Below are 71,793 nucleotides of genomic sequence, written 5' to 3' on the forward strand. Positions count from 1 at the left end.
GTGTAATCAAGTCTCCGTATAAATGCACCTGCTCTGTGATAGTCTCAGAGGTCCGTTTAAAGCGCAGAGAGCATCATGAAGAACAAGGAACACACCAGGCAGGTCCGAGATACTGTTGTGGAGAAGTTTAAAGCCGGATTTGGATACAAAAAGATTTCCCAAGCTTTAAACATCCCAAGGAGCACTGTGCAAGCGATAATATTGAAATGGAAGGAGTATCAGACCACTACAAATCTACGAAGACCCGGCCGTCCCTCTAAACTTTCAGCTCATACAATGAGAAGACTGATCAGAGATGCAGCCAAGAGGCCCATGATCACTCTGGATGAACTGCAGAGATCTACAGCTGAGGCGGGAGACTCTGTCCATAGGACAACAATCAGTCGTATACTGCACAAATCTGGCCTTTATGGAAGAGTGGCAAGAAGAAAGCCATTTCTTAAAGATATCCATAAAAAGTGTCGTTTAAAGTTTGCCAAAAGCCACCTGGGAGACACACCAAACATGTGGAAGAAGTTGCTCTGGTCAGATGAAACCAAAATCGAACTGTTTGGCAACAATGCAAAACGTTATGTTTGGCGTAAAAGCAACACAGCTCATCACCCTGAACACACCATCCCCACTGTCAAACATGGTGGTGGCAGCATCATGGTTTGGGCCTGCTTTTCTTCAGCAGGGACAGGGAAGATGGTTAAAATTGATGGGAAGATGGATGGAGCCAAATACAGGACCATTCTGGAAGAAAACCTGATGGAGTCTGCAAAAGACCTGAGACTGGGACGGAGATTTGTCTTCCAACAAGACAATGATCCAAAACATAAAGCAAAATCTACAATGGAATGGTTCACAAATAAACATATCCAGGTGTTAGAATGGCCAAGTCAAAGTCCAGGCCTGAATCCAATCGAGAATCTGTGGAAAGAACTGAAAACTGCTGTTCACAAACGCTCTCCATCCAACCTCACTGAGCTCGAGCTGTTTTGCAAGGAGGAATGGGCAAAAATGTCAGTCTCTCGATGTGCAAAACTGATAGAGACATACCCCAAGCGACTTACAGCTGTAATCGCAGCAAAAGGTGGCGCTACAAAGTATTAACTTAAGGGGGCTGAATAATTTTGCACGCCCAATATTTCAGTTTTTTATTTGTTTAAAAGGTTTGAAATATCCAATAAATTTTGTTCCACTTCATGATTGTGTCCCACTTGTTGTTGATTCTTCACAAAAAATTACAGTTTTATATCTTTATGTTTGAGGCCTGAAATGTGACAAAAGGTCGAAAAGTTCAAGGGGGCCGAATACTTTCGCAAGGCACTGTACAGGTAACTCAATTAGGTGCAGCTTAATAATATACAAAATGGGTAAAATTAAGTATTGTATTGTTATGGCATGGATCTTAATTTAGTTTAGTTTATTTTGATCATGTTAAAAATAAAAAGAGAAAAGAGAAAATTCAGCACAAGCAAGAAAAAACAATAAAAACAAAATACTCAGCAAACTTATCTTTCTACTTTTGTACTTGTATACAAACAATTTAATTATTTTCATTTATATGTATACATACACATACATACATTAAGTATACATACTTGTACGCACATATACACATGCATAAACATATACACACATGCATACACACACATACCATTTTCTTTCTTTTCCAGCTATCACCTACTTATCGTCCATGTTTCATTGTCTGTTAAATGCATTGGAATTGCAAAGACGATTAAAGAGAATAAATCCATAATAAATCCACAAATAAAGTTATGTACATATATACCGTATTGTATGAGTAGATAATGTGTATATAGATACATGTTAAGTAGATAAATACACATTTTGAAACCATATACCTTGTTGAGCTTAAACCAGAAAACAAGCTAGTCCAAAGGGTAAGGGTGAAAACATCCAAAGAACATATTTGCTACAGTTTTCTGTAGTTGATTACTTAACTAATTGTCTTTCAGCGACAATAAATTCTCAAGTCATGCTGCAGACATAACAAAAGTTGAGCTTTTGTAGAGTTTAATTGCTAAAAACGGCTGCCTGATGTGTCTGGAAATTATGCTGATGAGAGCAGGAGAGAGTTAAGCTGTAGGCCGAAAAAAACGAAACAATCACTTACACTTCATGGAGATGAGGGGAACTGTAAAGTTGGGTCATAAGTCTCTGGTAGGTTACGTCACTATAATCAGCCCCTTTCACATTATCATCACATCATCTGGCCAATTCTTAATAGAAAAATATTGATTGTTCCTTAACAATACAGACGTAATGCTAACACCGGAGCAAAAATGGACCAATAAGACAGACAGATCCTGTACAATCTGTCCCTATTCTCTATGAGACTAATGCAAGAGGAACATTAAAAAAAAAAACCTCGAAGACTTTTCATATCTAAAGTTAGACAGACTAATCTTGAAAGCAGAACATAAACACTGGTATTTATAGTGCAGCTTTCTGTCTGTTTGTACTTGCCAAAGAAAGCAGTTGCCTCGGTTGTCCTTCTGGTGAAAATATATGTAACAAATAGCATGTATTATGCATGACCTTTCTTCACTTCATCCTATTTACTGAAGATGACAACTCTGGGTGTGTTCAGTCACCTATGGCTTGCAAAAAGGAGTATCAGAGGCAAGGGTCAAGTAAATGGGGAGTGTGTGAGTCTTCAGGGAGCGGTGATGTCGTATCACAACCCATGTTGGAAAGACATCACCTGCATCAACACACACACACATAACAGAACAGGATTTCACACAAAGAAAAATGCGGGTCCAGCCAGTATAATCATGCTTTTCATACTTCACATCCCAAACTTGCTTCTGTCCCTGGAGGAAAGAGAGAATGTGAAGAACGCTGTGTCCCGGAGGAGGTCGAGCATTGACGTGCATCTCAGCACACAGCATCAATGTCATTTAGAACATCTTGTCCCTGGATCTTGAAACACTAATACAAGGAAATCTCCCCACTTCCTGGAGTAGAGGAAACTCCCTGCTTTTGTTGTGCTCAGGCCAGCCCACGCAGCAGCAAAAACAGCAGATATTTTTATCCCTTTTGTTAAATTTAACCCACTTGCCAGCACTGTTCAAATGAAATTGCTATTTACATTTTTAGAGGCTTTTTGGGCGAGCAGGAGCCTGTCTCTGATAAAGCACTTGTGGCTGAAATCTTTTTCACAGCAAGGACATGTGTGGTGAGGTGCGCTCAAAGCCCATGATACCAAATACAGCTTCATAGTTCAAGTGCTTGTTATGTCTGTGCCTCATACGCAGTACTGTATATTTACAGAAAGACTTGGCTCTTTTATCTTCCCTTTAAATTTCTTCAACACAAAGGATCCCACGCCTTCTGGACGTGCTACCAGACCAGCCTGTTTGTCTGTCTGTGGGGGAAACAGTTCATGACACACAGAGGGGAAATATGAGAGGAAGAACAGAGGGAGGCAGTCAAGCAACTCATTGTCCCGAGTCGAGGATTCAGCGGGACAAAATATATGGAGAAGTGCAGCAGTGAGAGAGGAATTCCCCCAGTAAGTTCAAACGATTGCAGATGTGCGCCTGGCCCGACTGCTACTGCATGCACACATCTGGGCCAGCTTCCCCGCACCGCACGCCTCCTCTTCCATCCTCTGAGCCCTCCGTGTCTCGTCTTGATAACACTGCCCTCTGCTCTACCCTGGAAAAGCTATTAGGTAGAACTCATGGCCGGTGTTAACTGCTACTCACCAGGCAGCCAGTTCACCAGCTGCGGTGGGTTCACAGCAGAGTGTGTATCATGGGAGGCCTGAAAAGGACATTATCTTGGCGGCTGGGAGAAAAGATTTGGCGGAGGGAAAGTTTGGGGGATTTCAGAAGGGAGAAATTCAGCCTCTATGTAACAGTGCTACTGGAGGTCAGCAGTAGGCCGCCACCTCTGCAAAACTGCACTTTCAACATACAGTACTGCAGGCTTTGCACGTTGTTAACGCTTCATTTTCATTTCTTGAAACTACTTCTCCAAATAAAGCAGCTTTCCACCATATATGTGCAGTTTTATTTTGAAATGCACAAGGCCGCTTCGTGAAACTAACTCCACATTAGGTTAAAAGAAGTTTTAAAAAAGAGGTGTGAATGAGTCGGCATGCATGTCTTGAGCGGTTTGTTGTTACATTTTAAGTACAGCAGGCATTTTTGGCACTTCTCACTTGGCACACGATTTTTATTTACCACTTCAAAAGGAGACGCGCACCTGAGTCGGTCAGACTTGTTTGTGCTCACTCAGAGACAGCAGGCGCTCCACCTAGGCCGCATGCGTAAAACGCTGAACGCATGTGCAAACACACACTAGTGGGAAATTCCCAGCAAAAATTCCACTCTAGCAGTCCTCTGTGAGTACATTCCTGTGTTTTTCATAACGTCTTGCTGCTGAAATGAAAGTCGAATTTACAGTTGTGGGACAGTTTTGAAGATCCAGCATATCCTCGAGCTAGCAATCAATCTTCCTAGACTACGGATATTGCATGTAAGCTTATATTCCTGCTAGATTTCCTGGATGCAGTTCACTTTGGGAATGTGGGGGAGCATGAAAGAACAGGCAGAGTAGACCGGAGGAGGAGGAAGACACCAAAGGATTTAAGAAAAAAAGCATTAAGGTGCTAAAAATGTTAAATACAGTAATTGCTTATAGATTAATTGGATTCCATCTCTAAATGGGGTCTCTGTTTTGCCAGAACACAAAATAGCATCATGACTAACAATCCAATACACAGTCATAATCAGTTGTTAGATTCTTTTCAGAAACGTTTTGTCATTCCAAATTCCCCTAGCATTCCCTGACGTGACTTCACCGCTCAATGTAGAAATAAATAACTATTTCTAATCCTGTTTGACTATCTAACATAACCAAATAAGCTCGATGAGAGCATGTTTTCCATATGTGGATAATGTGGACACTCAATTAATGAATGTATAAGTGTGTGAAAGGGGGGATTTTTATAGGCGTACAGTAGTGTCCAGAAAATGAGTCATGCTTTTTGGGGATTTAAACAGTCTCACTCCTAGCGTGCCACAACCGTGTCTATCAAGCTGTGGTCTTGCTCCAGGACTGCCCAATATTTAGTGATACAACAGTAGTATTGTTCCTGTTGGTTTTTCACATATTGGTTTGATGTATTTCCTTCATCATCATGTATGTAATGGTCTAAAGCACAGTTGGTTTGGTCACTGCGGCGAGGTACGGTTGGCATTGCTGTAATGCAGCAGGGTGTTTCCTCTCTTCTTAAGCCATCAGAAGATTACTGACTTCACTCTGTTATTACTGAGGCCACCAGGAACTACTGGCCTCCAAATTACTCTGTAGATGGGGTTTCCAGTTTCCAGTTAATACTGCTGTAAATGCTAAACTTTTGTCATGTCTGGAGCATGACTGCAAATGTATTGTTAACTAAAAGCCAGTTGTCTTTATTTGCAGCTAACTGATTGAAATTGTTGCAAAACAATATTAGCTTTTTGAATGTTTTTAGCCTTACCCAGCTTTTTTCTTTTTCCTGGTTTGACAACAAAGCGAAAGATATGGCTTCAAAGCCTGAGGGCAAGGAGTAAAGTTGCACTTTGCTGTCAACACGTGAGAAAAACCATACATGTGTGGTTTACATACCCCGCTATCAAATTATGGGCATTGAAGGTACACAGAATGAGATAGCTCGGCATGACGCATAATTGACTGTGCAGGATGATACAGTGAGCAGGGTATGAGGCACGGCTGACAAAGCTTACCAGTAGAACCTGATAGTTAAGGCCTGTCTGAATATGCCTGCTGGTGAGTACTGACAAAACACTGCAAGGATCTCAGCCTAAAAAACACAAAAAAAACGAGACTTCGAAAAAGAAGAAGCGGTTTTGGGTTTCCTGCTGCCCTGTGGCACAGCAGAGTGAGACATGTTTACTTCCTCAAGCTGCTGACCTACCCTAGAAAATGTGAAGTTAAAGTGCCCATATTAAGAAAAAATCACTTTTTCTGGGATTTGGGGTGTTATTTTGTGTCTCTGGTGCATCCACCCGCATACAAACTTGAAAAAAAAATAATACATCCATGCTGTTTTGAGTGAGATACAGGTTTCTGATTAGCCGGGAGACTTCTTCTTAACGAGGGCGCACTTCCAACTTTGCTTGGAATACCTGCAGACGAGGGACATGTAAGTAGTTCTATACAATTTCTTTTGTAGATTAGGGTGAACTTGTGTGTGTTGTAGTAGTGTTTTGCCACTGAGAACGAGGTGGCTAACCGCTAGCGGCACTAGCAGCAGCGGCACTAGCAGCAGCGGCTCTAGCAGCGCTAGCGGTTAGCCACCTCGTTCTCAGTGGCAAAACACTACTGCAACACACAAGTTCACCCTAATCTACAAAAGAAATTGTATAGAACTACTTACATGTCCCTTGTCTGCTAGCGCCGCTAGCTAGTAGTAGTAGCTAGCTAGTAGTCCTTACCTAGCTACTGCGCATGTGCGACTCCCAACAGACATGGGATAGAAGTGAGATGCCTCACTCTGTAGCTAAAACAGAGAGCTCAACACACAGGGTTAAAAGAGTAGCTGCAGCAATGTGCAGTACAACAAAAATATAGTGTTTGTTGAAAATTAAACCATGTAAACCTATTCTGGTACAGCCTCAAAATACAATGAACCTGAAAATGAGCATAATATGGGCACTTTAAGGTGGATTTTTGTTGAGGTCAAGTTGGATCCATGCACGTTTAAACATGCTCTCCATTTTATTATGCACTCACACCTTTTTAATGTGCTTAGATAGCTTATTAGATTCGTATAGCTGTAGAATCTAATCTCCATCCTTCAGGACAGCTTTGTAGTTATATTCAGGAGTAGGCTGGCTGTCTAAAATAGCTATTGATCTCACCCACTACTCTGACATCCAGCCATTTGGGTTTCTTTGCACATTTATGTATATTTTTATATGACATTACAGGCTGTGTGCAGAGAGGGAGTGCATCTAATTTGAATCCAAAGTGCTCAGCATCTGTGAATATCATTTGTGTTGTGTCTATATCTCGGGATATCGTGCAGATTATGTAAGACTTTTTTCATGAGACATTTATAGTAGGATATGTGGGTTAAAACCACGGATATCCCCCCTTCCATCATGCTGGCTCTATTGTTACCGCAGACACCTGTTCTTATATGATTCACTCTGAAAGAGCAGTCCATGATATCCAAGTCAGCTATTACTCACTGTTCATACACTCAATACATAGACTCAGTATTTACTAGAAACAGGAGAGATAATGGCAAAAGAGCATTGAGATTGGCTCAGAACGGGGACTTAGAGGTCACCGTCACTATACCGTTTTTTACCATCATGATCCCTACACCTGGGGCTTTGCTGTGTGAATACAACACTACACAACAGAAACCTTTGGTGAGATTTTTATACAAATGTTACATCTCTGGACAACTTGAGACCAAAACAAGTGTGCATGTGATAAAGTATACAACTCTCCGTACCACTCTTTCTCTGCAGAAGGCACATGTCAAAGCATATGGTGTAATTGCACAATCATCGTGACTTCTGCTAACGAGAGGCTGCTTGCATGCAGCCCTTGCCTTTTGGCTTTGGTTAAAGTAAAGTGCTAAGTCAATACACCACATGGCTGTCAGTTAAATGTTAAATGCTCAATTTTCCAGCTGAAACTCATCTAAATCGAAATGGTATGATGTGGTATGTGTATTTCAGTCGACTGTATAAGCATCGTAATGCATCTACCACCTTACATAAACAGTTCTAAAGATACATTACGATGTGGAAAAATCACAAGCTGGGTAAAGTCATGTGGCCCACAACACCAATGCTGCTGATGGCTCCAGTATTTTAACCGTACACTATGTAATATACCAGGGGTCGGCAACCTTTTTAACACAAAGTACCAACAATGTTGTTGTTAATCAGTGTGCCATATCAGCATTAAGCCTGCCATCATTTACCAGGCCTGTTTAGGCAGTGTTATTTTTTTTCCTTCTTGCCGCATGTGTGTAGAAGGCAACGAGTACTAGCCAATCAGAGGCAGAGTAGGGCGGGTCTTTGCGGAATGCGGATGGGGGAAAAGTAATTTAAACTACTGTAATTAACAGGCTGTGCTCCAGCCAATGGCTGCGAAAGAGGTCATTTGGCATTGAAACATTTCCGAAAATCTCTCCTGCACACTTATTGCTAGGGTGCCATTGGTTGAGCTACCGCGTGCCTAAGGTTGCTGACCCCTGTAATATACAGTATGTAAAATATTAAAGTGTCACTCTGACTATTTTATACATTAAGGTCAGTTTATTTGTCACAGAGAGTACTACTTACTCTGTGAAACTAGTTGTCTTATGTCTTCTGTGGCTCTGGAGGGAGCTTTCCAAAGGGAAAAAAGTAACCCTGATGACATCATCAGGGTTATCTGAACTTGCACTTAAGACTTAAGTTTTTTACAAAAGCTTGCCTTATAAACTGGAGGTGTGTGGTTTGATAAAGATGGGTATCTAGGAGGCAGAGGGTGTCTTGTGAAAGAAAAACAGTATTTAGTTGCATTATGGGAAATATAGGATCCAGTGTTTATGGAGCTTGACCCATACTAGGGACCAAAGGTCAGGATACCTCAGTGTCGACTGCATGGATTTTGATTGTTCTTCTTTCTTTCTTTTTTACTCTTGTCTCTCACAAGTCCCTCAACTTCAAGGGAGCGCCATAATAAATTGCTTTAAAATATTACATCTGCATTTTCTACTATCAATTTTACCCCTGATTCAACACTCAAAACATTTACACCTTGGTAACATGTGAGAAGTGTCTACATTATCTGGGTAAAGACATCTGATCCACAGGCCAACTGTTCTCATTAACTTGATTCTTCCTGCATTGTGCAAATTGGTTAGGCAGGTGCTGGCATGTTGCAGGTAGAGGAAAGCAATGCCATTTATTTTGAAACAACTTTTTGTGAGGTAAGACTTGCTATCTTCTGCTGCTGCTTGTAGTTTTCTTGACTGGCAGAAAGAGGTGAAGTTATGTGACCTTTCAACTTGCTGGGCAAATTTGTTTGTTAAGAATGTGGTCAAACTGCACAGATTGTATTGACACCTAGGTGACATACAATCATAATGTGAGCCAGACCACCTCCAGATGTGGTCTAACTGTGTGGTTCAGGTCACACTGCGTTTTGCATGCATTTACACCTTGCATTAGCATATGTTTTTCCATATTCAGATCAAATACAGATTGCATGTTAATGCTAGGTACTGTGAGTAAATGAGGCGATAATACCCACTGCAGACTGAAATGAGGTATGGGGAAGAAATCTGATAATGATTTGTTTTTATTTTATTTGATCTATATCATCAATTCCAATGTTATTTATTAAATGAACGCCCTGCCGTTGCATTCTTTATCTCCCGTGAGTGATTGAAATTGCAGCAGTTATGCAAGAGCTGAGTGGTGTTTTGCTTTCTATTAGACGTAAACTACAGTAAGTTTTTCTTTCCCTATTTTCCAGTCTCAGTAGGTTTTAACACATCCAATATTTAGCTGAAAGATAATTACAGCAGCTCTGAAGGGAATTTGCTCATCAAACCAAATATATTACATTAATAGCGCACCAGTGGAAAAATCCAGGCCCAAAACAAAATTGCCTGGCAAGTAGTTCAGTAAATACAAAATGTGTTAAAGTAGGCCTGACATAGCTGGCGTCTCACCAACACCAACAAAAACACTGCTGTGTCTTCCAGGTTGTGTGTCAATATTCTTTTTCAAGCAAATGAAACAAGAAGAGTCAAACACCAATATGTTTAGGACATTAGGTCAGGGCTTGAATAATCTATAATATAAACCAGGTGCGGTTTTATTTAAAAAAAAATGGCATCTGTTCTGTGCTGCCGAGTAAAGCTCATCTACCCTCTCCTTAAAACCCCACTCCTAGCATACCATCATGTTAATCTCTGTGAAATACCGGTGGTTTAGTTTTGAACCCTTATCACACAATACCACCCTAAAGTTGTGGAATGTTTCATTGTCATGCAACCAATCCTGAATGACAAGATTCTATTTTATTTTTATCTCCTTAGAGGATTTCTATTTAAGTATAATACCTTCAGCATTAAGTTCAACGCCACTAATTGCAACACGCCTTGAGGCTACTGTGCAACCATTGGAATGTTTGCAACATGCCAAACCACTAGACAATTTACAAGGAACAACGTGCAAATTCTAAAGACTTTTGTAGTACAAGGAAAAGAGAACACAACATTGTTATCACACACACGCTAAGCAGACGTATATCACTTTTGCATCACTTTAGATAAGCCTTTCCCAGAAGCTGCTCACTGCATTCAGGTTCTTAGAATCTGTGTGCTTCATGTGCGCCGTAAAATATGATGAATCGTTTGCGTTTGTGAGATAAATTAGATTGTCTGTTTTATATTTTCTTGCTCTTTTTAAGAGTAAAAAAAGATGGTTTCAGAGAAATGTATTTGGGAAATTTCAAACACTCATGTAAAATATCCATGGTTATGTAAAGAAAAGCTATTAAAATAGTATATACAAAAATGAGTCAAAACTACGAATGGTTCATTTTAAGTTTTGAGGGTTTTCAGAGGAAGGCCTCATCATAATAATGTTTCCCTCATTGCCTAACATCTAAACTTCTGTGCTTGGAAAACATTAGCCAGACTGCGACTTTGCAATGTGAAAAAGTATTTTCATACAATTTTGGAGATCCCCCCCCACAACCCAGATTTCAGTCCCACGCCTCTTCTTTTAGATCCGGGGGTGGGGGTCTTTCTGGTTTCAAATGAAAATACAGTGTGCAAAAGCTGCGCTGATCTGGTATGAACAAGCCACACTTTTTGTAAAGTAAGAAGAAGAGGTGGGGAAGAGGACAGGAAAGGGGGAGGAAAGTGAGAGGTATCAGGACAGATGGGCATCTACATAGCTGTGGGGGGTTGCTTTCTAGGTTGTGAAATTGCAAAGGAGGTGCAGATGCTCTTGCAACATAATCTGGAAGCATTTTATTGCTTTGCCTTTTAGCCATTTATTTAACTGAGAAATTATAATAAGGCCTTACGAAAATGTTTGATAGGTTAATGGTTTATTAAATGAATGTAATCTGAACTCCTCAAGTCGTGCAATGCATATTTTAGAGTTGCAAAATCCATTTAGGAAATGTTTGTCTTTATCCTTCTGCAGCACTGTTTATTAAGAATGAATACTCGTGGTTGTGCATGAGTGGACAAATCTTTTGCAATACTGGATTTTGCATTCATTTTGAGATTATTCACTTTGTTGTCAAAATACCTCATTAAATGCATGGTGTATGATTGTGTCATATTTCAAACATGTGGTATAGTGGTTAAATACAAATACTGCCATGAATGTCATCTATGAGTATGTCACACACCATATAGTTTTTAAAACAGGATAATGACGTAGCAAACAAAGACAGGGACTTTTTGCTATAAAACCATAACATAAAGTTTTATAAGATAACCCCTGTTGGCATCTCGGACCTAAGATTCAAATATTAGTTATCATGATACCACACCGACTAGCCTTATGAGTCATTATCTAAATGGGTCAGTAACTTTTAAAGAGGAAGTGAACATCCTTTATTCATCTGCAACAGCTACACCTGGGGACAGAGGGGAAAGCCCAGATGACACATGTACATTTGTACGTTTTCTTTTTTCAGGAACACGGAAATGGGAATTGAATGTTTATGAAGTGATCTGTCTGCGGTTTTTTTCAACAAATAAAAAAAAGACAAAACATGCTCATGTTCCATTTGAAGGTGGCATTATTTTTCACTTGCCATGTGATATGGAAAAGGAAACGTGGTATCATAAGAGAATCTGTTTTCATTTTGTCTCAGTAACATATTATAATTTTAACTTCTCTTTGCAGGTTATGCAGAAATGATGTTTGGCGTCTTTTGCAGGCAAAAGAAAGCTGCTTGGTTTACACAAGATTAGTAACATAATAGCTATTGTATCACTAATGTTAAAGGACCCATATTGTAAAGAGTTAGATTTCCATGTATTTTTTTATTATAAAGGTCGGGGTGCTATATAAATACTGTGAAAGTATCAAAACGCTCAAACCACAGATACATTCACAAAGCCCTTATTCAGAAACTGTTAAACAAGCCGTCAGGACTTCCGTACGGTTGTGATGTCACAACTATACAATATAGGTAGAAAATGCTGCTACTGTGCCGTTATAGTCATTCCCCGGCTGCAATGATGCTGCAGAAACTTCGAGAGCACAGATGCGGAAGACCTGGAAATGCTGACCAATCAGAGCAGACTAGGATTATTTAGGAGGGCAGCTTAAAGAGACCGGCGCTAAAATGGAGCATTTCAGACAGAGCACATAAAAGCATGTAAACATGTTGTAGTAGAAACCCAAAATACAAATATAAACCTGAAAATGAGCATGATATGGGACCTTTAAATCTTAAATAACAAAAAGGGAGTTAAATTAAGTAAAATATTTTAAGATCCACACAGGTAGCATAGGCCTTTGCACAGTAGATAGTTTGACTTGTCACAGCAGGGAAAGCACAGGTGTGACTAATGACATTAAAGATGGCACCTTTCCTTGTAAGTGTTTCAGAAAGTCAATGGAGCAGCATGCACAGGGCCTTTTTCATGTTAGACATTTTAACATGTCACAGTAGGGAAAGCACAGGCTTGACTAATAAAATGAATGATTGGCCCAAGGTAGTGTACATGCTGGCTCACTGTCACACTGTCACGGCTTACTGGGACTTTAGTATGTATATCAGTATGACAAGTCCCAATTTCTGCCTATATCTTATGCTAAATTCCTATTCCATACTACATATTAATGTGTATATTAAGATGCAGTATCCATATTCATATATACTTTTTTGCTGTTTGTATAGACTACAAGACATCAACTTAACTGTTTCATACACAAACAGGAAATGATAAAATACTTTGGTTCAAACAGACCCCACTGCTCTAGGCCTATGTGTAAACATACTATTATTGTTACTAATGCATTCCAGAGTTAATAGCATGTTTATGTTGAAGCTGGTCAAGGTATAGCTAATTTTAACTGTTTAATTTACTGTGGGGTAGTTACACTTTTTGTATGATGATCATTTATTTTGAATGGAAATGTTGAATCTGCAAAGTAGCTAATAAATATGCTCTGTCAAATAAATCTGAGTGGAGTAAAAAGCAATCTCGCTGTATATTTCCTTCTCAAATGTAGTGGATGTATATTATAAAGCAGCATGAAATGGAAATACTCAAGCAAGTTCAACTACCTCAACATTGTACTTACGGTAAGTACAAAACATTAGGATGTTTTTCTGACGATACAGCGTGTGAGTATATCACCATGGAAACGATGCAGGCCTCTGACACCGGATGAAGTTCGGATGCCATCAGTTCAACTTCCGGGTGAAAATATTGTGCATGAAGTAAAATCTGCTTGCAAATTCATTTGGACGTCTTGGCCAACTTAAACTTGTAAAATGTCCCGAGGCTCAAGTGCAGGGTTTGATCGGCACATCACCATCTTCTCTCCCGAAGGAAGACTCTATCAAGTCGGTCAGTATGCGGATCTGTTTAGACAAAAGCCGGCTTGCTTGTTTGCTAGCTAGCTAAATGCTCTGTCATGGTTCGTTTAGCTTGACTTGTAGCTGATAAATAACACCCCGCCAAGCGAAAGAAGTATCATATAAAGCCGTTAAAGTCGTGTTTGTTGTGCGCCCGTTGTTATTTTACGTCTACTTTGCTCATGCTTCAATTAAACAAAAAGTGTGACTCAGAATGGCTAGCTGGCTAGTAGGCTAGTTAGCATGTTTAGCATTGCAGTTGACGTTAGTCGAGCTGATTCATTGCTGCAAGTGTCAACTTGCCATTGAGTTAAATATTAGGGTAAAGTTTAATTTTGTTAAATATTTCTTTTGACTAATGCATCTCAATAATGGTAGCAAGCGTTGGTTGGGCTTAAAGTTCAAATCCACTCAAGAAATTAAGCACATACGTTGTTTCTTGCAGTTTATTGTTTAGTTAGTGAAATTGATCCTATCTTTTCTTAAGATGAACTGGACATGGACAGGACTTTTGTTGATGTCATCTTATCAACAACGTTTAGGAGAAAAATCCTGAAGCTGCTCCACAGTAAATCACAAAACAAATCTTATAGGGAGATCCCTTGATGTGCAGCCATGAATTCTACAAGTGCCACTAATTTGGATGCAACATCTCAACCAAAACGTGGCCAATCAGATGACACCGTCCTTTGCTTGTTGCTTCAGTTTTCGCACTGAAGGAAACCGCTGTCTGTTTGTAGACTACATGTTGACTCTACTATTCAAAAATCTTTGAATGAAAGGTGCTGCTTGGTTTTGTTACTATTCCTTTACATGTATCACTGTTGTCGTCTTAACATGTAAACTTAAAGACACCCTCCTGTCTTGCTTATTTGCAGAATATGCTTTCAAGGCCATTAACCAAGGTGGACTCACGTCAGTAGCAGTCAGGGGCAAGGACTGTGCAATTGTTGTAACACAGAAAAAAGTACCGGTGAGTTGATATCAGGTCTTTGTTTTCACACTGCTGTGACAGTGGAAGCACTGTGAGCGTTGTGATACAAGGTGCATGATAACTGATAACACATGGTCCCTTTCCCCCCCCCCCCCCCTCACTAACATCCATACTGACCACATGTAAAGACTCTTTACATGTGAAGACTCTTTACATGTGGAATTATTGTATTTTCATGAAACCTTGAAATTATTCATTTATTTGTTAGTGAGTCAATGCAATTTGGAATTTTCTATCCTAGCAAAATGCTTTACAGTGCACCTCAGTGTCTCTCTACTGGGACATCTTAACCTACTGGTAAAATACCTTACATTTTTGTATGTATTATCATGTTTTAAAGGGGCTGTACTTGTAATACAAAAAACAAACAAAAAAAACAAAACAACAGAGGACAGAGATTGCCTCCACACGGCTCTCACAGACAATACGTGACGTTTTTTTCACGGCCACATACACTAACATCCACGCACGGCAGGACCGGCTATCAATCCTAGGAACAGAGAAGCTTGGATTACAACACACACAAAGGCAGGGTGACTTCATTCTTTGCTCAGGACGCCATTTCTCCACTATATCTTTACATAGCAAATAACTATTTGCTGCTGTGTTAGTGTTTTAAATGTCGAGCACAGCCTCTTAAAGAGAACAATTATTTAGTTAGTATGAAAAATGTTGAAATATTGACTGGTGTGAAAAGTGCAGAAAGCGCATTTAATATTTGTATTATAAGGCTGCTATGCCACTTATCACACACACATTTATTTTCTTTTAAACCCTTTCTTTCTTCAAACAGGACAAGCTTCTGGATGCCGCCACAGTGACCCACCTTTTCAGAATAACAGATAATATTGGATGCGTAATGTCTGGCATGACTGGTAAGAAAAGGACTTCTCACTTGGCAGGAGACCTGTTATGTTTTTGAAGTGGTCAAACCAAGTAAATAATTGCATTGGAGTGTACTTTTAGCAGTCTGTTATTAATCATTAGGGTTTGTCCAGGAATTTATCTTTGTAAAATTGAATTCAAAAAATACTATATGCAAAAACCTGGGTGAAAATTGGATTTAAAAAAATTTTTTTTTTTGCATATTCAGCAGTGTGTTTGTATCTTCTTATTCTTATTATTATTGAATGCTGCTCACTGTAAACTTGCCACAGTTGTGAACTATGGTGGTCAGCATTTTCTTGCAGCAGGAAATCCAGCAGTTTTTCGGCACATGGGAACAAAAAACCCCAATGAAAACACAAATACCTCTTTCAAAAAATCCCAAGTATTTTCAGTTAAAATTGAAAGTGATGAGTCTTACGGATCATTTGACATCTCTGTTTTCCTCACTTACAGCATTTACTGTAGCTGATGGTTTCTCTTCTCCAAACAACTAGACATTAGAGATTAGAAGCACCAATATGACTGGGGGACAGTTTAATGGGCGCTCTCTGAACAAATCACCCACTTTTCCCTCCTTTTCACCCTGATTTCTCACAGCTGACAGCAAGTCCCAAGTCCAGCGAGCTCGCTACGAGGCAGCCAACTGGCAGTACAAGTACGGTTATGAGATTCCAGTGGACATGCTGTGTAAGAGAATCGCTGACATCTCACAAGTCTACACGCAGAACGCTGAGATGCGACCACTGGGATGCTGTAAGCATTTTTATTCTTTTACAGTCCGGTTTGGGAAGGACTGGGTGCCGAATTCAATACTTTTTAGGCACCGACCGAATTGCCTCCTTAGTATCGAGTATCGAAAAATGCCTAGTCATTCAGTACCACATTTCAATACCTTTTTAAGATTAAATGTCATCAGCGTCAGTGAGCCGATATATCCACGACATTCCACTTCCGGGATTGGTCCGTTGCCGCCGGAAATTCCACCGGACAGCTAGCTAGACTATCTGTCCAATCTGAGTTTTCTGTTGCATGACCAAAACAACTTTTAAACGTACACATGATCCTTCCCGAGGCTATTTTGCAGTGGCGTTGGGGCTCCGTACGGCGCTTAGCGCCGCCCAAGATGATTGTGATTGGTTTAAAGAAATGCCAATAAACCAGAGCACGTTTTTTCTCCCTTCGCGGAATGCTGTGTGGGCTCACCAGACCGTCCTCCGCAGCGCCGTGGAGGAAGGTCTGACAACGCGAGACTAGTGAGCAAATAAGCATGCGGTGTGTTTCTGCCTAATAATGCTTGTGATTGGCTGTCTAACGTTACACGTCATAGAGACCTGCAGGAAAAACTCTTGTTACGCACAGAGACGGGCCTCACGTAGTAGGAGCTGAAAAATAAAGTAATGTTTTTTTAATTTCTTTTTGTTAAAATAGTTTTTTATGAAGTTATCAACTTGGAAACAAAGGAACAAATCCCGCACTCTGCTCTTTCTATAGCATCACCGTTTATTTACAAAAAAAACTGTACGTTTCAGTCCCTCCGTACCTTCATCAAGAAAAAAGTATTGTTCAGGAACCGGTATCGAAAATCTTGGAACGATACCCAGCCCTAGGTTTGGGGTTTTCTCATGACGGTAAAGTTCTGCTCTGGCATTAGAATTCTATAGGTGTAAAACACTGAAGCCAAATGTCCCCGTCATTGTCCTCTCCCGTTGCTGTTGCCTGCAGGTATGATCTTGATCGGCGTAGACGAGGAGCACGGCCCCCAGGTGTACAAATGCGACCCCGCGGGCTACTACTGCGGCTTTAAGGCGACCGCCGCTGGAGTGAAGCAGACGGAAGCAACCAGCTTCCTGGAGAAGAAAGTGAAAAAGAAACTGGACTGGACCTTTGACCAAACTATTGAGGTACAAGAAATGGCCTAACACGCATGTAATACAGGTTGATAAGAGAGGACTACGAATGTGAAAGTAACCTTACAGGTGGTTTCCAGCTGTGTGACTTCTCTGTTTACAATGATTTTAATGTTAAGTAAATGATTTAAATATGATGTAATAGAAATGTCATAAACACAATCTTATCTCATCTTTTCCTCCCTTCAGACGGCAATCTCTTGTCTGTCAACTGTTCTCTCTATTGACTTCAAGCCCTCTGAGCTCGAGGTGGGCGTGGTCACAACGCAGGACCCCAAGTTCAGGTAAAAGACCGGCGTAACGGGGCGATTTGGCAAATACCACTGTTACACTTGTAAGATGAAAAAATAGTGACTTCATCATTCAAAATGATCTCTCTTATATTATCTTTTGGTTTTTAAAGTGGATTTTCCCATAGTGTTTAAAGGTGTTCTAAGCGATGTTGGGTGACGTCACTTCTTGTTGATGTTCATAGTATTTTCAAACAAAACGGAGGCTAGCTCGCCCCTCCCTTCCGCGCACTAACCCCCCAACCCCCACCCCAAATCCTTCTTGTCGATTATTGGCTATTGGTTTATGTTTGGTGGTGCAGGTTGGCGCAGTTTGTTTTTGTTGCTGTTTGTGGAGCCTGGGCTGTCTACAGAGACCGCGTTTTTTACAGTGTGTTCAGGGGGACAGGCAGCTAGCGGATAGTGAGTAGATGTTTGCTTGATGTGACAAAAAATGTTCTAGCCTAAAAAACGCATGACATCCCCCACCCAGGTGCTCTAAGCGATGTCATGCGTTTTTTAGGATAGAACATTTTAATCACAAAAACATGCTCTTCTATCCGCTAGCCTATAACTACACGTAAAAATGCGGGTCTCTGTAACACCAGGCTCCACAACGGCAACAAAACAAACTGCGCTCTAACCTGCCTAACGATAACAATGTTCCAGCCAATAACCGTCAAGAAGGAGCTGGTTGAGCCATCACTGCATTAGCGTTAGCACGTAGGCTACTTCCACAATGCATATTCATGACTCAACCAACTCCTTCTTGTCTGTTATTGGCTGGAACACTGTTTGTTATGGTTTGTTGTGCAGGTTGGCGCAGTTTGTTTTTGTTGGCATTTGTGGAGCCTGGGCTGTCTACAGAGACCGCGTTTTTTTACAGTGTGTTCAGGGGACAGGCAGCTAGCAGATAGTGAGGAGATGTTTGCTGTATGTGACAAAAAATGTTGTAGCCTAAAAAACGCTTCCCATCACTTAGAGCACCTTTAATAATCAGTTGGTCATTGCTGCTTACATTGAGCGTGATATACAGTACAGGCCAAAAGTTTGGACACACCTTCACATTCAATGAGTTTCCTTTTTATTTTTATGACTATTCTCACTGAAGGCATCAAAACTATGAATGAACACATATGGAATTATGTACTTAACAAAAAAGTGTGAAATAACTGAAAACATGTCTTATATTTTAGATTCTTCAAAGTAGCCACCCTTTGATTTTTTTATTAATAAGGGAATAAATTCCACTAATTAACCCTGACAAAGCACACCTGTGAAGTGAAAACCATTTCAGGTGACTACCTCATGAAGCTCATTGAGAGAACACCAAGGGTTTGCAGAGTTATCAAAAAAAGCAAAGGGTGGCTACTTTGAGTAATCTAAAATATAAGACATGTTTTCAGTTATTTCACACTTTTTTGTTAAGTACATAATTCCATATGTGTTCATTCATAGTTTTGATGCCTTCAGTGAGAATCTACAATGTAAATAGTCATGAAAATAAAGAAATTTAAAACTTTTTGCCCGTACTGTATGTCTAATGGTGTGTTCACACCAAACATGAAGCGAGCGCAAAGTCAATGCAAAGACGCAGATTCATGTATTTGCGCAAATACGCAAATTAAATATTTCAACTCAAGCGAGAAATATCGCTATCAGTGTTGCGTAGCATCGCCCTGATCTATCCGAACTCCATTCAGAAAACAAGCATTTAAAAAGTAATTTCCTGGTCGTCTTGCGAACAGACCTGACAACGCACGAATTACGGTAAGACTATTTATACAAATCGGCGTCGCGACGTAGTTATTATTGCCTACTCTTGATCGCTTTTTTTGCAATTTGCGCTAGAAGCGGCAGTCATCCAGTCACGCTTCCTGGAGAAGGCGGAGAAATTCACCGAGCTGTGTGCGCCTCCGGATGATGGTATTGAACCCAGACACGACGGCGTTTAGTTTTCCCACGTATCTGGGACTTCCACAACAGGCGCAAAGCAACAAGACTGGTTATTTTGGCCATGGTTAATGGCGGAAAGAAACGTTGGTGCCTACAGCTCTACACCGGCGTTTCTCACACGAGTAACGCAAATAAACACAAATGATCCCAATACGATCCTACAGTCAAACTAGCGTGAGTAACGCAAGTTTGGTGTGACCACAGCATTAGTTTTCAGTCAGAGGGACTGTTTTAGCAAATATATATATATTGGCACTGGTTAAAGAGGTACCATCCACCTGATGACACGGAAGCTCATTCTCACTCTGTTATGATGCTAGGGATGCAACCATAAAAATTCATTTCATTATTGATTAATCTGCTGTATAATCAATAAATTGTTTTGTCTATAAAATGTCAAAACAGTAAAAAAAAAAATGGCATTTATAATACAATGTACTATAAATGCCATTTTTTGTATTACATACAGATGTGTAGCCTGATGTCATGTCATACTCAGATTCTAGTCAGAATCTGAGTGTGATGCTGCTCCACTGGGCTGTGATTATGGGGCGTATTTCAACCGAACCAGGAAAGTAAATGCCTCTGCACTCAATTGGATGGACCTACAACCAATCACAGCAAGGGAGTATGTCACGTATTGCGCCCCATCTTCTTAGCGACCATCGCGGCCAAGCTGATAAATTAAACTTTTGCCGAATCCCGTAGGAAGGACGGCAAAAAAAAAAACGTCTTTCCGATCGACAAATGCCTTGATTGCAGTTCTCCGTTCCTCTTTTAAAATGAACGCGCTGTCGATATCTTCTATAACGGACGCGATGGCGGAATCTACACACCTCAATTCTCCAGCGGCAGCCATCTTTGTTGTAAACAAAATCAACCCAAGCGCTCTTTGGTGACGCGGTTGATTACTGTTGATCATCTGTCCATCATCGTATAAAGCCCGCCCTGACAGTTTGATTGGTCCGAACAGCTCTTGTTCGAGCATAGTTGCACACCGAACTTCCCGACCTCAAATGCTGTGGGCGGGGCTAAGTTCGGCTAGCATCCAGGCTAACGGATGTGTACTAAAATTGCTCCTTTTCTTCAATCGACAGTCTCAACAGTCCAGTTACTATCACATGGCAAAGAAAAGCCTAAAATACCCTTATTCTCTGTCAGTCAAGGAAACCCATTTATCGATGAACGGTTGCAGCTCTATTTGATCTTAAAGTGGCTGTTGAATATCCGAGTCACGCTCCGCCTGTCTTCCCTCTCCAGGATTCTGACAGAGGCTGAAGTGGACGTCCACCTGGTGTCCCTGGCAGAGCGGGACTGAGCGAGCAGAGACGCGTCACCTGTTTGATTAAGTTAGAGCATGATGGGATATGCAGTTCCCAGACGGAGGCTGGTGTTATCTTTGTTTGCTGTACATTTACCCCACTGTTTCATTCAACAATAAAAAAAAAAAGTTTTTTCGAGTAAAATAACATTGTCTTTATACCTACTTCCTATTTATTGTGAAGATGAGGAGTTCTTTTTTGCACACGGAGATGTTTTTAGAGTATAGTAATAGAGAATTTGTATGTAAGCTTTATTTTTTTACTCTTTGACATGTAAACAGGCCTCTGTTCACATGTGTCAGTTGAGTTTAGCAGCAGAGGAAAGCGTTTATGGGAACATGATCGTGTGCAGCGCGCTCTACCTCTGAGCTTCCTGTTGTGGCTCTGAATGCACTATAATCATACCGAGGTGCTGTGTGTGTGGAGAGGTTGTTTTACTACGCAGTGATGTATACCTGATTTGACCTCATTTTCTCAACATTTTAGCTTCTTTCTTTCTTTTTACGCACATGTTGCATGTCAGAAATAGATTGCTTTAACTTACCGGATATATCATACAAGTAGTTTCTCTTTTGCAAAGGGAAAAAAAATGGGGGGGGGGGACGGGACAGTGGCTGAGAATTCTAGTCATTGACCCTGTCAAAGCTCATAATTGAGAAGGATTTGTCATCAACTTATGATCAGAAATGATGATCATCAGCTTACCATTCACAGTGCCCCACCCCCCCCACCCCCCCAGTATTTTCCCTCTAACTTCTCTTGTTCTTGTTCATGTTTAAATCCTTTGTCTCTTATATAATTTCCACTGACCTTTTTAAAAACTTTTTCTCCTTGGAAAAATCCCCTTGCTGTCCTGTACAGGTATACAACCTGGTTAATGTTTACAGCCATGAGGACAATTACAGGCTATATGCAGTATACACTGATATTAAATTTAATCACGCAGGGACATTTTCGGAGTACCAAATAAGTGTTGGCTCCAGGATTACTTCATACTGGGAATTAGAGCAAGTTCCTGATTATTTCAGGCTCATTTCTTTCTGGAAACGTCCTGGCTGTTACCTAGAAATCTACCAGCTGACAGGGGAATCGTGTACTTCCAAAACTCCAACTGCAAAGTTTCCTGCTTGTTGTGACGCAGCAGTTAGACTAATCACTATATCTGGCACATTTCCAGTGGTGGAGGGAGTATTCAGATCCTTGAATAAAGGCAGAAGTACTAACACCACACTGTAAAAATACTCTTGTTACAAGAAAAAAGTCCTGCATTGAAAATGTTATAATTATAATGATGTAAGTACCATCAGGAAAATGTACTTGAAGTATTAAAAGTAAGATCCTCACATTTTAGAAACTGGAAACGATCAGAACAGTTCTGTCAATCGATTTAATCGGCTAATCATTTCAGCTGGACTTGTAGGTCTATATATTGTTAGGTAGTTTAATTTATAATAAAACGTGGTATTTTATAAATTACATGTGTTTTGGGTGCACAAATCTTAATTTGTAAAGTAACTAAAGCTGTCAGATTAATGTAGTGGAGTAAAAGTAGAAAGTGGCATGAAAAAGAAAAGATTCAAAGTACAAGTACCCCAAATTTGTACTTAGGTAAATGTACTTGGTTACCACCACTGCACATTTCCCACCTTGCTAAAAGATATTTCCTCCTCAAAATTCCCTTGGTATTTCTAGCGAATGCCATTTAGCGGTAGCACCAGGGTAGGACGGAATCTTTACGTACATTATGTTCTTCTCATGCCGCCCAGGGACTTTCAACGCAGTGACTCAGATACCCAGTGACCTCGCCCCAACAAGGAAATCCCAGACTGTTCCAAGTGTGACCATTTTTTTTTTTCCTTTTTTTTTTTTTTCTGTGTCTTTCACAAGTCTGGGCAATGACTCTCTGCCTCATCACTTTGTGTAAGCGAGAAATTATGCTTATTTTTTTTTTTTTTACAATGTGGAAAGGCCGTGAAACCCATAAAATGAAATTAAACTTGCACCAGTCAAAGCTGTTTATATTCATAAATTTTCTTTTTATTCGTAAAACCATATTTTGTTAATAGTGTTTAAATTCACACAACACATGTACAGGTACAAAAATAATATCTCTGTATTTACAATATATTACACAGGCTTGTCTAGTATATACACATCAATACATATTTATACAGTATAGAGAAGGACTATATGGGCGCCGTGGTCTTGCTGTATTTCGGCTTTTGTTTGGCAGATCATTCTGTGATCCGGAGCGGGCATGACCAGACTGGACGCCGTCTTCATCCATGTTCTTTCGATGCCAGGACCAGCACCTTTGGACCTGAACCTGGACTGGGACGTGGACTGATGTGTCCCACGTTGGAGGGGGGGGGGGTGGCCGTCCGTGGCTGGGCAACCCAGTAGCAGCTTCACTGTCGTTCACACCACCGGTAAGAGATGGTTTACTTTCCGAACTTTATGTCATCGTACAACTGTAGGAAAGAAGAAAAAACAAAAACTGCCGTTAGGAACTCATCCGTTAAAGATAAGATTATACGAAACCTTCAGATGGTATTATTGCCTACGTGGAATAATGATTCGGAAACTAACCTCATCTTCCGATGACTCCAGATCCTCCATGTCGCTCTCATCTGATTCGCTGTCGGGCAGCTCCCTCAGCTCCTGTGCCGTCCTCTCGTACAGCTGCCGGCGGATCTCTTCGTTCTGGCGTCCGTACGTGAGGTGGTACGGCGTGAAGCCGCCGTAGTTGAAGCAGTTGACGTCCGCGCCGAGTTCGAGCAGGTGATGGACCAGCGCGGGGTTCTGTAGATCGACGGCCAGGTGGAGCGACGTCCGTCCGCTGCACTGTTCCTATTAGCGACAACGTAAAGAAAGGAACGCGGTTAGGTTCCTGCTGCGGCACAACCGTGGTCTTTCCTTTAGACATCCGTTTTGCCAAACGTGTGCTGCCTTTTTGAGTTAATGACACCTACCTGTGCGTTGATGTCTGCACCCAGCCGAACGAGGCTTTCGACCAATGAAATGTAGCCGTTAATGGACGCCAAGTGGAGACAGTTATGTCCTGTGGAGAGAAAATCGGGGGGAAAAGCTCAGTTAATAACCAAATTCGAGAACCGTTTATGTGAGACGCGAAAGTCTGTGTGCGTCTTTGCGCGTTTTTGTTGTTGTTGTTTTAATGCGGTACGTACCACTGTAGTTGGGGAAGGTCACCATGGACGTGATGTGGCGTTTGCAGTTCTGGGTGATGACGCCGAAGCAGGCGAGGGAGCCCTTCTTGCAGGCGATGTGGAGAGCTGTGTTCCCGCTGTCGTCGGCCATACACGGGTCACTGCCGGCATTCAGAAGCCTCTCCACTAACTGGGGCTGCTCCGTGATCACTGCGAGGTGGAGGGCAGTCTGCGGACGGCACATTTATAAGACACGTTTAATTATCTCGATTTTGAAGGCAATGTGTGTATTATGAGGAAGGTTTGGGTTTGTATTCAGCTGATAATCAGTCCTTTGGGTTTAGATTGGTACCTGTCTCTGGTGGTTCTGTGCATTGAGGAAGGGGTGATTGTGAGAAAGTTTGATCATCTGAAAGGCATGTTCTTTTGCTTCATGAATGATGGCCAAGTGGAGAAGCCTGTGGGGTAGAAGGGAGGGAGGGAAAAAGAGAGAGAGGTTAGTTAAAATAGTGCTTTAAAAAGTAACAGAACAAAAAAAAATTACGCATTAAGGAAATGGTTCCAGCCAAGTATGAAAGAACAAAGCCTGAGCAGTGGAGCGTTTCGCAAGAGTGGAGTTTTGTCGGGTTATTTCCACCAGTTGTGGCTTGACACATCTGATGCTTTATCAGTTCCTGGCAGCGGGCCAGGGACTTTCCTGAACGCGCAGAGCGGACTTTAGCACCGCCCAGACTGCGCTCTCGGCCAAAGTTTATACACACACACACACACACACACACACACACACACACACACACACACACACACACACACACACACACACACACACACACTTTTAAAGGCCTCTTGTTTTCGTGCAACTTTCGACATTTTCATGCGTACTTTTGCAGCTTTTCCTATCTTTCCAGTGCATTGACTTTAACGTTTAGATGCTCCGCTCGAGTGCACGACTCCTATTTGATTTACGCAGAAGAATTACATTTTGCAAATGCGCAGTTGCATAATTAATAATCGACAACCACAACAAAAACCATCTAACTTACGTGTCACCATCCTCAGTCACCGCAGCTCTCCACGGCTCGTATTCCTGTGCGGGCTCCTCGTTAAAGTTCATATTCATATCCTCAAACACGTTCACCAGCTCGTCCTCCTTCAGGGACTCCAGGCCGCTGTCTAAACGGTCGTCTTGACAATGCAATATTTTCCCGTGTTTTGGCTCCATGCTGTCGAAGTTATAATCCATTTGGTTGTGGTTAGACACTCTGTGGACGTCCATGTTGTCTTTGCGACTGTCAGAAGAATAAAGCTCCGTCTCTATCCAAAAGGCTCAGGGTTAGAGTGGAGCAGCCGAGGGAGGCGCACAGGGTTTTGTGCGCTCGCTGGGCGGGGCCTCTGTGGGGATTTCCATACACTTATCTCAGAAAAAGCAAAGGGAAATCACACGGAGCGTGTGCTTTTGTGAGAAAAATCCCCCCTCCCTCCCCCCTCCCAAAGATACTCAGAATGAAAACTTGTAGTTTCCTATTAGACACCTATTTTCACCTGTGATGTAGGTTAATTTAGGCTATGTCAATGAATGAGGCAGAATGAGAGGCCCCTAACAGGCTCTTGAAGAATTCCCTTCTGCATTGGGGAAATTATCTATCAAGTGGCTAAACAAAGTAGCATTACATTAAATATATATATTGCATTTACTTACTTTTGGCCTAATTGGCCAAATTCCAATCATTATAAAAAGAGACACCCACGTTTCCATTATGAAGTTCATTTCACAAATTACACTCAAGATGAACTATGGCACACACCTACACTAAAACCGCATTGTGTTATCACATACAGTAGCTGCTCTGAGTTCTGTGGCTGGCATAACCATACAAAAGATATGATATGAATTTCATTTTACTTGCAAAGTGCATTCATATTTGTTTGCTTCATCTCGACATTAGGTACAGTCTCCTACACATGTAAATACCGCAAAATGTAAGCAATGCATAATATTTAACTAAACTTGTGCTTTTTCTTTACTGAAGAAGAATTTGCAGCATTATTTGTATTCCACTTAGTTTGAGCTAAGGGGTTGGAAAAAAGACTAGGTAGGCCTATGTATATTTCTACATCTAACTGTAATAACAATAAACTTTAATTATGTAGCACTTTCTTTTTACAAATACACAGTCTGCTTACAATTGAATAAGTTCAGTACATCAAAGAAATAGAAACACAGATATAAGACAATGAATACAAATAAGAATAAATAAATTCGTAAAACATAAAACAAACACTAAATACTCTAATTAAAAGCCATTTTACAAAAATGAGTTTTTAAAAGACTTAAAAGAGGACACTGAGGTAGCTTGTCTGATTCCCAATGGAAAGTTATTCCACAGTTATGGGGCCCTTATGGCAAATGCCCTAATGTACTTTCTATGCATTTTATTTTTAAAATTCTACTTAAGATTTGCATTCTTTGTCACCATCAAATATGTTTACAGTCTCAAAACAGTTGACGAGCATCTTACATAATTCATTATTGGGATCAGACCTGCCAAACACGTCCCTTTGCCCTAAGGCAGAATATGTTCTGTTTGTGACCTGCATATTAATAAGATGAGTGAAAATAGCGCATGTAGTGTAAAAACACAAGAGACTGGCACTCGGCACATGCAGGGGTCAGACAGAAAAAGGTGGAAGGATTTCCACACTTGTGTCTGTACATGTCTACACTACAAAGTGAATTTTCGCAGCACGCAGAGTGCAAAGGAAGAGGAAAGATTCTAAAGTTTCCTTGTGGAGACTCCCTTTTGAAACCAACACTGCATGTTCCACAATAGGATGTTCTGGACTTAACCGTCTAGCATTGCTTAGCTTGACACACCCCTGGAGGTGAAATACTGCACAAATTAGCTTTGGTCCCGGAAAACACTGCGTTTAATCATGCAGGAAATCTACGACTTTTTTTCTATGAATTTTGGTAGGAATTTTGAATGTTTCCTTGTCTCTTTTTTTTTACACCCAGTGTGTTTTAAAAATGATCTTTTTAGTATCTTTTATTTTTTATTTCTTTTGCATTCGTCCTATAGTTGCTTTGAAGCAAGTCTTAAAGAGGAAATTCCTTTCTGTTGCACAACATAGTGGCAAAGTGCGTGACAGAGCTACCTGTCTGTGCTCCCCTGACATTTAAGATAAAACTTCCAGGATCACTTGGTTTACATTATGAAAGGTGGGCTTGGCGAAAACATAGCAACGGTATCCAAGAGCAGTACAGCGTTCACACCTCAATGGGGCGATACTCAAACACGCACACAGTACACTCCCAGCAGGGCTGTGATGTCATGTGATGTCAACTGCTGTCTCTCTGTCTGCAGTGTCTGTGTGTTCTACATAAACACACTGCACACTGTGTGCCTCTTTGGAATTCCACAAATTCTTTAATCTCTGCCAAGTCTCACAATGAGGCATCTGAGGACAAACTGTTCTTGCAGCCTTGTGTTATTTTTCAGTGGTGGACTGTAACTAGGTACATTTACGCAAGTACTGTACTTAAGTACACGTTTGAGGTACTCGTACTTTACTTAAGTCCTTTCTTTTAATGCCACTTTCTACTTCTACTCCACTATATTTCAGAGAGAAATATTGTACTTTTTACTCCACTACATTACTCCACTGACAGCTTTACTTACTAGTTTACAAATCAAGATTTTTGCACACAAAACACATGTAGTTTATAAAATACAGTGTTGTATATGTAGGCCTATGTAGGCCTCCAAGTCCAGCTGAAATGATTAGCCGATTAAACATTTAGTATACTTTTACTTAAGTAACATTTTAAATGCAGGACTTTTATTTCTAACAGAGTATTCTTTACAGCGTTGGTATTAGTACTTTTACTTAAGTTAAAGACCGGAATACTTCTTCCACCACTGTGTTTTTTCTCCTGTTGCCTAGTTTACATGCTTGCGTGTATATATGGTCAGATATTTACCCCATAAGGGAAATACTGGGACTTCCACTTGACATATTGAGATTTTTTTTGCTTTTTTGTTAAGCAGTTCAAATGCTCTTGTCTTCACTAGCCTTGTGTTTACTGCTGGTTGCTATGGACACCGTCCGCTCAGAAAGCACTGACGCCAGTTCAGTGTTAGGTGTTGTACGTTGCCCTCTGTCTGTGTGTTGGAAAAGCACTGGGTATCTGAGTCACTGTATAGTGCCTCTGGGGGCATCACACCCTGTTTGGGAAGTGCTAATGTCATGAAACTCTAAATTTTTCTCGATTGACCAATTAATACCAAACTCACCCGACATCCTTTTAAAAAGTAAAGAAAGAAGGGCTGTTACGCTGTGCAGCTTCACTTAGTGGTCGGTTTATTAGATACAAAAAGCTAAAACTAATGCAGTCTAATACAACATCTCTGTAATAAATCCTCCCTTCACGAAGGTTATAATTTTCAGTTTTTGCTGAAACCGTTAGTGTGGATTCAACTGTATGATCACTTTGGAGCCTGTAGTTTGTGTTGCTGTTGTAAATAGTGGTGTTCCTACGTCTACCCTCATTGATATAAATTGAGTGGGAAAAATATTATCAACCCCCTCCGCATAATGAAATGCAATTCTGCAGCAGCACAAACTGCAGCTTCCAAAATTACCATTATTCGAATTAATACCGCTCTAAAAACTGAACGTTGTAACTATCATGAAGGTAGGATTTATTACAGAGCTGTGGTATTAGACTGCCTTAGTTAAGTGTCTCAGTTTTTTTTAAGTGTAGATCTACCTAACTGGCAACTGAATTAATTAATCTAGGCAAAAAAAAAACTGCCATATTATTATATATTATTATATAAAATATTATATATAAAATCTTGAGAAAAATCGTTGCTAAATACAAAATAAAGCAGATTACATTATACATTTTGGACATTTGATTAGAAAGGAAATGTCTCACCATTAGAAAGATTTCATACATTTTACAGTTATAGCTAGCCTACTAAACATTTGGTAGAAGCACATGATGGATACCTAAATTAAGTAATTATTGTAATTATTAATATGTTTTTATTTTTATTAGGCCTATACATTTTTTTCACGGCTTAGCAAGGGGTAAAATACTGCTGAAGTGGGGAGAAAGGCAGCGGGGGTTAGTGGGCAGTAAAATAAAGTATTAATACTGAAATTACATCATGGCTAATTTGTGAAACTGAAACACTTGTCATTTCTGGAAAGCATCTATTTATCTACTTACTCTTAAGGGAATAGTTTGACATTTTGGGACTTATGCTTATTCACTTTTGCCGAGAGTTAGACAAGAAGATTGATAAACTAATTATGGAACTAGAGCCAGGAGAACTTAGTTTATCATTAAAAACAGGAAGCAGGGGGAAACAACGCTGGCTCTGTCAAAGTAAAAAAAGAAATATATATATACATACCAGCACCTAGTATCACATTATTTCTATTTTGTTTAAATTGTACACTGATTGAGAATGTGTCAATTAGTAAACTTTAGGTGGTGTAGGTAGGCGTATTACTAAACTGAAGAGAGCCAGGCTAGCTGTTTCTGCCTGCTTCCAGTCTTTAAGCTACGCTAATAACCTCCAGGCTCCAGTTTCATGATTAGCATACAGACAAACCTATATCTCACATCTGTCTGTGTACAGATTAAACAAACGTTATATAATGTGGTAACAAAGTTTAAGAGGTGCTGTATGTGTATTTGTTTTACTTAGCAGAGAGCCAGCTAGCTGTTTCTGCCTGCTTCCAGTCTTCAAGCTAATATAGCTTCCTAGCTCTAGTGCCTTAATTAGCATGCAGCCAAACCTGTATCTCACTTGTGTCTGTTTATGTACAGATTAAAAAGAAGTTATGTAATGTGGTAACAAAGCTTAAGAGGTGCTGTATGTTTTTTTGTTTGTTTTACTTTGCAGAGAGCCAGCTAGCTGTTTCTGCTTGCTTCCAGTCTTTAAGCTAATAGCCTCCAGGCTCTAGCTATGACTATATCTTGCGATATCACACTCACGTCTGTATGTCTACAGACGTGAGTGTGATATCAGTTTTCTAATCTAACTCGTGGTGGCAGGAGAGCAAATAAGCATGTTTACCAAAATCGTTGAACTATTAGTTTGAAATCTTCCCTTCCTTACTTATCTAGCTTTGTCCAAGCACATTTTCAAAAGGGTCCCACTGTGTGAGACATACAGCCGGACAGTGGTGGAAGTATTCAGATTCTTTACTTAATTAAAAGTACTAATGCCACACTGTAAAAAAGACTCTGTTACAAGTAAAAGTCCTGCATTGAAAATGTTAGTAAAAGTATATAAGTACCATCAGGAAAATGTACTTAATGTACTCAATTCAGGAAAATCCTTACATTTTAGAAACTGGAAACAATCCAAACAGTTCTGTCAATCAACTGAGTGTTTAATTGGCTAATCATTTCAGTTGTACTTGTAGGCCTATATATTGTTGGGTAGTTTAATTTATAATAAAACATATTTTCGAGGGAAAATATCTTAATTTGTAAAAGGAACTAAAACTGTCAGATTAATGTAGTGGAGTAAAATGTACACTATTTCCCTCGGAAATGTAGTGGAGAAGAAGTAGAAAGTGGCATGAAAAGAAAATACTGAAGAAAAGTACAAGTACCTCAAATTTGTACTGAAGTACAGTACTTGAGTACATGTAATAAGTTACATTCCACCGTTGCAGCCGGATGATTTAATTTGGATTCTGTCACGGCAGTAGTTTGTGTCAGTGATCTGCAACTTGTTCAGCTGTCTTAAAATAGCTTCAGCTTCCCTGATGTGTGCATGTCATTCATGACAACTTCCCTCCTGTTTCAGAAGGAAGCTATCACTCCATTCTTACAGTAATCACTCAATCAATAGTCAACCTCAACCAGTCCATTTCTTGTGTGGGCTTGGTGACACAGCAGCTCTACACCCAGAGTTAATACAAACTACACCCACTTTATGTTTTCACAATGTGTGCTTGACGTAAAAAGGAGTATTTTAGAATGACAAGTTCTTGCATGGCAGTTTTCCATGGCTTGTATTAAATGACAGATAGGCATGTACACTGTTTATTGATATGAGTCAAGTTTCTTTGTCAGAGGGATCACAACCATGCTATATGAAAAGAAAACATTCTAGGTGGTTATAATTACATAAAGTACTGTCTGTTGCATTTGACATGGTTTTAATAGAATCATGAGGAGAATACATGAATGAAGATCATAGTGTGTGAACTTTAATCTCGTGACCTTATCCAATGACCTCATTCAATGGGTAACAGGGACAAAAGTGAAGGAAGGTGATTAATCCTGTGTCCAACAGGTTTCCATTCATGTAAAAAGAATGTTATTCTGGAATGTGATGTTTATGACATTTTGGGGTGGGAAATGGTGTTTCAGCATTTTTTTTTTTGCTACAGCTTCTGAAAAAGTGCCTGAAGACATCTGGCTATTGATTGAAACTTTAAAACTGAGGTGAGATGCTCCCCTTTGTTGCCTCGGTTTCACGCTGAATGTGCAAATGCATATTTTTTCGAGGAAGCGTGGGTGTTTTTACGGAGAAGGGGTAATACCTTTGTTTCCCTCCCCAGGCATTCCCACGGTGTTACACACACACACACACACACACACACACACACACACACACACACACACACACACACACACACACGCACACGCCCTACTTACACTAGGCATTTCTCATGGAGGTCAGTGTCACTATCAGGTTCACAGTTGTTGGTTAAGTCTTATAGAAGCATGAAAAAATATTAAATGGTCAGTTCCCCCAAATTACAAGTAAAGAAGTTTTCCTCGCTTACCCCTCGTGCAGATTTGGGTTTTATTTGCAGACGTTTTGAGATATTTGTCTCTGAGATTTCAGATTATTTTTTAAGGAATAGTTTGACTTTTTGGGAAATACTCTTATTTGCTTTCTGGCACAGAGTTAGAGGAGAAGATCAATGCCACTCTCATGTTTGTATGGTAAATATGAAGCAATGGCCAGCAGGCGATTAGCTTAGCTTAGCATAAAGACTAGGAACAAAGGGAAACAGCTAGCCTGGCTCAGTCCAAACAAACCAAAGTGTAAAAAAGATGTGAGAGGTTTGTTGTCATCACCGTGAGGTCGCAAGGCAATCAGCGGAGACTGCGCCTGGCCAAGTAATAGTTTCAGCACTTAACTCCCCTTAAAGGCAGGTTTGGTAATGTTAAAGAAGATAGATGATTTGAAAGTAGCATCTCCTCGAGGCTCCGCCTAACCCCTCCCTAGGGCTCGCACCCAAAAACAGATGTGAACGAGCACCGCTCTGTCGCTGCTTCAGAGCAGAATGGAGAAAGAACTGCAATTTTACTTAAAGGTCCTAGGACATGCTGCTTTGTGGATGCTTTTATATAGTCCTTAGTGGTCCCCTAATACTGTATCTGAAGTCTCTTTCCCGAAATTCAGCCTTGGAGCAGAATTACAGCCACTAGAGCCAGTCCCACAATGAGCTTTCCTTAGGACGTGCCATTTCTGTGTCTGTAGCTTTAAATACTATTGAGGAGGAGAGAGGCGGGGCAAGGTGGAGGGTGGGGGTGTGGCCTTGACCAACTTGCCATGGGCAAAGCAGAGAAAGGGGGTAACCTTTCCCCTTATGACGACATATAGGAAAGATTTCAGCCCATCTGACCTTACTTTTTCTCAAAGGCGGAGCAGGATACCCAGGGCTCGGTTTACACCTATCGCCATTTCTAGCTGCTGGGGGACCAAAAAAAAAAAAAATTCATGAAGTGAAATTTTCATGCCATTGGACCTACTCTTAGCAATGTGGCGAAGACGCGCATTGAGCGCAGGCTCATACACGACATGGGTAGATTACGCGCAGCGGGGCAAGGAGACATTTCATTGGTTCTTTCCAAGCGGGCCACAAGGCAGTGATTGGTAGAAGTTTTTACAGGATCACAGCAGCTACAGATGACAGATCTTATTCGCTCTTCTTTCAGAACCATAAGTTATTTACAGCTGTTGGGGTGTGTTATTCTGGATCCCACCTGGTTTCTTGGCAAGACCCACCCTACGAAGCAGCCTGAACATGTACATTTCGTCTTGCCTAGAACTGCAGTGGGTTCCATAATAACGCATAAAGACCATTTCGAACAATATATAAAATAGTGTATATTGGTAAAAGTTATCAACCCTGCGTTTAAAACCAGAACTTCACATTTTTACACATACGATTTAACAAACTAGATATAACATGTTAATTAGTGAGCTTTAGAGGTGCTGGTACTGCTGTTGTTTTTATACTGTCGGAGTGAACCAGGCTAGCTGTTTTCAGTCATTATGCTTAGCTAAGCTAACCAGCTTCAGTACAGAATTAGTTGATTAGTAGACTAGTAGTAGAGTTGAGAGAGAGAGAGAATTTGTATTTATTTTCTCAGCATTATAACTCTCAGCAAGAAAGCAAGTGGATTTTCCAATATTCTTTTAAGCTAATGGTCTATTCATGGGAATATTTTGTGTATGAAATGAAAACCACACTGTGAAAAAGTTATCGGTGCTCAATGCTCAGCCTCAGTGAACAGGAAAATAACCACTTAAAACAAATGCAAATCAAAATGCACCTAAAGATGATAATGACATAGTTAGCCACAAGGGCTTGAGTATGTCAGGCAGTGCACATGTAGAACCAAGAGCTCTGTAATGCAAATAGAGCGCTAAACGGGTTTAAACATAATCATTCAAATTTGAAAATAATTTTACAGTGGTAGGCAGAAGAGGATTGCTAATGTTGGGGATTTACAAACACTTTGCTTGGCCCCAATTCAAATACTTTCTGCTGCATATTGAGCAAGCTAATGTGAAGCTGACTTTTGAGGCTGTAGTAGTTTATAGGAGATAAGAGAAAACCAGTGGTGGAATGTAACTAGGTACATTTACTCAAGAACGGTACTTAAGTACAAATTTGAGGTACTTGTACTTTACTTGAGTCTTTTCTTTAATGCCACTTTCTACTTCTACGCACTACATTTCAGAGGGACATTTTGTGCCAGTTCTCATTAATATTCAACGAGCTAAGCTGCTTGACTCTGACTGGGTAACAGCTACTAGCCAATGAGAACCTGGCTATCAGCATCCTTTACCCAGCGCAACTGGGCGAGCTCATGAATAGTAATGAGCTCAGGCAACATGATGTCAGACTTACCTTTTGTAATTGGCCTGATTTTTCTGCTTATATCTTTTCAGTGGCTAGAGCTGACACAGAGGAGGTAGCAGTTCATTTTCACATTCACAACATAACACAAACACATATGGACCTAACATATTTAAAAAAAAAAAAAAACACAAGTAAAAACGGTTTTGTGTGGAAGGGCACCTTTTAAGATGAATATTTAACAATAATAATTAGCTAGATAAAATGACCTAAACCTTCATATCACATGATGACCAGGGTCATCGCCTGACGCATGTCCACTTCCTGCCAGGCGTGCCACTTAGACACAAGTGAGTCCGTCGGCGGCCAGCAAGAGGGAGAGAAAGTTGGAAGTTGAGAATGCATGCACGCATGCACATTTAGCTTGTTATAGTAGCCTCTAGTCGCTTCCGCTAGTTAACAAGTCTCCTCCAGGATGAAAACAGCCAGCAGGCAAGCTGAATTTGTGGCAGTGGCAGTTAACTTTGAAGTAGTGACATTTCGCGGTAACTGCACGAGTTGCCGCGGCCAAAATTTCTCGTTTTATTAGGGCACACACTAGAGTCATCGTTTGATAGCCTTATAACGTCACCATTTCATTCTCTGATACACAAGAGATGACAGCAGCAGTTCTCTGTAGGTTAACAGAAGTGTGTGTGTGTGTGTGTGTGTGTGTGTGTGTGTGTGTGTGTGTGTGTGTGTGTGTGTGTGTGTGTGTGTGTGTGTGTGTGTGTTTTCAATCTGCTTTCTGCCTCTCAACCAGCTGCCCACTTAAAAGAACATGTCACTTCTTTGGGAAATTAGCTTAGGTTATTTGAAGTCTGCGGTGTAGGTTGGTGGTCTATACATTTGGCTTCTTAATAAAGGACATCCTTATATTTTGAGAAAATAATCTGAAACATGCTGCATACCTTTGCAAATCCCTTTCTGATTCAAAGCCAACTAGCCCACTGCTACAGAAATCTGATAGTCAGCTCAGGTTGCAGTTATAGGCTACAATTAAACTGTTTATCTGGTTTGATATTTTGTTATCTTGTCTCTTTTTGTAAATCATGATATTGAATTCTGCTACAGTGCAAAGATGCCACATAAAGACAGAATAAGGAAGCAGAAAAAGAAGGACCTGCAGGAGGCAGCAAAAGGCAGTGGATCCCTAAGCAGCTGGGTTATTAGGAGCACCACAGGTTAGTATAGTGCTTCACACAAGAATCTGACATGTTCATACATACTTATTATTATAACTTTGTATATATTCTGTAGTTTGGATACTGTATGTAAGATTACATTTTGCTTGGACAACGGTTACATTTTTTGGATATATTTGTGTGAATGTAGTCTAATGTAAGGCTCGATATTTCATTTTGAGGTGTACAGTATTGTGGATTTAGTATTATGTAAAATTTCATATTGCACTTACTATATATAGTTTGGATACTGTATGTAAGATTACATTTTCCTTGGACAACGGTTTCATTTTTGGGATATATTTGTGTGAATGTAGTCTAATGTAAGGCTCCATATTTCATTTTGAGGTGCACAGTATTGTGGATTTAGTTAATTAATTATGTAAAAATGTAAAATGTTAAATATACAATTTTTAAAATAAAGATGACATATATTGTTAACAAATCTTGTTGCATGTGCCCTTTTTGGAATTTGAGCCCCTGCCCCTCAAAAGGTCTCTGCACGGCCCTATTCAGTACAGCTTTAAATAATGAAATTGGAAGAGACTTGGAAAACATGCCCGTTGAACATAAACTGTGGTTCCCTGTTTGGTTGCCTTCTCATTCTTGAGTTTCTATTACATTCCTTTGTGTGAAACTTTATTGATCGACCATTGTGCATTCTGGACCGTGCGAAGAAAAGCTCAGAATAATGAAATAAACCACAAAGACAACTTTCTAGCAACTTTCTGCTTGCAAGCTTGACTGCCCTAAATACAAATCAGACCAGCAAGTTTCCTGACACACTTACAGCAGTGTGAAAATGAATCTGACTGGCAGCGTGCTACACACCACGGAAATAGTGAGGCTACAAGACAAACCGCAAATCAACTGAGCAATATATGTCACTGTTTAATATTCTCATATATGCATTTTTGCATTTGTGAGGTTTGAGCAGGCTGACTGTCTGTTATGTCAGCTCCAACAATTAAAACTTTAGCTTCCTGTTTTGTCTTTTGATGACAACACACAATGGTGAGCTTAACATTGATCTTTACTAATATGCCTTTTGAATTGAGCAACATACTAATTATAGCAGTGTGCCTTTTTATAGCATTCATTCATAAGCATTTGTTTTCTTCATCCATGTTCATATTTTAAGTATTTTTAATCATGCACTTATTCATATATACAGTCATCCTGTCATCATGCTAAAGTTGTTATTTGATCATTAGGAATGCTAGAAGTTTTATTACTAGAAAAAATCATAATCTTCAGGAGTGAATTAAAACTGAAGAACCGCCGAGCTATTGTTCAAAGGACTTTATTGCCCTCCCGTGGTTATAACGTGAATTGCAGATCCTGGGTTTGCAGGTCCTTTTCCTTGTCAGTTGAATGGGCAAAGTGAATAAAATCATCCATGATACTAATCTACTGTATATGTCATTTTATATTGCAATATAGTACACATTTTGAAAAATCTGAACAGGATAACCAGGCAAGAAATATCAGTTTTTGGCAAATCCAGCAAATAAATACCTTACAAATCAAAGTACTTTATTACACTGATGATACATAACAATGGCTTAATATACCCATACATATTAAAGGATAATTACCTAGGTATAAAAAGTATGGCAAACTCTAAAATACGTTTGTGACATGTGGACAACCTGCATTATAAACTAGTCACAAGTAGCCTACAAACTGTGACTAGTGAAGAAGCATTGGGATGCAATGCAAAAAAAAAAGTCAACCTGGGGCATGTTTCACAAAAGCAGAATATATAAATCCAGGATAACTGATAAAGCGAGGATTGACCTAGTCTAATCTGTGCATCCTGGCTTGGTGCGTTTCACGAAGACCAAACCAGGCTGAGGAGGAGCGACTAGGTCGAGCCAGGCTGAAGTCATTCAGATAGATGCGCGTCCATGGCATTCCTCAAAAGACCGTGAGGTCGATCACAGATTTACTGATGCAAAAATGGAGAATACGCATTGTACATACTTTATACAGAGTGAGCAGCAGCTTCTTGTGGAAGTATGATGACGTGAAACACATTATTTGTATAAAAAGAAAAGAAACACGGCCGCTGTAATGAAACAGTGAGAGAAAGCGTAGCAGACAATCACGGACCGACTGAATAAGTAATTGTAGCCTAAATATATAGCCTGGCTGACACCAGACCCTTCTCAGTTGTAACTGAGACTGGGTCTGGGAAAGATTCATTGACAGTTCATTTCCAAAGGGGCGTCACCAACGGACGCCCCTCAAATGCCTCTGGGCGCATTGGATAGTCCTTCAACCAATCAGACCAATGATGCGGGTGACGCTGCGCTTCGGTAGCCGTCATGCTGCCATATTTTCAAACAATTAAGAACTATTCGATTATTCACTTTTGTCATAACAGACGTTTCATGTGCTGAGAAAAGAAGAGCTGGAAGGGAACCGTCTACGACATCTTTCTTTTCAATGGCCACCCACGCAGGGGTGTTTGTTAAAACCTCTAGGCTGTAGCCTTCCTGCCAATAGGCAAGAGCTCTGAGATTTGCTGCCCAGTAATAATGTTGAAAGCGTGGTAGCCCAAATCCTGAAATCCATGATTTTGTTAGGAAAATAGGAAGGTTTTGAAAAAGGTATAGGAATTTTGCCAGTGAGACCATCTAAATAGCATTTATACGACCCACCATAGAAAGAGGGAGCGTGCACCACTTGCCAATATCTCCTTTTAGTCTTTCCACCTGTTTGTGAAAATTCAGTTTAAAAAGTAATGTAGGATCTTTTGGTAGAGTTACTCCAAGGTACTTCAGCTTGTCTGCAACTTTAAATGGGAGTTTATGCAAGAATTCTGCTTCATGGTTATCCCCAAGAGGCAGGAATTCGCTTTTTTGCCAGTTGATTGTGTACCCAGAAACTTCACCAAATGACTTTATGAGATCTAACAGAATGGGGATAGACTGTTCGGTCTGTGACATAAAGATTACAACATCATCTGCATATAAAGATAGGTGGTGGTCCACATCTCCTAGACAAATGGGTTTGAGAGAGCTGTGTTGCCTTATACTAATAGCAAGGGGTTCAATCCCAATTGCAAAGAGGAGAGGGCTGAGGGGGCAGCCCTGGCGCGTCCCGTGATGTAATGGAAATGGAGATGACCTTTCTTGATTTGTTAGAATGGAAGAAGTGGGTTGGGCGTATAACATTTTAATCCACGAAACAAAACGGCTACCAAATCCAAAGTCCTCCAACACCCTCCGTATATATGCCCACTGATCAAAAGCTTTCTCCGCATCTTAGCAGAGGACCGCCATCTTCTGATCATTCTTATAGCCATGGTACATTATGTTCATTAGTCTTCTAACATTAAAAAAGGAAAACCTACCAGGAATGAAACCAGTTTGGTCAGCATGGATGATGGAGGCAATATTAATTAATAATTTCATTTGCCATCAATTTTGTGAAAATGTTCATGTCAGAGTATGACTTTTTTAAAGATTTTTTTTACATGCTATGCTATGAATTTTTTTGTCTTGTTCGACATACTATACTATCCATACTACTATGACTGTTGTTCAAAAAAGTGATAACTAAGTCATAGTATAGTATGTTGAAAAAAAAGTCATAGCATAGTATGTTGAAAAAACAGTGATAACAAAATCATAGTATAGTATGTAAAAAAAAAAGTCATAGTATAGTATGTAAAAAAAAAAGTCATAGTATAGTATGTAAAAAAAAAAAAGGCATAGTATAGTATGTGGAAAAAAGTGATTCAAATTGATTCAATTTTATTTATAGTATCAAATCATAACAAGAGTTATCTCGAGACACTTTACAGATAGAGTGGGTCTAGACCACACTCTATAATTTACAAAGCCCCAACAATTCTAATAATTCCCCCAAGAGCAAGCAGTGCGACAGTGGCGAGGAAAAACTCCCTATTAGGAAGAAACCTCGGACAGACCCAGGCTCTTGGTAGGCGGTGTCTGACAGTGCCGGTTGGGGATGCGATGAACAATGGCAATAATAGTCACATTAAAGATAGTGGAACAGTGACTTCAAATGGTAGTTGTAGTAGTTCATGTCATATCAGGGTGCTGCAGGGCGTTACAGGATGTAGCGTGGAACAGCAGAGCATGGATGGATGTAGCAGGAAGCAGCAGGGTTCAGCAGGACGCAGGATGACATTGCAGGGCACCGCAGAGCTTAGCAGGGAGTGCAGCAGGACCATGGCGACAGCTGCAACCCAGATCTTGGTGCCAACGTACTCCAAGGAAATATGCTGGGTGAAAAAAAAAACATAAGGACTCCGGGGAGTAAACTCCCCAGAGCTAGGTTAGTAACAAGCATTTCTGGGAAAGGATGCACACAAATGGAAATGGAGAGGAGAAAGTAGCTCAGTGTGTCAAAGGAAGGAAGGAAGTCCCCCAGCAGTTTAGAACTATAATAGCGTAACTAAGAGAGACAGGTTAAGGAGAGGAGCCTGGCCGGGCTAGAGCTCTCCCCAACCGGATCGGGCTGTACTGGCCTGCCTCCCTCTACTTTCATTATATTATTAATCTGACGACTATGAAGAGAAGCAGGTGGCCGGGCTAGGTGGACGCTGCAACTCCTCACTCCCTAACTATAAGCTTTATCAAAGAGGAGAGTTTTAAGTTCATTCTTAAATGTGGTGACGGTTTCTGCCCCCCAAACCCAGACTGGGAGCTGGATCCACAGGAGAGGAGCCTGGTAGTTGAAGGCTCTGGCTCCCATTCTACTTTTAGAGACTCTAGGTACCAAGTAACTCTTCATTCTGGGAGCACAGTGCTCTAGTGGGACAATAAGGTACTAGGAGCTCTTCTAGATATGTTGGTGCTAGATCAGTTAGAGCTTTGTAGGTCAGGAGAAGGATTTTAAATTCAATTCTGGATTTTACAGGAAGCCAATGCAGAGAAGTTAATACAGGTGAAAAAGGATCTCTTTTCTTAGTTCTTGTCAGAATACGCGCTGCAGCATTCTGGATCAGCTGGAGAGTCTTAAGGGACTTATTTGAGCAACCTGACAGTAGGGAATTACAATAGTCCAGTCTGGAAGTAACGAATGCATGGACTAGTTTTTCAGCACCGTTATAAGACAGGATGTTCCTAATTTTGGCAATGTTACGAAGATGAAAAAAGGCTGTTCTTGAGGTTTGTTTTAGATGGGCGTTAAAGGATATATCCTGATCAAAAATAACTCCTAGATTTCTGACAGTAGTGCTGGAGGCCAGGGCAATACCATCCACAGTAGCTATATCTTTATATAATGAGGTTCGGAGGTGTTTAGGGGCCAGCACAATAACTTCAGTTTTGTTAGAGTTAAACATCAGAAAATTGTAGGTCATCCAGGATTTTATATCTTTAATGCATGCTTGAAGTTTAGCTAACTGACTGGTTTCGTCTGGTTTGATTGACAAGTATAATTGGGTGTCATCCGTATAACAGTGAAAGTTAATTGAGTGTTTCCTAATAATATTACCAAGAGGAAGCATATATATAAGGAGAATAGAATTGGTCCAAGCACTGAGCCTTGTGGAACGCCATGGCTAACTTTAGCATACCTGGAGGGTTTATCATTAACATTAACAAATTAAGATCGATCAGAGAAATAGGACTTAAACCAGCTTAGTGTGATTCCTTGAATGCCAACTAAGTGTTCCAATCTCTGTAACAGGATTGTATGGTCAATAGTGTCAAATGCAGCAACCAAGTATGGAGACAAGTCCTTTGTCTGCAGCAGTTAGAAGGTCATTAGTAATTTTCACCAGTGCCGTCTCTGTGCTATGATGCTTTCTAAATCCTGATTGAAAGTCCTCAAATAAACTATTGCTATGTAGAAAACCACATAACTGATTAGCAACTACCTTCTCAAGGATCTTGGAGAGAAAGTGAAGGTTAGAAATAGGTCTATAGTTGGCTAAGACCTCAGGATCGAGTTTTTTCAGAAGAGGTTCTATCACAGCTACTTTAAATGACTGCGGTACATAACCTGTTAATAAAGAGATATTGATCATATCTAGTAATGAAGTGTTAACCAACGCTTCTTTGAGTAGCCTCGTTGGGATGGGGTCTAAGAGACAGGTAGATGGCTTAGCTTAAGATACCTTTAACATTAATTGTTGAAGGTCTATACGATAAAAGCAGTCTAAGTATATGTCAGGTCTAGTCGTTCTTTCTAGCAGTCCTGCATTTAAAGGTGAACCGTTAGAAGTTGAGGGCAAAAGGTGATGGATTTTATCTTTAATTGTTATAAATTTATCATTAAAGAAGCTCATGAAGTCGTCACTACTCAGAGCTTTAGGAATAGATGGCTCACTAGAGCTGTGAATCTCTGTCAGCCTGGCTACAGTGCTGAAAAGAAACCTTGGGTTGTTCTTATTTTCTTCTATTAATGATGAGTAATAGTCTGATCTGGCATTTCTGAGGGCCTTCCTATAGGTTTTGAGACTGTCTTGCCAATCCAAACGAAATTCTTCCAGTTTGGTGGAACGCCAATTACTTTCAAGGTTTCGCGAGATTTGTTTTAATTTTTTTGGGAGTTATACCAAGGTGCTAGTTTCCTTTGCTTCATCATCTTCTTTTTGAGGGGAGCAACAGAGTCTAAAGTTGTCCGTAGGCAGGTCGTAGCACCGTCTACAAATGTATCAATTTGGGAGGGACTAAAGTTAACATTAAGGTCCTCTGTTATATTAAAGCATGACATTGAGTTAAATGCCGTTGGAATATCTTCCTTAAATTTAGCTATAGCACTGTCATAATCTCACTGTATTTACAGTTCTTTTTAGCCAGCAGCTTTAGATGGGATTCTATATCGCCCGCTCTGGCCCCGGGGACGCATATGACCGCAGCCGCCGGGGCCGCCGGCTTCACATATCGCAGTATAGAGCTCCCAATAACCAGAATTGGCTTCTCAGTGGGTGTATCACTGAGTAGGGAGAAACTGTTAGAGAGGCGAAGATGCTCCGGTTTTAAGTCATAAGATAAAGTCATAGTATAGTATGTCGAAAAAAGTAGAAAAAAAGACATAGTATTGTATGTCGAAAAAAGTCAGTATAGTATGTCAAAAATAAGTCATAGTATAATATGTCGGAAAAAAGTCATAGTATAGTATGTCGAAAAAAATCAAAAAAAGATATAGTATAATATGTCGAAAAAGTCAGTATAATATGTAAAAAACAAGTCATAGTATAATATGTTGGAAAAAAGTCATAGTATAGCATGTCGAAAAAAAGTGATAACAAAGTCATAGTATAGTATGCCGAAAAAAGTCATAGTATAGTATGTTGAATAAATCGAAAAAAGACATAGTACAGTATGTCGAAAAAAAGTGATAACAAATGTTATGACATTATATTATTGTGATTTGTTTTGCCCTGCACTATCACCTGTTTTCTCCTGAGGGTGCACAGGTGGTGAGGAGCCGGTGTGAGCACCGGATTGGTCCAGCAGAGCTGATTGCGGTCTCCTGGTTGGTCGCCTCATCTTAAGCCTCATCAGACAGGAGCTCTCCCCCTCCCTCTCTTCACCCTGCCATTTTTCAACATGTGCCCGTGTAACCTGTATGTTGTGTTCCAAGTTATTGTGAGTACTGTTAGCAGCTTTGAGTAAAGATGGTTGTTTTGAGTTTGTTGAGTTATTATCAGGGTGGGAAATTAACTTTTTTGCCCACCAGCCTGGTGGATGCCCAATTTTACCAGCCACTTAAATTTTTTACCAGCCACTTTTTCCGGAATTCAAATTTATAAAAGAAAGTGCACTAGCATACTTTTAATTGCTTTATTAAATTACTTATTATTAATACATATTTTATTAATATAAATTTATTTATCATGTGTCAGTAGCTTGTTGATCTTTACATTGTTAGTTAATTTCCTATCCTGGCCTGAGACACACATTCATACGGTTTGATAAAGGACTTATTGGACATAAACTTATCATTGATCTTACAATAACAAGACGTAGCTGTCCTCAATTTAGGTCATCCTGTACGTCTCATCTCCGTTTTTTCCTGCATCCTGTGTGTGTGTGTGTGTGTGTGTGTCTCGTCAGTCGCGGGGTAGAACCATTGGGTAGAACTGAGCAGCAGATAGCCGACAGGATTAAAACGGCAGCAGCTCCTTAAATATCGTTAGTCTACATTTACGTTAAAATGTCTACAGGTTGGCAGGACGGTCTGAAATGTTTTGCATGGTTTTTCGCTGTACGTTTGTCAATGCGCCACTTGTTCGAGAAGTACCTCCTCTTTTAACAGTTTGTACATCCATAGCTCCTGCTGACTCCGCGGCGGGCCTCTTAACACCGGGGATATGTCGCCACATTTTTTAACAGATCATTTTCCTTTCGTCTGTACCTCAGCTCAGCTAGCTAGCTACATGTGTCACGGACTCACGGACTAGCGCTAAAAACTAGCTACTCGACTATGTGGTCAAAGCCCCGGCTGTGAACGGTTTCATTTCCTGTAAGTTCTTCACAATAAAGGTCCTCTGTTATGTTGGTATTTGAATGTTTTTATTATGAAGCAGCAAAATCTGGACATTTTGGGGATTCATTAGCAGTAACGCAACTCATATAAGCATTGTGCATTGTTACTTAACAACAGCATTCTTTGACAAAAACTGTCCAATCCGTTACAAGGAATGTTTTACAATCCACCCGCCACTGTGGCTGGTAAACAAGGCAAAGTCACCCGCCACTTTGAAAAAATTCACCATTACGGGTGTATGGCAGCACTCACTCTGGTTATTATCCTCAGCCATTTTGGTTTTAGTTGGGAACACACTTTTCTTTGTCTTTTGTTGTTATAGTAGCCTGGTAGGGAGTGGGAGTGGCCCTTTGTTTGTTCCTTTTTCTCCTGTTTTGTGATTAGAAGGTTAGGTTAGAGCTTTGTATTTTCTTACTTTCTTTTGTTTTGCTAGGTGCTTCTAGTTTGCTCCTTGGTGAATTGTTTCCTTTGTTTGCTGTGTTGGGGCCTCATCTCCAAAATAAATACAACGCTACTTTGAACTTCTTTGTCCTGGCCATGTTTGGAAGTGGGAAGAGTGTGTGTGTGTGTGTGTGTGTGTGGGGGGCACCTGTTATGTTAATTCACATAAACTCTAGGCATCCGGTCGTAACAACACAAAGTCATAGTATAGTATGTTGAAAATCAAAAAGACATAGTATTGTATGTTGAAATAGTACATTAATTACATTCACAAACGCATACAACATTGTGCTACAAGTTTTTCCTGCTCTTCTCTCCGGAACTTACATGTTATTAACAGGATAAATCCCATACCTCGTGATCTCAACTACATTAATTGTCTCTAAAAGAAATGTCACAGAGAGTTATTCTCGTTTTTGGTTTCCTTTATTTTTGTTGTGGGGAGAAATTAACGGTAAAAAGCCATGGCATAGTATGTCGAAAAAGTGATAAAAGCGCCGCATGCGTCGAAAATGTGGATAAAAACCATAGTATAGTATGTCGAAAAAAGCAATATAAACCCATAGTATAGTATGTCGAAAAAATTGATAAAAAAGCCATAGTATAGTATGTCGAATGAAGTGATTAAAAAGCCATAGTACAGTATGTCGAAAAAAGTGATAAAAAAGCCAAAGTATAGTATGTTGAATAAAGCAATATAAACCCATTGTATAGTATGTCGAAAAAAGTGATGAAAAAGCCATAGATTAGTATGTCGAATAAAGTGATAAAAAAGCCATAATATAGTATGTCGAAAAGAGTGAAAAAAAAGCCATAGTATAGTGTTAAAATAAGCCATAGTATAGTATATCGAAAAAATTGATAAAAAAAGCCATAGGATAGTAAGTTGAATGAAGGGATTAAAAAGCCATAGCATAAGATAATTAAAACCGTATTATATTATGTCGAATAAAAAGCCGATAAAAAAATAAAAGTATAGTATATCGAATGAAGTGAAAAAGCATAAAAAAAAAAAAAAAATATATATAATTAAATAAATTTAAAAAATAGTAAAAAAAAAAAAAAAAAATAGTATGTCGAGAAATGTGATAAAAAAAACCATAGTATACTATGTCGAAAAAAGGAATATAAACCCATAGTACAGTATGTCGAAAAAGTGTTAAAAAAGCTATAGATTACTATGTCGAATAAAGTGATAAAAAAGCCATAGTATAGTATGTTGAAAAAAGTGATATAAAAGCCATAGTATAGTATGTCAAAAAAAACTATATTGAAGCCATAGTATAGTATGTCGGAGAAAGTGATGAAAAAGCCATAGATTAGTATGTCGAATGAAGTGATTAAAAAGCCATAGTATAGTATGTCGAAAAAAGTGATAAGAAAGCCATGGTATAGTATGTCGAATGAAGTGATAAAAAAGCCATAGTAAAGTATGTCAAAAAAAGTAAAAAAAAGTCAAAGTATAGTATATCGAAAAAAGTGATAAAAAAACCATAGTATAGTATGTCTAAAAATTTGATAAAAAGCCATAGTATAGTATGTCGAAAAAAGCAATATAAACACATAGTATAGTATGTCGAAAAAACTGATAAAAAAGCCATAGATTAGTATGTCAAATAAAGTGATAAAAAAGCCATAGTATAGTATGTCGAAAAAAGTGATAAAAAAGCCATAGTATAGTGTTAAAATAAGCCATAGTATAGTATGTTGAATGAAGTGATTAAAAAGCCATAGCATAGTTTGTCAAAAAAAGTAATAAAAAGTCAAAGTATAGTATATCGAATAAAGTGGTAAAAAAGACATAGTATAGTATGGAGAAAAAGTGATAAAAAAGCCATAGTATAGTATGTTGAAAAAAGCAATATAAACCCATTGTATAGTATGTCGAAAAAAGGGATGAAAAAGCCATAGATTAGTATGTCGAATAAAGTGATAAAAAAGCCATAGTATAGTATGTTGAAAAGAGTGAAAAAAAAGCCATAGTATTGTGTTAAAATAAGCCATAGTATAGTATGTCGAATGAAGTGATTAAAAAGCCAGACTATAGTATGTCAAAAAAAGTAATAAAAAGTCAAAATATAGTATGTTGAAAAAAGTGATAAAAAAGCCATAGTATATTATGTTGCAAAAAGCCATAGTATAGTATATCGAGAAATGTGATAAAAAAGCCAAAGTATACTATGTCGAAAAAAGGAATATAAACCCATAGTAAAGTATGTCGAAAAAAGTGATAAAAAAGCTATAGATTACTATGTCGAATATAGTGATAAAAAAGCCATAGTATAGTATGTCGAAAAAAGTGATATTGAAGCCATAGTATAGTATGTCGGAGAAAGTGATAAAAAAGCCATAGATTAGTATGTCGAATGAAGTGATTAAAAAGCCATAGTATAGTATGTTGAATAAAGCGATAAAAAAGCCATAGTATAGTATGTCAAATAAAGCGATAAAAAAGCCATAGTATAGTATGTCAAATAAAGCGATAAAAAAGACATAGTATAATATGTCGAAAAAAGCCATAGTATAGTATGTTGAATGAAGTGATTAAAAAGCCATAGCATAGTATGTCGAAATAAGTAATAAAAAGTCAAAGTATAGTAAATCGAAAAAAGTGGTAAAAAAGCTATAGTATAGTATGTCGAATGAAGTCATAAAAAAGCCATAGTATAGTATGTCAAAAAAAAGCAATAAAAACCCATCGTATAGTATGTCGAAAAAAGTGATAAAAAAGCCATAGTATAGTATTTTAAAAAATTTGATAAAAAAGCCATAGTATAGTATGTTGAAAAAAGTGATAAAAAAGCCACAGTATAGTATGTCGAATGAAGTCATAAAAAAGCCATGGTATCTTATGTCGAATGAATTGAAAAAAAAAGCCATAGTATAGTATGTCGAAAAAAGGCATAGTATAGTATGTCGAAAAAAGTGATAAAAAAGCCATATTATAGTGTGTCAAAAAAAAGCAATAAAAACCCATAGTATAGTATTTCGAAAAAGCCCATAGTATAGTACGTCGAAAAAAGTGATAAAAAAAGTCAAAGTATAGTATATCGAATAAAGTGGAAAAAATGCCATAGTATATTATGTTGAATAAAGTGATAAAAAAGCCATAGTATAGTATGTCGAAAAAAGTGATAAAAAAGCCATAGTATAGTATGTCAAAAAAAGCAATAAAAAGCCATATTATTGTATGTCGAAAAAAGTGATAAAAAAGCCATAGTATAGTATGTTAAAAAAAGCAATAAAAAGCTATAGTATAGTATGTCGAAAAAAAGGATAAAAAAGCCATAGTATAGTATGTCGAAACAAGTGATAAAAAAGCCATAGTATAGTATGTCGAAAAAAGGGATAAAAAAGCCATAGTATAGTATGTCGAATGAAGTCATAAAAAAGCCATAGTATAGTAGGTCGAAAAAGCCCATAGTATAGTATGTCGAAAAAAGTAATAAATAGTCAAAGTATAGTAACCGAAAAAAAAAAAAAAAAAAAAATAAAAAAAAATTTAAAAAAAAAAAAAAAAAAAAAAAGTGAGAAAAAGCCATAGTATAGTAGCTAGTCTAAAAAAAAGGAGAAAAAGCCAAAAGTATAGTATGTCGAAAAAAGTTATAAAAAAGCCATAGTATAGTATGTTAAAAAAAGCAATAAAAAGCTATAGTATAGTATGTCGAAAAAAGTGATAAAAAAGCCATAGTATAGTATGTCAAAAAAAAGCAATAAAAAGCCATAGTATTGTATGTCGAAAAAAGTGATAAAAAAGCCATAGTATAGTATGTCGAAAAAAGTGATAAAAAAGCCATAGTATAGTATGTAAAAAAAAGCAATAAAAAGCCATAGTATAGTATGTCGAAAAGGGATAAAAAAGCCATAGTATAGTATGTCGAAAAAAAGTGATAAAAACCCATAGTATAGTATAACGAACAAAGTGATAAAAAGCCATAGTATAGTGTCAAAAAAAAGTAATAAAAAAAGCTATAGTATAGTATGTCGAAAAGGATAAAAAAAGCCATAGTATATGTCGAAAAGTGGATAAAAAAGCCATAGTATAGCATGTCTGAATGAAGTCATAAAAACCATAGCATGGCCCGAAAGGCTGCCCCAGGCGGATAAAACGCCCCGAGGACAGGAGGACCAACGAGAACCCAGCCCAGAGAATCGAGGACCACAGACACGAGAGGAGGAGGAGACAGGAGGACACGACCAAAAGGAGACACACAAAGGCAAGGAGGAGGAACAGAACCCCAGCCCCAGGAGGAGAAAACCCAGATCCACAGACAGAGGAACCCAGCACAAGGACAGGAAACCGGACGGACAGCACAAACGAGGAATGAGACCGAGACAGCACAACCGAGACAGAGAGGAATGGAGGAAGACACAGGAGGAGAAACACGAGCCAACAAATAAACCCCAAGGAGGACCCCAGATAACTGACTGACAGAGGAACAGGAGGAAAAGGAGGAAGGAGGAACACAGAAAGAGACGAGGAATGAGAGAAATGAAGGAAAGGAGGAGGAAAGGAGGAAAGGAGAAAGGAAGAAAGAGGAGGAACAGGAGGAAAGAGGAAATGGAAAGGAAAATGGATGGAGAGAGAACCCAGACAATGAAAAAAGGAGGAGTGAAAAGTGGATAAAAGAGAGGAGGAACAAAAGAACCCAGAGAGAATGGAAGAAAAGGAGAGAAGGAATAGAGGGAGGAAAGAAAGAGGAGGAAGAAAGGAGAAAAGGAGAAAGGGATGGAAGAACCCATGAAAGAGGAACAAACAGGAGAGGAACAATGGAGGAAAAGAAGGAGAATGGAGGAAGGAAGAATGGAAGAGAGGAGGAAGAGAAAGAGAGGAGGAAATAGAGAGAATGGATAGAGGAAGGGAGAGAGGAATGGAATGGAATGGAAGGAGGAAGGAATGGAGGAAGGAAGGAAATGGAAAGGAGGAATGAGATAAATGGAAATGGAGGAAGAGAGGAAACGAATGAAGTCATAAAAAAGCCATAGTATCTAATGTCGAATGAATTGAAAAAAAAAGACATAGTATAGTATGTCGAAAAAAGGCATAGTATAGTATGTCGAAAAAAGTGATAAAAAAGCCATAGTATAGTATGTCGAAAAAAGACATAGTATAGTATGTCGAAAAAAGGCATAGTATAGTATGTCGAAATAAGTGAGAAAAAAGCCATAGTATAGTATGTCGAAAAAAGGCATAGTATAGTATGTCGAAAAAAGTGATAAAAAAGCCATAGTATAGTATTTTGAAAAAAGTGGATAAAAAAGCCATAGTATAGTATGTCGAATGAAGTCATAAAAAAGCCATGGTATCTTATGTCGAATGAATTGAAAAAAAAAGACATAGTATAGTATGTCGAAAAAAGGCATAGTATAGTATGTTAAAAAAGTGATAAAAAAGCCATAGTATAGTATGTTGAAAATGCCCATAGTTTAGTATGTTGAAAAAAGTGATAAAAAAGCCATAGTATAGTATGTTGAAAAAAGTGATAAAAAAGCCATAGTATAGTATGTTGAAAAAAGTGATAAAAAAGCCATAGTATAGTATTTTGAAAAAAGTGATAAAAAAGCCATAGTATAGTATGTCGAATGAAGTCATACAAAAGCCATGGTATCTTATGTCGAATGAATTGAAAAAAAAAGACATAGTATAGTATGTCGAAAAAAGTGATAAAAAAGCCATAGTATAGTATGTCGAATGAAGTCATAAAAAAGCCATGGTATCTTATGTCGAATGAATTGAAAAAAAAAGGCCTAGTATAGTATGTTAAAAAAAGTGATAAAAAAGCCATAGTATAGTATGTTGAAAAAAGGCATAGTATAGTATGTTGAAAAAAGTGATAAAAAAGCCATAGTATAGTATGTTGAAAAAGCCCATAGTTTAGTATGTTGAAAAAAGTGATAAAAAAGCCATAGTATAGTATGTTGAAAAAAGTGATAAAAAAGCCATAGTATAGTATGTTGAAAGAAGTGATAAAAAAGCCATAGTATAGTATGTCGAATGAAGTCATAAAAAAGCCATGGTATCTAATGTCGAATGAATTGAAAAAAAAAGGCATAGTATAGTATGTTGAAAAAAGTGATAAAAAAGCCATAGTATAGTATGTTGAATGAAGTCATAAAAAAGCCATGGTATCTTATGTCGAATGAATTGAAAAAAAAGACATAGTATAGTATGTCGAAAAAAAGCAATAAAAACCCATAGTATAGTATGTCGAAAAAGCCCATAGTATAGTATGTCAAAAAAAAGCAATAAAAACCCATAGTATAGTATGTCGAAAAAGCCCATAGTATAGTATGTCGAAAAAAGTGATAATAAAGCCATAGTATAGTATGTCGAAAAAAGTGATAAAAAAGACATAGTATAGTATGTTGAAAAAAGTGGTTTCAATCCATCTTTGCACTAAACCCCAGAGGCAAGGTATCGCACAACATCCACAGGCCACCAGGAGAGGTGCAGCAACTGAAACAGAAACTAGGAGAGAAGAAATTAAAGTGCTCCATTTTCCAAACCAGGATTCCAGCATGTCGCTGAATGCGTCATTTATGCCTGAATTCTCTGCTAATTCGATTGACAAGGAGGTTAAGCCTTCCAGGGCCCTAGTGATGCTGCCATCAATCGCGGTATTGTTTGGAATGTAAGTACAGCAAAACGTCCCAAACATATGACAGACTCCACCTTTCTCGGCCAACAGCATGTCTAAGGCCACCCTTTTTTTGCAAAGCCATCAGAGAAGTCGGGCCTAATTGCCCTTCACAGCCTCCCGTGTGTAATTGATGAATTTCTGCTGGTTAAAAAACAAAAAATGTCTCCAATCTACATTCTTGTTTACTGCTACCCACCAGAAGGTAGGAATGACTCAAAACCTGCATCAATCTGATTGCGTGTTTTGAACTGGTTTGGTACACCTCTAGGAACTCCTCAAACGAGTCCCCAGGAGTGTCCCTCCTTTCTCGGTATGAGACATGTTTTGGGTGCTGTTTTTGAAGCCTGGAAGACAAGTGCTCAAAGTGTCCTACTGGAAAAAGGTGGAACGGCATTAATAGCTGTACCAATGCACATGTTCCTGTCCCCAGTGGAGCCACCACATGTCAGCTCTACTGGTGCTTTGATTAACAAACCATGAGGCTAAGTAGTTACCGTTGTCAGTACTGACGTCAATGTTCTCCGAACACCAAGACAAGCGGTCCTGCTCTCGAGAAAAAGTTTTATTTCCTGGAAGAGCTGAGGCAACAGGTGGTAAAACAGTTTTTACTGGGGGAAACAGTAAACTTAAAGGGATATTTCACTGTTGTAAAGAATAAATCTTTAAATTGGGTCACTTATGTAGTAGAAATGTGAAAACATTTTTGAAATTGGTGGCTTCTAGGCTGAGAAAAGCCAGAAAATGTGTTTTTGGCTCATGTGGATGAAAGACACCAAATCCCAGAATGCACTTGCTTCGCTCCTTTAGAGTATACTCCCAAGCCACCCATTTACAGACAGACAGACAGTGAGACAGTCAATTCAACTCAAGCGTGTTTTATTGTCATTTCAACCATATACACGAAACAACATTTCACTGTGGCTCAAGTGGTTACACGATTAAAATATATAAAAACAACATACGAAACAGGCTACATAATATAATAAATAATATAAATAATAATAAAGTGTCCTGCATAGTCTCCGATCTGTACCAATTTATCCCGGTGGTACACATGTGCGGCAGTTTGAATGCATATAATTGTTGTAAAAGCTGCTGAGAGACTTAGCTACTGTTTAGTGAGGATTCAAGATGGCTGACGCTCGTTTTGCTTCGGCAAATTTTCGGAGAAAGACGACAGTCCAACCTCCTATGGGCGGGTTGAAAACATGCAGAAGTAGCTCCTACTACTGTCCATTGCCTCTGGGCAAAAAGGCCTCCGATGACGGAAAACGATGATTTTTGCGTCGTCAGAGGGTGGTCACAGTATAGTATGTCAAAAAAAATCATCAAAAAGTAAAAAAAAAAGTCATGCTATACTATGTTAAAAAAAAGTAATAACCGGGGTGAAGGGCATAGTCACTGGGCCGGTCTCAGGGGTGGTGGAGACCGGCAAAGTCACTGGGGCGGTCTCAGGGGCAGTCACAGGGGCGCCGGAGACCAGCAAAGTCCCAGGGGCGGTCTCAGGGGCAGTCTCAGGGGGGCCGGAGACCGGAAGTCTCAGTGGCGGTCTCACGGTGCCGGAGACCAGCAAAGTCCCAGGGCGGTCGCAGGGGCGGTCGCAGGGGCGGTCGCAGGGGCGGTCGCAGGGGCAGTCGCAGGGGCGGACACAGGGGCAGTCGCAGGGGCGGTCGCAGGGGCAGTCGCAGGGACAGTCGCAGGGGCGCCGGAGACCGACAAAGTCAAAGGGGCAGTCTCAGGGGCGAATGGGAAGGGCAAAGTCTCTGGGGGAATGGTCATAGCCAGTTTAGGGCGGCCTTTACGTCGGCCGGGGTTCAGGGCGGCTGCTAGCCGGCCGGGGATCAGGGAGGCTGCTAGCCGGCCGGGACTCTGGGGGGCTGCTACCCAGCCGGGACTCTGGGGAGCTGCTACACAGCTGGGACTCTGCTCGGGGACACTGGGGAGCTCGGGGAAACTGGGGAGCTTGGGGACACTGGTCAGCGAGGACTCTGGGGTGAAGAGCGGGGCATGGCGACGGGATGACGTCCATGACGTCCTTTTTCCCCGTCTTCGACCTTTATGGGTGCCGGTGAGTTCGGCCAGGCGGGTATCCTCAAGGGACTGCCGGTTTGGGGGCATACGCTGAGCAGGTTGCATTGGGGCCGAGAGACAGGAGTTTAGGTGAGCTGCTATCAAGTGTACAGGGCTTTTGACTAGTAGCCAAGGTGTTAAAGGGATACTCCACAGTTTGTTGAAATAGGGCTTATCACGGTCTACCCTAGCTGTAGATAGGTGGGCCAACGCATTTTTTGTGCATGCATTGTTTTAGTCCGGTGCAACACCGGCAGCGCCGCCGCTAATTATCTTAGCGTAGTGAATGGAATCCTATGTTGCCAGTGGGTGAGTAATTGGAAATGGCTTGTAAAAAACACTCTAGCCCCTTCTTAAAGTCCTCCAGCTGGGGAACAAAGTGGCACCCAGAGTCTCTCTGACAACCAATGCCGCTCTATGACAAGCCTCTCCAAGGGAGTACTGGGCTGGATCCGTGTAAAAAAGACTCTCCACAGTCCAACCAAACTCCAACACCTTCTCCTTGGTGAGGTCAGATCGTTCTGTTACAAGGCAGGGAATAATAGGACCCAAGCAGAGAGCAGGCAGGAAGGCAGGAGAAGGTTTGAGTTGAGGATTTCTTAACCAAAAAGACAAAACACTCGTCAACAAAGGGAGTCCTGAGAGGGCAGGCAAAAACAATCAATGGAAAATTGGCACTCTGGGTAACACTCAACACACAAACTGGTTGCTATGGACTCGTCACTAGGCTTCCTCCACTTCGCCGTTTAAACAAAGTGGAGTAAACGTATAAAAGTCCAAATCTACACAAAACCCAGTCAGAAACAGTCATAGTATAGTATGTTGAAAAAAGTCATAGTATATTATGTTGAAAAATTCGAAAAAAGTCATAGTGTAGTATGTTGAAAAAAATCAAAAAAAATTCATAGTGTAGTACGTTGAAAAAAAGTAATAGTCTAGTATGTCAAAAAAGTAAAAAAAGTCATACCATGAGACAATCCATGAGTATGTTGAAAAAAGTTGAAAAAAAGTCATAGTATGTAATAAAAAAGTGATAAAGTCATAGTAGAGAATGTCAAAAAACTCATCAAAAAGTAGTATAGTATGTCGAAAAAATGAATACAAATGTTATAGTATAGCATGATGGAAAAAAAGCCATAGTATAGTATGTCGACAAAAACAGTGATAGTATGTCAAAAAAAAGTAATAGTATAGTATGTCGAAAAAGTCGGAAAAAAAAACTCTACTTATTCATACTTTCAGCTAGAAAATAAATTGAAACCGTACAATGTTCTACATCTTTTGGCATTATTGAACTTTAGATAAAAAAAACTTTAAATATTCAACATTAGTGGTTTTATTCAACTTTTCAATGAAATTCATACTTTTTTTACATTCCCACTTTTCCCACTATTCTCACTACTTCAGCTTCATATGCAGATTGCTATCCATTTTAGCTTTATTAATTTTGTTTTTCAGAATCAGAAAAGGTTTTATTGCCACATTAAGTACAGTACACTTATGTGGAATTTGCCTTGGTGCATACATAAACAAACAAACAAACATATTAAACATTAATATAAAATAAACAATAAATACAGAAAAACAAATATATACATACCAAATAACTGTTGCATTAGAAATAAGGCTGAATGGGTTGAGTGCAAAATGTGCGGGTAGGGGTTCAAACTGTTTGTGTCTGGGGTGACAGGGATCGGCTACAATCTTTCCTGCTTTCCTGCTGAAGGTCAAAGGTTAAATAGTCCATTGTGGGGTCTGATGAATTAAATAACTAAAAAGACAAAGCATCTATAAACCATGAGTAAATGATTTATAAACCATTAATTAAGCTTTTATTTACAGTTTATAAATGGTGAATTAAAAAGTTGTAGGCTATCCATAACATTAATGCATTAAAAAGTATTGTGCTGGTAAGATTAAAACGAACAAACAAAAAAAGAACATATGACATAATAATAAATAATATAATGTTTCCAAACACCTATACATACCTACACCTATACCTATCTACAGTATATACCTGCACAACCATAGACATATATGTGCACAACCAATAGCCTACGTATTAGTTGTTCAGAAAACTTTAAAAACTACAAGTCCCTAAAATCATTGTGTAGAAATTAGTGACCCATACCAACATTTGATTGGACAGACTCAGTGAAATTCCGTCTGATTGGCTGGCGGTGGCCATGTTTGCATTACCAGCTGTCTAGATGCGGGCTAGCTAACCGGTTAGCCGACTGAGGTATTTTTTTGCCTCTTTATTCGGGATAAAACTCTACCCTCGTTAACACCGACTTGTCTGGAAGTCGCGATGCCAGTTCACTCCCGGGAGAAGAAAGAAAGTAACCACGAAGAAATGGAGGTGGATTTTCCCGAGCAAGACGGCAGCAGCACAGACGAGGAGGACACGGTTAGCTCGTCCGTGTCTGAAGATGGAGACAGCTCGGGTAGGAAGAAAAATAGGCCTTAAATATCAACCCACGGCTAAATAAAAAAAAAATAATAAATGCTTGTCTGTCAGACTAGGTTGCATCATGAAAGGCGGTTGCTATTGAAAAGTAGCTGACATTTTCATCTACGTACAGTATGGGGTGGAGATGCTGTGATGTCGACAATGGTGGTGGTTGAAAGGGAAAGCAGTAGATATGGAGGTGATGTTAAACCTGTTGTGTCTTTATGCGAACAGAGATGGATGATGAGGACTGTGAGAGGAGGAGGATGGAGTGCCTGGATGAGATGACCACCCTGGAGAAACAGTTCACTGACTTGAAGGAGCAGTAAGTTCCTTCCCATCAAAACACAGCCTTCACCTACTGCTGTCTGATCTGAGCCAACAGTGTACTTCATGTTGAAGTTGAACTCTGACTAAACTCTGTGCCAGAGCCTCTAAGATACATTGTATCTGGTTGCTTGGGATACTTGGGATGTTGGACCTTTTTTCAGAGTGGTGGTCAGCCATGTTTTCCATACAGCTGTAAAAACAGGTGGTCATCTGGGATAAATGTACATCAGCTGCTTGCCAATTTTTTGTAAATATTTGTGGGTCAGATACAGTATTTCTTATGAGCAGTTTTGACAAACTGGATATAATTTTGAGGTGAAATTCTGTTTTGAAAATGGCGTATTATATATTAAACTAAGGCGCATTAAATAGACAGCGTCCTTCTGTAGATGTTACACAGCATCCTGTTCTGGAGAGACAAGGACACTGTTTTTGCTGTTTTGAGTTAGAAAATCAGATTATTTTTTTTTGCCACTTCCTTTATTCTACTTTTCTTCATATAGCCTACACTTTCTAAAGACCTGTTGAGTTTGAATCATTACCTATTACCATTATTTTGCATTTGCATACAAGTTACAAGATCTTTTCAAATTGTTTGGCTCACTGTAAAGCTATAATGACGCAGGAGTGTTCCCAGCTTGTTTAGATTTATGAATTGATATTCTTTCCCTACTTATTTTTTCTGCTGTTCAGGTTGTACAAGGAGCGCCTGAGCCAGGTGGACATCAAGCTGCAGGAGGTAATGGCTGGCTGTGCCCAGGAGTACCTGGAACCTTTAGCCAACCTGCAGGAGAACATGCAGATCAGGACCAAAGTTGCTGGTGGGTCATTGTAATCCCACAGGCCTTTGCTGTAATATACTAATATTTCAATTTGGTTTAATGTGACATAATTTGACTTTACCTATGACAGTGATGTCATATCAAATATACTTAACTATGGCGAAAGCAAATGATACTCTTTGTTATTCAATTCTCCTAGCTATCATACTGCTGCATTTCACCCCTATACTGTGAAAAAAAAGAAGCTAAACACAGCAGATTGTGGCAAATTATTTAAGTTGCTCAATGTGCTGTTTTACAGTTTAAAGGTTCTGTAGTCGACATTCAGAACATTAATATAGCAGCAAACAAATATTTGTGATATAAAGATATAGTTGAGTAATGGCATCCTGAGCAGAGATTTAAGTCACATTTGAGACAAGCTTATTCGGTGTTTGGTGTTTTAAGCCCCCCAACGCTGCCTGGAAGGCACTAGGATTAAGCAGTGGTTAGGGTTCAGGTGCCTTGAAGTCGATGGTCACAGCGCTGCCTTGAAGTCAACGTTGGGGGGGGAGGGGCTTAAAACACCATTGAGCAAATTATTCCTTCCACATTCCGAGGGTCCGTGTGACGTACATTTCGTCATCAGAGGGTGTACCTGTAGGCTTTGTGCGGACATCCGTGTAGCTCCAATTTGTTGTGACCACTACGCTACAAGTGGTACCCCAGGACCTATACGCCACCAGGACTCTGAAGCGTGCTGGAAAGATTGTGGCTAACCCCTCCTACCCTGGACACAAACTCTTTGAGTCACTCCCCTCTGGCAGGAGGCTGAGGAACCCACCCTGACTCTCTCCACACTCCACCTCTGGCTCCTCATGCCACTGTACCTACTCTGCTGTACCGTTCCTTTTTACTTATTTATTCATTTTATTTTACTTTATTGATACATACTACATAATTACATATATTCTTATCCTTACATCTAGAGACTGACATGCACCAATACAAATTCCTTGTATGTGTAAAAACGTACTTGGCAATAAAGCCCTTTCTGATTCCGATAGCAATCTACTGCACATCTGTGGAATGCGTCCACCAAGTGTGAATCTTCACTGGTCTTTCGACTAAAGGTGTAGACACGTATAGCCGATGGCCGACCGTTGACAGAAAACCCCGTCGATATGATCAGTCGCGTCCCCGAGGTCCAAAAAAACTGCCACCGAACAGACCAAAAAGACGAGAGGAGACGAGACGTAATACATCTCTATAACAGCAGGCGGCGCTAATCTGTTATGTTGCCCAAGAAATGAAAACCGGCAGCTGATTGGACCGGAAATTCAAAGCCAGACATGGCGGCCGTTCAGAATACGATCTCATATTGTACTAAAATAGTTCACTGAAACGTGTTTCTGAAAACATTTTAAGCGAGAAATAGGCCATGCAGTTGCTGAATCTGTCTTCATTTCAGATCAACAAAGGCCAGTTTAAAAGATTTTCGTCAGATTTTGAGACACTCTAGTCACCTCATCCTGCTCGTCATTTCCGGGTGAGTCCCGACTGCCCTGCCGCCGACCGAACATGTCAGGTCGGCCAAAATGAACGCCGACAGCGCCCCTAGACGGACGACGGCACGGGACACAACGAACAGATTTGAGTCACTCACCTCGCCAGACTGTCCCACGGCCGATAATCGGCCTGGTGTGTCAGCGCCCTTAATTATCATTATCCTGTCAACGATTCAAATCGATTCAATATCATTATGGTCTGTCACTGCATCGATGCAGAATCGTCCAGGTCTCCAACGCGATGCAATGATTCCTTGTCCTCCACCCTCTCTCTCCCTTCGTGATGCGCTGATCAGTGGTATAAACTCTGTATGAGTGACCCGTGTAGTGCGCAGTGCAGGGCAGCAGTAATTAGCTAGCCAGTGGTAGCGCCATTGCTGTTGTTAGCTCGCGGCTAGCACGCCATTACAGCTCAGCCACCTCCATGTTTGCTTGTCACGTCCGAGGCGAAAGCCGTGTGCAGTGCAGCCATTCCTCGCCCAGGCTTCAAATGTCAATCAAACTCTGGTGAGAGCCGTGTGGAAGCAATCCCGCCCCAGACTGAATTCTTTTCAGTACCGTATTTTTAAAAGGCTATATAATCACTTTAATTAAAAAAATGGAATCATTACTGCTATCTGCCTCAGATTGATTAATGGTTTAATGCTTGTCACAGGGATCTACAGGGAGCTGTGCTTGGAGTCAGTGAAGAACAAGTACGAGTGTGAGATCCAGGCTGCCTGCCAACACTGGGAGGTAAGAGGTCAACAAATGAGTCAGGGCTTATGTTAGAGCTGGGACGATATGCTTTTGTCCCGATACATGGGTGCCGATTCGATTTGTATTGCGATTTTCATTTATTGCGATTCTACAAGTATTGCGATTCGATAGTATAGAGTATTGTGATTTTCTTTTCCTTCTTTAACAAAAAGTTGAATAATACACTTCAAGACACAATATATCATGAGACATTTCTAAAAATGAATTGTTTTCTAAAAAGAATGTACATCACAAGTCAGTCAGTCAGTCTGACATTTATTTGTTAGAAAAAGTACATAGATATAGATTTTCTGCTTTCAGTCAGTTTTGCTGATATGATGTAGTGGCAGTATAAACAGAAAATATTTAGGTCAATCATTGGTTAAATAAATAAATGACAAATATTAGAGATGCGCTGATAGACCGGCCGGTGACCGGAATTGGCCGGTTTTCACGTGCTCGGCCATGACCGGCGACCACCGGCAGGTCAGTCTGACATATGCCGATTTCATGCCGGTCAACGCTACAATTAACTGACAACAGAAGTTATACGAGCTACAGTTCTCAAGGACACTTCTCTCAACTTTTCCGCAATGTGTCGCACGTACCCGCGCTATTCTCGCACGTGTAGGGAACCTCGTGAATTAACCTGCAACATGTCAGCTGTTTGGAAATTCTTCAGCGTGTGTGCAGAAGATAACAAGTTTGCAATATGCAACACCTGCAAGGAAAAAGTAGGGCGTGGAGGGACGACACCAAAAACCAAAAAGTCACATTATTTTAGTTGGATATTGGATCAGGGTTCATACATTTTGAAAAAACCTGGAACAGTTATGGATTTAAAAAAATGCAAATTCCACGCCTAAAAAGACCCAGAGAGTTTTGGAAAAGTCATGGAATTTTTTTTTAACACAGCATAATAATACGTGATTAATGAATGTATTTTCACGTCGTCATAACCTTAACGTTCTATTCGGGGAGCGATATTATGAATCCCAGTATCAACCACATAAATTGTCATTCATTTTATAGTTAAACCTCTGAGGGTAAACTTTAACACAGATTTTTATTCTTATTGTATAATTTCGACTGAATAAACATTTGCATGTGCTGTAACGTGGTTAGAAAAAATGAAATCGGGATCGGCTGAAATCGGTATCGGCTGGCCTAACTCAATGAAAATCAGAAATCGGAATCGGCCTAGAAAGTTGTAATCGGTGCATCTCTCTGAAATATCCATTCTAGAGAAAAGAATCAATTCTAAAAATCATTGCAAAAAAAAACGTTATTACATTTCCCACCCCTAGCTTATGTGGGTGTTAGGTTTGTTTTTTCCATGTCACCACACATTTAGTTAAATTAAATTACTGCCTCTACAACCACCACCTAAACCTAGACTGAATTGAACCCAGTCTATATCATACCATGTCACTTTACCTTGTACATGTCACTTTAACTTATCACTTACCTCGTAACTTATCTTTATTTGCTCTTGTATAGTTCATTTACTTTTAATCTTTTACTACTACCTACCAGGGCATGAAATTAACACCCGCCCACCCGCCAAATGCGGGTGAATTTTGCAATTGGCGGGTAACACTGTCAATCTACCTGCCACTTTGGCAGGTAGCCAATGAGAATTGAGTGATTCAGATGCGTAACTATCGGTAAGCAGGGTACGCGGTTGCTTACGGGCCTGGTCCAATCAGGGGCCCGCATCACTGGAAGACATTGATTGACAGCCGGGGCTCCCTATCGCGCAGCCACTGACCAAGCGGGAGTGAGAACGGGTCAAATTAATTTCCTTGTTTCTGTTATGAAGACGAGACGCGTGTGTGACTCGAACATCTCACATTACCAACAAAACGTACAGCGAAAGACCGTCAAAACATTTCAGACCGTCCTGCCGACATGTAGACATTGTAACATCAATGTACGCTGGAACCATTTTTCACTCTTAAGTCTCTGAACGTTGCTGCTGTTTCATCTTGTCAGCTGTCTGCAGCGGGCGGGCCTGTTGCTCCGTTTCCCCCGCGACTGACGCGTACACAAACACACACAATCGCACACACAATCACACACACACACACAATCGCACACGGTGGATGCAGGAAAAAATGCAGATGAGACCTACAGGATGACCTAAATTGTGGACAGCTACTTTATTGTAAGTGCAATGATAAGTTAAAGTCCAATATGAAACCGTATGAATGGGAGTCCCAGCCCAGGTTAGGAAATTAACTAACAATGTAAAGATCAACAAGCCACTGACACATATGTTCGTATTTGATTCATTCAATAAATTATTATTTTGTGTCTTAAATCCACCAGCCGTTTTCATATTATACCGACATCATCAGCCTGAGCCTTTTTGGTAAGGTTCCTAGAAAATCTCAGCCCAGAGTAATTCATTAATAGTACTAATTATTATTCTCCCCAAAACAAGTTTCCTTTTGATTTATTTTTAAGAACTATACAAAAAAAGTTGCATCTTCTTTGCAACAACTCATGTGTTATGGTCCACATTCACCAGTGTTTTTTTGTTGTGGTGCGCGTAGGCTACTCCTCTCATCTCTTATATGCATTGGTGTAACGAGCCAACACCGGACCCCAATGCAGTATTATCAAGGCTGGACCCCCTAATACAGCACATGCGCAGTGTCCATGAGTAGGCTACCATGAATAGGACAGGACAGGATCATAGAGACACAGCAAGTCCTGTTTTTCACCTTTTTATGAGGCAAAAAAAAAAGTGGCTGGTAAAAAGTTTAAAAATCCACCTGCCAAAGTGGCTGGTGGTCAAAAAAGTTAACTTCATGCCCTGCTACCTACCAACTATTCTTATTTTAATTTAATTTTGTACTTGTACTTCTCTATCTGCACTCAATCTGTCTTTGTGCTGCGGCTGCGCCAACACCTGAATTTTCCCTTTGGGATCAATAAAGGTTTATCTTATCTTATGTACTTCTGGAGATGATTTTTAATGATGTTTTTCCCCTGCCGGTGTGTTCGGTTTCGGTCTCCCAGAGTGAGAAGTTGCTGCTGTTTGACACTGTGCAGAGTGAACTGGAGGAGAAGATAAGAAGATTGGAGGAAGACAGACACAGTATTGACATTACCTCAGGTACCAACTAGGGCTCACTGTCACATCCTGCCCAGCATCCCAACAAACTCACAGTATTCAGTTTATACTGCTATGGAATAGAGAAAAAGCATTACTCACTTTCATTTAGTTTTTTGGTAAATATTTGGAATTTTTGTTGAACAGTAAGTAAAAAAAAATATATATATATACATTTATTAAAACTAGAATCTGTCAACTGACAAACCCTATCAATGAATAGTTTTGTACTAACATAAGATACAGAGTACAATTAGTGGTATTAATAATAACACAGAATAAACATTGTGAACATATGAACCTACAAGATGCAAAGTTTGCCCAGATTGAAATATGAAGGGAATATCATTCAGACGCACAATGTTTCTCCTCTCTCTAATCTTTCCTCTTTGCTTTCCAGAGTTGTGGAATGATGGATTGCAGTCACGGAAAAACAAGAAAAAAGACCCATTCTGCCCCGTCAAGAAGAAGAAGCCTGTTGTTGTTTCTGATATCCTTTTCCCTTTGTCCTGTCCTTGTCTTATTCCCCTCATCATTCATCCGCACCACATGTGGCTGCAGCCCTTCAGTGGCGTGCTTTTTAAGACCGACGTTTCCTGCCGCCGTGCATTTTTCCTTAACCGCTCAATTACGGCCTTACATCGTTTACATGCTGCAAGATCTTGATATTCTGGAAGACTGGACCGCAATAAGAAAGGTATTTTGGAAACGGGCATAGCACTCACATGCGTCTGTGTTGCGATTTGGACCTTTTAGTTGTGTCTGTTTCCTCCCCCCACAGGCGATGGCATCACTGGGGCCACACAGGGTGAAGGTGTACGGTAAGAGTTTGTCCTCGTCCTTGGTTTCAGTCAATATCTGTCTGAGTGCAGCGATCGACCAACAGTCGCACAGGAACAGGGCTGATTCAATACTTTCAGCTCAAAGCACTCAAGTTCATTGCTGAAAAGGAGACAAATGTTACCTCCTCATCTGTCTTTTTCATGCCTTTTTTTTTTTTTTTTTACATTTTGTGCTGTATATCTTTTAAGTTTTTGCACTGTCCCTGCCTCACTTCCTCACTGCCTTTTCCCCTTCTAATTCTCTCCCTCCAGTCCCTGCAGTCAAACCTGACAGACATCACCATGTGGTGCGCTTCGAGGACGGTCGACTGTTCTATGACAACCAGTGGTACTGCAGGGGACAGGCCATCTGTATCAACAGGAAGGACGAGTACCCAACTAGGTGTGTGTGTGTGTGTGTGTGTGTGTGTGTGTGTGTGTGTGTGTGTGTGTGTGTGTGTGTGTGTGTGTGTGTGTGTGTGTCACATGGACAAACCTGAAAAAAATGTGGAATATTGTTGTGTTTAATTTGACGGCTGTTCAGTCTCTCCCTCCATTTATGCCAGCTAGCTGAAATAATGTTTGAACAGAGTTTGAATCTGATGTTTTGAATCACACCGGTGAAGTTTACATCTAATTAGGTTTGGGCAATGTCCCCTAAATTGGCAGTTGACGATGACGATACAGTAAAACATGGCGATGGACTATGATATTGTCATTGTGGGGGGGGGGGGGGGGGGGGGAGTGTTGAGGGTAAGCACTTTTTATTTTACTATATCTCATATCTCTTTACATATTTTTTTCTACTACTATGGGCTAACAGTTAACATAGAAACGATCAGACATACATTTAAATGCCCTCTATAAATGCTTCCCTGCTGGTAGGGGCAGTTTTTTTACAACTTGACCTACTTTCACTTAAGTACGGTGCACCAAAGTCAATCAGATGTCCGTGATCTGCGTAACAACAGTACAGTGGGACGTTTGCCTTCAACAGAGCGACAGTAATGACCTAATATACCATCATTACTGAGTTTAAACTACATTCTCGGTTATGTTTGCACTGAATAACGCATTCAATAAACAGAAACCTAACTCTTGCAGCGCACATGAACAGATGCGCAATATTGGCTCACACATAAAATGGCACCCTCGTGAATTAGCCCACCGTTGCTAACGTCATATTCGTAAATCCTGCATAACATCGTCCCGTACCTACAGGACCTCAGACTTACTTATTGATGCACGCACAGAGTAGTGTCCACAAACTTAGTCCAATGAGGGGAGAAAGGAAAGTGTGATAGCGTTCCACGTTAACGCTTTTTTTTTCTCTCTCTCGCTCAAGACCGCTGTGTCCAACGTTACTAGGAGGTAGAGCGAGCTACAACTGACAGGGAGAGAGAGAGAATGTATCACTACAGCCAATCCAGTCTGCTCAAAGCGATGGTCTTTTTCACAAATAGGCTGCACGAAAGGGGAAAAGTAGCTTCTACATAAGGGGCCCTATCTTGCACCCTGCCCTGCGCAGCGCAAAGCCCGACGCAAGGGTCTTTGCTGGTTTAAGACCGACGCACTTGTCAATTTCCCATCCAGCACCTGCGACTAGGATTAGTGTGTTTGACAGGGTGGGGCGTGGCATCACGATGGTGGCTCTGACGATGATATCCTATATGATAACCCTACATTTAATATTTCACGGCTCTCTAACGACGATACAGTGTGTATCGGTCATTAGAGAGCCAAGAATACATTACGTAGTATGTAGGGTACATACTTGTTGCCGCATAGTTTTTCAGACTCGCATCCAGAATCAAAAAACTATGAACATTAACATAAAAGGTCGCGGTTTGTTTTCATACAATAATTAACATTTGAAGTATACTGTACAATTCTGTTCAGGTTATACGTTGTGAATGGTCATGGAGATTTTATTATGGGTCCTTGAAAAGTTTTGTGCGGGTACCCTGCTGTCGGAGCAGGGTTATTGATTGCAGCACGTGTGAGTAATGACGCTAAACGATGCGTGTACACATATGCAAAATGTTTGTGTGTCTGACACATTGTGCGAGTCTGTGTGACTTGACATGCGGTGGTCCCATGGGGGACTCATTTGTAATGGAAATGGTTCCTGTTGGATTTAAACAAAGAGCGACACTGTGAGTATTAGACTCGAGCGATTGTGATTGCACACACTTGCTCTTTGTGCGTCCCGCCCTGGTGCTTGTTGTCCGGACAGGGTGCTGAGTGAATAGAGGGTGTGCATTGATGTCTGTTTTTCACAGCACACCGCCTTCCCTCAGCACCGCTCAGCGGTGACACAAACGCAACCAGCATACCGGGATCTGGACACCCCGGAAGGAAATAGGTTTATTAATGCAGTTTATCCCTTCAGTAGAGCTCCGGACACTTAGAAAATCTATGTTACAGAGCACCAAGGGTCAGATGCATGAAACTTGAATTCTTGTTGTATCCAACATCCATACCACATACTAATTCTGAGCTGGTTTTTAGTATGTAGGGGGTATTTACATTTTTTTTTTTTTATAAATTGTGGGTGGTGGAGAAATAGCTCCATGATGGTCTTGGAAAACAAGACACTTGTTTTCTATTTGTGAAGTTTAACTTGCAGTTTTTATTTCATCTGACATCTGTCAAAGAGTAGCTCCCTATTATGTGTGGCTATTTCCAGCACCCGTTTTCATTCATTTCATTAATTTATCTCATGTACCTGTACAAGTAGTTTCCCTCTGCACCTACAAACCTTTTTTTTTTCTTTCTTTTTTTTTCTCAAATCGTGCAGCCGTAATTTCACATGCTGTGTCGTGAGGATCGGGGAAATTGATGTTGCGCTAACACCGTGGTTTGTTTGTGTCATACAGTGCCATCATCACCACCATGAACAACGACGAGGTGTGGTTCAAACGACTGGACGGCACCAAGTCAAAGCTGTACATCTCCCAGCTGCAGAAAGGCAAATACACTATCAAGCACTCGTAAAAGAAAAACGAAAAAAACACACACACACTTTTAAGAACCTACATACAGACGGACAGATCATCATCTCTGTGTTTCTTTTTGTCTCCTTTCCGTGTGGTATCTTTCTACATTCTTGCCATATGTACAGTCACACACCCAAAACACACACCTCACTTCCTCCCCTCTATGTATAAGTAACAGAAAACAAACAAATATCAACTGACGATCTTCCCTGTAAATATGTATGTATGTGGATATTATTGACAAGGTCACTAAGTGTCATTTTCTCTGGAATGGAGATCAATGCAAAGTGCTGCTAGAAAGAAGAAAAAAAAATGGGCGAGGAACCGGAGCAGTAGCGAAGTTTGAACCGCGGAGCTCAGTCGCGTGCCTTTCTAAGACAAGACGATGCCCGTCCTGAACTATCAATGTCAATGCAGTGAAGCCTTACTCTGCACTGTGTTCGCACCAAGAGGACTGAAGCGGGCCGATGGCCGAGTGAGTGAGAAACCCTGAATCCAGGTGAGGACGCCGTCAGCAGTGTGTTTGATTTGCCTGTCGGAACCCACCGGTTAGACTTGAATTTCATGCTCCATAGCGCCTAATAAATCTGTATTCGGATCCCCTGGGACCCCAGTTTGAGCAACTGTTTCATTTAGTTAAAAAAAAAAAATGTCAATGTCAATATGAAGATGGAGAAGGATTAATCAATTTTGAGGAAATGATTATATTGTGAACATAATGAGATGAAACTGTTCTTTAAGATCAGCCCGGAGTATTGTCGAAACCCACTTGGGGAGTCACTGTATTAAATGATCTTTTGATGTTTTAGTGCAATTTTTCACAGCACTATATTTTTTAAGTTCAACCCAAGGCCAGCCCCATGCACTAAGAGAAATATAAAAGCCTCAAACTGTATTTTAAGAATACAGTAACAGGAGGTGCCCTCTATATAGAGATGACTGTGTGTTTTGTCTTTACTTCACTGTGATTCTTTGCTCTGTCTTTTTACCATGTTGTTGCCATGCGTCTCATAGTGCCTACTGTTAGAACTAAACATTGAAGGCAGGATTCGGGCTAAAGTTGCTCTACTCCACAGGTGTGGACTGCATCTTTGTCCGTGGCGGTGGGCTCATAACATCCTCTATTTGTAACTCATAGTGCCATTTTTATGTTTGTTTTTTATCTTTATTCAGCACATTTTGTGTGTACTTTGATTAAAATAGCTGAAAGGATTGGTTAAGTCCTGCATTGTTAATGTTACACCTGCAAAACCAAAAGTATCTCCCATTTTCCGTCCTCTCTTCTTGTCTGTGTTCCTCCCTCTTAATTGTCACTTCTCTTCCCCCATTGTCTTCCTCCTTGCTGTTGGTAAAGGTGATCCTAAAAAGTACAACGAGAAAGCAACATTAAGGGATTTTTCGGTGTGTGTACAATCCGTCCAATCGAACCTTCTCCGTATGTGTAATTTATGCTTGATTCATTGAAGGGGATCTTGCTTTATGTTGTATTACCGTTGCTTTATATTTTCAGCATTTCAAAATATTACCTGCTAACAGTATGGTAAAAGAGGTGCTTGCAACATTATATCATAAACATAAAGTGTCTGTGAAGCCAAATGTGGCATCCACTGAGAAGAACTTTTGATAAGTTTGTTTCTGCTTTTGTTTTTACCTTTTTATGCATTATGGTTCCCTTTTCCACATTTGAGATAAAAAAAGAAAAAACGTGACATTGTGCCGATGCATGTACAGCTGATTAAAGATTTTCTTTGTGTCATTTGAAGAGAGTTAAACCTGCACATAAACAATTCTTTATCCTTTTATGAGCGAAAAAGAGCGTCTCAACTTGAGTGGAATGGTGTTTCTACTGTACTTTTAAAAAGCTTTCTGTCTGCATTTCGTGCAACAAAAAAAGAAGTGTCTGTGCATTTAGGTGATTACAGTATCATCGTGCACTGCTCTGCTTGAGTCAAGCTAATTTTCTTTTTCTTGGACTTAAGAGCTTTGGATAAAAAATATCAGAGCTTTGCATAGAACTTAAATATCCTATTGGATTTGGCCTAGCATGCACAAAAAAGCCCAGATACAATCTTATATAATACTTCAGTGTACAAAGGGAGAAACTCCCTGACAGTGCTCAACCCAAAGTCACCCCTGAGGTTCGCTCTACCCTTGCTAAACTCTTCTCAAAAAGTAGCTTATTTGGGAGAAAAGTGCTGAGCTAGCTATTTGATAATGGCTCTTTGGTCTGCTGTGTTCAACCTTTCAGTCACTTGCGTGTATTTCTGCCAGAGGAACACTCACTAGATTAAACTCCACATACTGGTATTGATTCATGATCTACACTGATGTACAGTTTTCTTGCCCCCATCACTGTCCATGCAGAACCAAGTCAAACTTTGATTGATCGATTGGGAATATTGATTAGATACACCAGAAATTCAAAGGAATCAATTGAAAGGCTAATTGGTTGAATTTCCCATTCCATGACCAAAATGGGTGTTTTTAAAATAAATATTATTTGTTATAATTTACCACATGGTCACACTAGGTCATCACCATTAAATCCATGAAAGACAATTCATCTCAGAATTCCCACATTTTAAACTTCTAAATACTAGGCCTTCCTTACACTTTCCCGTTGTATGCCATTTTCCTGGCCACAAGGTGTCAGTAGTGCTCCACAGCCTCTGCGCTAGATAGGACGAGGGAGGTGCTCTGTGAATCTGGGGCACCCTGCTGCTGAAGGCCTCCAGCTGATGAGAGAGAGAGAGAGAGAAGAGAACGAGAGGAGGGATGAAGGCACAGTTTGATCACAGCTCGCTGGCCACGTCTGCTACCGCAACAGAGAGAGGGAGAGCGAGAAAGAGGAAAATCCCCATCACCGCGTCAAAGGCAGCAGCAGCGAGCAACAGGGCTGTCTGTCTCTCTACGCGCCATGCAGCATCTCTCTGAAAGCTTTCCTTGAGTCGGCTTCACAAACACCTGTGCATGGACTCTTTTGTATGTGTGAATATGTCAGAAATAGACATGCGCCCAAATAACCGCAAAGGAAAGGCTTTCCTCTGGTTGGTTTCTGTCTAATGATGGTGGTTGAATCTGGATAGTCTGTCCCAAAGTTCAGGCCATCTTCCAGCCCCATCTACCTTTAATGAGTAACCAGAACTGGAGGGTCATTGGGACGTGTTTACTGCAACACTGGGGCTAATTAGACTGTGAAAGTGTCACTCTGTGCTAAATAACTTATATCCCTGCCCCTCTGTGTGATGTATGTGCATGTGCATCGCTATGACTTTTCAAGAGAGTGAGACTGTGTGTGTATGTGGGTCTCTTTGCATGCATGTGCCGGGCCTCTGCGTAGGCGTGTACCTTTTGATGCCAATTGTGTAAGAGAATGTTAAATCCATACATCCGTAAGTTAATATCAAAGGGATGAGGCAAGCTGCTCATCAGGATTTCGAATGAGAGGCGATTGCGAGGTGGATTCAAGTGGATGGTGCTGCAGCCTGCAACCTGCGCTCTAAATGAGCCTGGTGTCACCTCTCTAGGTGTGTCAGTGGCCTAGAATTCACCATTAGCACTTGATCTTAAACTGTCTTCTCTTGCATCAAGTTGCTGCTTCTTTAACGATAAGCTAAACTAAGCTTATCCACACTGAAACCAAACACAATTTTTACTGCAATTGGGAAAATAAGATTAGATGGGGCTTTTTGTTTCAGGGACCTTTTTATTACCGCAAGACTAATTTTAAACAATAAATGTCCTTTGGAAATGTTAGATGGTTGCCTCTAACTAATCAAACAGCCCAACTCAAGTCCGCTGCTACACTCACATGACCTACTCCTCTCACTGCACCCCATAGCCAACACACTCTTTTAATCATGGCGGCATACTTAAGCTGTCAGTGCTCTGCGGCATTTCAAAAGCCCCACCTCCACCTGTAGGCTCTGCGTCCAGCTTCCCACAAGGGTGGAAGTCAGTACGGTCACTCCCCACTCCCTGATCTTTCCTTGCAAGGGGTGACAAGGTCAAAGCCTAGATGCTAAACAATTTTGTACATATTCTACATTTACATAATCATTTATTCCACGCGAGTTAGCTGACTGAAAATGGCTTCAGAGTGGTTGCAAGTGGGACAAGGCACTGGGAAGACAACCACACCTAATAAAATCCCTTTTTAAATTTAGAATTTGAGTTCCCCATTTCTTTCATTGGCACGTTATCCTTAACCAGAAATATTCCACGCAGTTGTTCCATTTTTCAAGTAAAGATAAGTGATTCACTTTTCCACAGTGTGACAAATGTCTGGTGAAGAAAAATGTCAAATTCAAGTTAAATGAAACAGTGCCATTTCTTAAAAGTACATCCTAAAGGACAACATTGATAATGTTTTGCGTTACAGGTGTATTAGTCAACTTAAGATGGTGATTGAGAGTTAGCAGGAGGAAAAAATGTAAATCCTAGATTTCGTAACCAAAGAGTCTATCTTACAATTTATCTGCGAAACACATGCTGTTTGTTACCATTACCACCAATATACAACACAGATATTCAATATCTATTGAAGAGCCAAAGGACTGCCAAGTCCTCTTTTCCGACGTACCCCTGACCTCTCACCTGTATCCTGGTGCCCAAAGAAAACCTTCAATGGAACACCTGCCACCAATATCTTCCATGTGATGAAGTCAGTGCAGTGAACAACTTGGCAAGTTTTGGTGTGTCTCAAACAACATGACAAGTCTTTCTTTCAGCAACAGAAAGTGCTTCTTCTATACTGTCACACCCCAAATTACTATTGGAGTATCTCAGGGCTGGCATGACATGACTCCCCACAGCAGTGGGATTGTGAAGTCTTCCTGGGTGCTCAGACATTTTTGGTGAGCAAAAGACACTCAGAGCCAGAAAGATAGCTATTGTAGAATCATTTCAAAGAATGCAACAGAGCAGTGACAGCCTTGAATGCCATGCCTTAAAGTAGAATACATTACCCCTAACCACTCAAGATCATCCACCCTTGGGAAAAGGTATGTTTGCTCATGGGACATGACCAAAGAGGCTGCTTACCAATCCATCTGATACCTTAACTGTACTGGAACTGCCTGTCAACCTCTTGAAATTAGCAACAATCTTATGATATGCTGAGGTATTCCAGCTAATGCAAGCTGGATGGCATGACTGGCACAGTGCTCAACTTTGGGCAGCCTCTCAAGGGTGTATCTAGGATTGACTCCAGCTGTGATGGAGAAAAATCCCAGAATGTAGCCAATTCTGTAAAAATGGCTGGGCTTTTAGAAGTGGTGTGAGGAGAGGGAATTGACCCAGAGAGCTACCCAATCTGTTCTGTTCTCTCTTTCCTGTCTGTCACATTGTACTATTAAGGTGTATGCATCACTGATCTCTTCCTGTCACTTAGGGTTTGGAGAGAGTTTATTTTTAACCACCCTCTAGTGAATTTGACTGAGGCGGCTGCATCCTGTGGTACACTCCTCTGCCCCTCAGTAGAAATTGCCAGTGTATACCCACTGGGCAATTGCCTCTAAAGCTGTTATCCATCAAGACAGCAATGCTGTGTGCTCTGACAACAACCAAGAGAGTGAATAAGTTGCGGGCCCTTTCGTACCACCCAAACTGCACGCTTGGTCGAGGGGACTTGAGAGGAGCATCCTTCAGCCAGAAACTTCCATTTTAGCCAACAAATATTAAAAGTATGTTTAGTTACAGAGATAGTTTCAGTGCTTTTTACTTTCAACCCAACAGGAAACATGAAAAATTGTACCTTCTGTGCCCTGTGTGAGCTTTGGCATGATATGCAATTTGCAGCACTGTTTTCTACTCTACAGACAGTGTTGTTGGTATACCCCCTAAGGCTCACCCATTGGCTGTGCAGGGCTATCTTGGAATGTCTGTGTACTCTCAACAAGGAGTG

At 40.2% G+C, this 71,793-nt stretch overlaps 4 protein-coding genes across 6 annotated transcripts; 2 read left to right on the forward strand and 2 right to left on the reverse strand.

The window, feature by feature from the left end:
- Nucleotides 1-13,414: 13,414 nt before the first annotated feature.
- LOC120547310 (proteasome subunit alpha type-6) lies at nt 13,415-21,082 on the forward strand. Its single transcript, XM_039782862.1, has 7 exons — nt 13,415-13,594; nt 14,481-14,575; nt 15,390-15,471; nt 16,082-16,237; nt 17,207-17,385; nt 17,581-17,675; nt 20,877-21,082. Exons 1-7 carry the CDS (start codon nt 13,519-13,521, stop codon nt 20,932-20,934), a joined length of 741 nt encoding a protein of 246 aa, XP_039638796.1. The 5' UTR covers nt 13,415-13,518; the 3' UTR covers nt 20,935-21,082.
- Nucleotides 21,083-23,289: 2,207 nt separating this feature from the next.
- LOC120547228 (NF-kappa-B inhibitor alpha-like) lies at nt 23,290-25,454 on the reverse strand. Its single transcript, XM_039782719.1, has 6 exons — nt 25,149-25,454; nt 24,458-24,563; nt 24,127-24,334; nt 23,911-23,999; nt 23,528-23,788; nt 23,290-23,409 (listed from the first exon to the last, which is right to left on the reverse strand). The coding sequence occupies exons 1-6, from the start codon at nt 25,379-25,381 to the stop codon at nt 23,380-23,382; spliced, it is 927 nt and encodes a 308-aa protein (XP_039638653.1). The 5' UTR covers nt 25,382-25,454; the 3' UTR covers nt 23,290-23,379.
- Nucleotides 25,455-52,576: 27,122 nt separating this feature from the next.
- LOC120546403 (cyclin-dependent kinase inhibitor 1C-like) lies at nt 52,577-53,161 on the reverse strand. The gene has a single exon (XM_039781328.1). The coding sequence runs from the start codon at nt 53,159-53,161 to the stop codon at nt 52,577-52,579; it is 585 nt and encodes a 194-aa protein (XP_039637262.1).
- Nucleotides 53,162-55,272: 2,111 nt separating this feature from the next.
- Nucleotides 55,273-67,650, forward strand: LOC120547096 (breast cancer metastasis-suppressor 1-like protein-A). 3 transcript variants are annotated; one of them, XM_039782506.1, is made up of 10 exons: nt 55,273-55,545; nt 55,785-55,875; nt 56,574-56,701; nt 58,865-58,944; nt 61,975-62,071; nt 62,469-62,558; nt 62,701-62,765; nt 62,856-62,889; nt 63,163-63,292; nt 65,769-67,650. In XM_039782506.1, the coding sequence occupies exons 1-10, from the start codon at nt 55,410-55,412 to the stop codon at nt 65,884-65,886; spliced, it is 969 nt and encodes a 322-aa protein (XP_039638440.1). In that variant the 5' UTR covers nt 55,273-55,409; the 3' UTR covers nt 65,887-67,650. The 3 variants fall into 3 exon arrangements, with proteins under 3 accessions (XP_039638440.1, XP_039638441.1, XP_039638439.1); XM_039782505.1 differs by having other exon boundaries at nt 55,274-55,545; nt 62,850-62,889; XM_039782507.1 differs by lacking the exon at nt 62,856-62,889.
- The last annotated feature ends 4,143 nt before the right edge of the window (nt 67,651-71,793 follow it).

This window comes from Perca fluviatilis, chromosome 18, assembly GCF_010015445.1.
Source record: "Perca fluviatilis chromosome 18, GENO_Pfluv_1.0, whole genome shotgun sequence".
Taxonomy (NCBI): Eukaryota; Metazoa; Chordata; class Actinopteri; order Perciformes; family Percidae; genus Perca; species Perca fluviatilis.

Coding starts and splice junctions, on each gene's coding strand:
- LOC120547310 (XM_039782862.1), top strand. CDS start 13,519: ATGTCCCGAGGCTCAAGTGCAGGGTTTGATCGGCACATCACCATCTTC. Junction 17,386..17,580: donor CCTTTGACCAAACTATTGAG/GTACAAGAAATG, acceptor TCCTCCCTTCAG/ACGGCAATCTCTTGTCTGTC. Junction 17,676..20,876: donor ACGCAGGACCCCAAGTTCAG/GTAAAAGACCGG, acceptor TTCCCTCTCCAG/GATTCTGACAGAGGCTGAAG.
- LOC120547228 (XM_039782719.1), bottom strand. CDS start 25,381: ATGGACGTCCACAGAGTGTCTAACCACAACCAAATGGATTATAACTTC. Junction 24,335..24,457: donor CACAGAACCACCAGAGACAG/GTACCAATCTAA, acceptor TGCCGTCCGCAG/ACTGCCCTCCACCTCGCAGT. Junction 24,000..24,126: donor GACCTTCCCCAACTACAGTG/GTACGTACCGCA, acceptor TTCTCTCCACAG/GACATAACTGTCTCCACTTG.
- LOC120546403 (XM_039781328.1), bottom strand. CDS start 53,161: ATGCAACCTGCTCAGCGTATGCCCCCAAACCGGCAGTCCCTTGAGGAT.
- LOC120547096 (XM_039782505.1), top strand. CDS start 55,410: ATGCCAGTTCACTCCCGGGAGAAGAAAGAAAGTAACCACGAAGAAATG. Junction 55,546..55,784: donor TGAAGATGGAGACAGCTCGG/GTAGGAAGAAAA, acceptor TTATGCGAACAG/AGATGGATGATGAGGACTGT. Junction 56,702..58,864: donor GATCAGGACCAAAGTTGCTG/GTGGGTCATTGT, acceptor TGCTTGTCACAG/GGATCTACAGGGAGCTGTGC.